This window comes from Panicum virgatum, chromosome 5N (genome assembly GCF_016808335.1).
Source record: "Panicum virgatum strain AP13 chromosome 5N, P.virgatum_v5, whole genome shotgun sequence".
Lineage (NCBI taxonomy): Eukaryota > Viridiplantae > Streptophyta > Magnoliopsida > Poales > Poaceae > Panicum > Panicum virgatum.
Window position 1 is genome coordinate 43,993,676 of NC_053149.1, and position 70,031 is coordinate 44,063,706.

The 70,031-nt window shown below is 47.1% G+C and overlaps 4 protein-coding genes, 2 long non-coding RNA genes and 1 other non-coding gene across 8 annotated transcripts; 6 read left to right on the forward strand and 1 right to left on the reverse strand.

Moving 5' to 3' along the window:
- The first annotated feature begins 1,586 nt into the window (after positions 1 to 1,586).
- Positions 1,587 to 8,779, forward strand: LOC120673098 (serine/threonine protein phosphatase 2A 55 kDa regulatory subunit B beta isoform-like). 2 transcript variants are annotated; one of them, XM_039953789.1, is made up of 14 exons: positions 1,587 to 1,921; positions 3,779 to 3,882; positions 3,978 to 4,073; positions 4,159 to 4,278; positions 4,633 to 4,791; positions 4,946 to 5,037; positions 5,796 to 5,914; positions 6,464 to 6,587; positions 6,726 to 6,849; positions 7,307 to 7,375; positions 7,483 to 7,574; positions 7,659 to 7,736; positions 7,917 to 7,984; positions 8,062 to 8,779. In XM_039953789.1, exons 1-14 carry the CDS (start codon positions 1,759 to 1,761, stop codon positions 8,196 to 8,198), a joined length of 1,545 nt encoding a protein of 514 aa, XP_039809723.1. In that variant the 5' UTR covers positions 1,587 to 1,758; the 3' UTR covers positions 8,199 to 8,779. The 2 variants fall into 2 exon arrangements, with proteins under 2 accessions (XP_039809723.1, XP_039809722.1); XM_039953788.1 differs by having other exon boundaries at positions 1,589 to 1,921; positions 4,633 to 4,794.
- Positions 8,780 to 10,434: 1,655 nt separating this feature from the next.
- On the forward strand, positions 10,435 to 13,668 carry LOC120672187. Its single transcript, XM_039952492.1, has 5 exons — positions 10,435 to 11,341; positions 11,436 to 11,488; positions 12,340 to 12,500; positions 12,572 to 12,720; positions 12,813 to 13,668. Exons 1-5 carry the CDS (start codon positions 10,576 to 10,578, stop codon positions 13,250 to 13,252), a joined length of 1,569 nt encoding a protein of 522 aa, XP_039808426.1. The 5' UTR covers positions 10,435 to 10,575; the 3' UTR covers positions 13,253 to 13,668.
- A 6,963-nt stretch (positions 13,669 to 20,631) lies between these two features.
- Positions 20,632 to 25,493, forward strand: LOC120672190. The gene is made up of 4 exons (XR_005674001.1): positions 20,632 to 21,418; positions 24,508 to 24,814; positions 25,068 to 25,247; positions 25,352 to 25,493. It is a non-coding gene; the product is annotated as an uncharacterized LOC120672190 (long non-coding RNA).
- On the reverse strand, positions 24,876 to 26,577 carry LOC120672189 (thiamine phosphate phosphatase-like protein). Its single transcript, XM_039952493.1, has 4 exons — positions 26,346 to 26,577; positions 26,117 to 26,238; positions 25,831 to 26,032; positions 24,876 to 25,506 (listed from the first exon to the last, which is right to left on the reverse strand). Exons 1-4 carry the CDS (start codon positions 26,496 to 26,498, stop codon positions 25,150 to 25,152), a joined length of 834 nt encoding a protein of 277 aa, XP_039808427.1. The 5' UTR covers positions 26,499 to 26,577; the 3' UTR covers positions 24,876 to 25,149.
- A 9,554-nt stretch (positions 26,578 to 36,131) lies between these two features.
- LOC120672043 lies at positions 36,132 to 38,331 on the forward strand. The gene is made up of 3 exons (XR_005673941.1): positions 36,132 to 36,436; positions 36,539 to 36,666; positions 38,275 to 38,331. It is a non-coding gene; the product is annotated as an uncharacterized LOC120672043 (long non-coding RNA).
- An 11,033-nt stretch (positions 38,332 to 49,364) lies between these two features.
- Positions 49,365 to 49,471, forward strand: LOC120677028. Its single transcript, XR_005676093.1, has one exon. It is a non-coding gene; the product is annotated as a small nucleolar RNA R71 (small nucleolar RNA).
- Positions 49,472 to 59,032: 9,561 nt separating this feature from the next.
- On the forward strand, positions 59,033 to 60,170 carry LOC120672986 (chlorophyll a-b binding protein of LHCII type 1-like). The gene has a single exon (XM_039953645.1). The coding sequence runs from the start codon at positions 59,113 to 59,115 to the stop codon at positions 59,905 to 59,907; it is 795 nt and encodes a 264-aa protein (XP_039809579.1). The 5' UTR covers positions 59,033 to 59,112; the 3' UTR covers positions 59,908 to 60,170.
- The last annotated feature ends 9,861 nt before the right edge of the window (positions 60,171 to 70,031 follow it).

A 70,031-nucleotide genomic window follows, 5' to 3' on the forward strand; every position in this document is an offset into this window, starting at 1 on the left:
TAAGTTTAATAGTTTTATCTTACGAATTAGCGTTAGACTTATGCAATAGATTCATCTCATAAATTAGCTCTCGGTTCATACAATTAATTTTATAATTAGCTCACATTTAGTTCTAATTGGAATTTAGAAATCTGATGTGACAGAGCTAAACTCTAGCCCTCGTGATCAAACACCCCAGCTGTAAGATTCCCACAGGTCGTTCATTGGCGTCGAACTCTTCGACCTTAAACCCATGGAATGATGTTTATCACAAGATTTTAGGAGCTCATTAGCACCAACGGTAGATAAGACGATAGTGGTACTTAGACAGTGATTGATTATAAAAGACATTGGAAGGCCAGGGTGATGGGATCACGCAGAGTCGTAAGTTTAGAGGTGGGTAGTGGTTTGTAAAAAAAGCTAAGAGAACCTAGTTAGTGATTCGTATTTGTGGTGCTCTAATACGGTGGCACCGCCCTAAAAGCAGTCCTTTTAAAGAGAACATTAACAAAACAATTCATTTTACACAGAAATTGGGAAATAAGGAGTTCCCACTGCTAAACATGACCCTAGAGTGTTCAAAGGGTGGGCAGGAAAACGAAACGGAAACAAAATTTTCGGAATCATGATATCTGAAATGCAACGTTCGGAAATGATCTTGTTGGCGACAAAATGAGATCACCTAGTAATCCATCGTTGAGGCTCATGAATTTTCCTTGCATTGGTGCGCATGGACGACACATCGAGCGTCAGCGCATACGCACACGAGTGTAGCCCAGAACTGGGGGAAAATAGGTCTTAATCAATAATCATGGAGGGGGTGCTCAAATGGCACGAGTTAATCTCGAGCGAGGATACGGATTGATATCTCCTCTCGCTTGTTGTAAACCATGCTTGGCTAATCAACGGCCTAACACTAGTTTATGCAAAAGGCCATGCCGGGATGCCTTTTCCTCGTAGCAAAACAACAACGAGCTCAAACGTCATGGGCTCATGGCATCGTTGTCGCGTCTGGTGTCTAGATCACCGCTCGGGTAAAAAGATTTTATTCATCAGGTATTAAATTAATCTGCACTATTTACCAACTTTACTAGAGTTTATCCGTATATATATATGTATTGACTGGAAATGAACGGCACATATATTTTTCACACATTATGCTGCTACGAATTATGCTCTAAGGAGGTTCTACACTAGTACTTGTAGGGATCATACCTCATCTGATGCTTTTCGTTGCATTTTTTTTTCTCACCGAGTGCCCATAAAAACAAGCTCGGCAAACAATGTCCATAAAAACAAACTCGCCAGACAATGTTCTTATTCTTGTTGCATAGAATATAAGTGCTTTTATCTACTCAAATAGAACCGTCGACTCCTAATTCGTTGCTCCGCGGAGATGACACCGTCACCGGAGCACGATTACAAAACGATCGCGGGGGCAGCAGGACGAGCTAGGAAAAGAAAAAAAAAAAGAAACGAAAAGAGAAAAGAAATCCTTTTGGTTTCTTCTATCCTCTTTGTCGTTTCCCGTCTTCGTTGTCGTATTAGCGCGGGCGCCCCCCACCACGCCACTCCATCTCGCTCCCTCCTCTTCGCCTCTACATAGGCCATTTCGCCCGCATGAAACCCCAAACCCTCGCCGGCATCGCCGACGCCGCAGCAGCGCACGCGTAGCCCCGACCCCCCTTCGCCTCGCCCCCCCCCCCGGCCCCCGCACCCGCAGGCGCCCCGATCCCGACCGCCCCGCTGCCGATCCCGCAGGGAGCTCGACCGACGACGATGAACGGCGCCGCGGCACCGGAGCGCTCGCCCTCGGCCTCGCCCCCGCCCCCTGCCCCGTCCCAGGCGCCGCCGCCGCCGCCGCCCTCGCCCACCCAGCCGCTCGAGTGGAGGTTCTCCCAGGTGTTCGGCGAGCGCAGCGCCGGGGAGGAGGTCCAGGATGGTACCGATCGATCCCTTCTCCTCCTCTCTTGCCCGTGCTCTTTGGGTCGCTCGTCGCTGCTAGCTGCTGGATCTTAGTGGCTCTGCGCTCCGCAGCTTGGTGGGAGGCCAGGGGCCGTGAATGGGTGCTGTTCGTGTGTGGGTTAGCGGTGCCCTGCTCAGATCGACCCGGGAATTAGGGGTGGCTGCGGATGGGGTGCGCTAAAGCTTGATGCTTTAGTGCTGGGATGTGGAATTTTCTGCTTTCCTCTTACAGATCAGTGCGATGATAGTCTTCACTGGTAGATGCATACCTCTGTGCCATTCGGTGGTGCAGCTGAGGTCCTTCGTAGCTGACACAAGGGTAGAATGCACACACTTAGGAGTCTTGCTTAATGCTGTATGATTTTTTTTTGTCATGCACTCATGCTATTGCAATTACACAGTAGGCTGGCTAGCCATACAATATGTGCTTTAATTGAATAAGGACATGCTAGGATCTGTGTTCTTCTAGTGCTGACTTGGTTATACGGGGCAACGCTAGACACACTAGTGCTTGCGTAACACGTAGGGTTGTCGAATGCTGCATGGGATGTGGCCACTAGCCGACAATTTCTTGTCAATGTGAACTGACTAGTTAATTATGCTGAAAAAGGAATTCTGCGATGCACACGCTTGTAATTGACACATCAACCAGCAATATGATTCTGGATGCATATTGCTACTTCATTAATGACGTCTTGAGAACACACCTGGTGTGCATTTTGTCTTAGCTTATGGAATGTTCAGATGACAGTGGACATATATTTGGGAAAAAAATATCCTTTTACTTTATTTCAGGAGCTGCATATTATTCTGCTACCCTATTTACTGGGCTACAGGGCTTACTGCGCTCAAATTACAAGCTGTGCGCCCAAGAAGCCAAACTGCCTATCTCTTTTCACTACTTCATTTATTCCTGTGCTTGTTACAGTGTTATTGTTAGGTTTATTGGCATGTGGCACACATCTAATGGTTGCTCTGTATTCTTGCATGTCGTTTTGCTTGAGTCGGTCCCTTGCTATACAAGCTATTAAAATTAGCCAAACTGTGGATAATAAATTAGCAGTATCTATAAGGGTCTAATCCGACCTATCTTATTGATTCCTGTGCTCGATAACATGTAATCAGTACTTCTGTTGGCATGAGTCACATCTAATGGATACTGCTTGCTTCAGTTGGTTGGTAGCTATACTAGCTATTAGTGCATCCTGCGCATGGTCACCTGCATGGATGATAACTCACCTTTAGCCATTATTATTAATGATGCCAAATATTACCTATAACATGGTTGGTGGCAAGCCTACCGAAGTCCTTATCTAAAATCTCCTTTTGATAGAACCTGAAGAATATCCCCCTCAATTCTATGTAGATCCAATTCTTATATTTGGTGCTTTGTTGTCCATTGTCTGCATTTACTACCCATATTTTTGAACTATGCGAATAATCTAATTCTTGCTCTGCATAGTTTTGAAACTCATGTTTTAAGTTATCGCGGTAATCAGAAACACATCTAAACCATTAGTTTAATACCTTCACTTAATATTGGTTATGTTGAACATTATCTTCATTAATTTTCCTGCTCTACTATGGGTAAAGCTGGTCATGAACTGTATCAGATTAAAACAGTACTTGTTGTGCTAGCATTTTTCTCCATTTATGTTCTGGGATTCTAGTGCTGGTTTGTTTTTGTGCATATCGTACAGCATTATATATGGATTATTACCTGGTATTATACACATTTTCCTCACTGTTTCTTGTATTTTCAATCATAGACTGTTGCCATTTATTATTATGGCTATGCACTAACTTGAACTTATGTTCCTCTCGTGCTCTGCAGTTGACATTATCTCAGCAATAGAGTTCAATAAATCAGGACATCATCTTGCCACTGGGGATAGAGGTGGACGAGTTGTTTTGTTTGAAAGGACAGATGTCAAAGATGTATGCATATTGAACTGTACACAGAAGAATACAAACTTAAGGACTTCTTATTTGTACTCTGATGGCTAAACTTATTTTGTTTTGTTTTTCTTTAGCATGCTTGTAGAAAAGATGCTGAGAAAGCTGATTATTCTATCAGCAGGCATCCTGAATTTCGCTACAAAACTGAGTTTCAAAGCCATGAACCAGAGGTATATTCTTGCAAGCATTGTTAAGTGGTGTTGTTTATCTTCTGAATTACTTATATTTGACCAAGTGATGTTGTTATGGAATTAGTTTGATTACCTTAAGAGCTTGGAAATTGAAGAGAAGATCAACCAAATAAAGTGGTGCCAAGCAGCAAATAGCGCATTGTTTCTGCTGTCGACAAATGACAAAACAATAAAGTTTTGGAAGGTAAGCGTCAGCACTAAATAGTTACGGAAGTTCCATATATCATGATATTATGAAATCACGCCTTAAATTCTTTGTTTGTACTCAATGTGCTAAACTTAAGGACCGTATTGAATGTTTTGGTATACTTCAGAAACTGCAGTGCATATGCACTTGCAACTCATTGATGTTTCTTGAAGTATCTTATGTTCAAGTTTTACCCATTCCTTCCCAAGGAATACTGTTCTGTGTGTGTGTGTGTGTGTATATATATCCATATGTGCACATAAGTAAGAATGTAAGATGCACGAGCAAATGCGAAATTGTTGTACTTAAATCAATCTTTTGTTGGCTTGAATATTATTGTTTGATCTGTAGGTCCAAGAAAAGAAGGTAAAAAAGGTATCTGAGATGAATTTGGACCGTACAACTGCTCCTGCAAATGGTAGTCCTAGTGGTGTGGGCTATCTGAGCCCATCTCTCGTTAATGGCAATGCTTTAAAGCCTGGTGGATTTCCATTGCTTCGCATGCCTGTGGTAGTTGTACCTAACTCAGTTTCATTTGTGCACCCCTTTTCTGAACTATTGAGCTAATTCCTGGAATTTCTGTGTACTCTTCCCTATCTTTGTATTAATCACCTTTTCCTTTTCATGGTTTGTTACATTTGCCGAATCTGTTACTGTAAAACAGGTTACAAGCCAGGAAACAAGTCTTGCCGCAAGTTGCCGAAGAGTATATGCTCATGCACATGACTACCATATAAACTCCATATCAAATAATAGGTCCTGCACATCAGTCACTTATATGCACTTGAATGTATCATATCTTATGTTTGAGCTTTTCAGCTATTGAATTTGCGATGTCAATCTTAGTTCTAAAATCATTGCTTCCTGGAGATGAAGCCTTTTTTCCTCGAAGGAAATGAAGCCTTTTTTCTCTCTTTAGACATGCCAATGGTGCATTCACTAGTTTTGTAAATCAAGTCACTTCAACTTTTAGCTACTTCGTATAATGACATAATGCTGAGTCTCCACCCCACAGCATCCGTAGTTTTTTTGTGTGTCAACAGTGCATTTTTTTTTATGAGCATCCCTTAGGGACTCTTTGGTTTAGGGTGATCATTTTAGCAAAGTGGCATGTTCCTTAATGTTCGTAAATCCCACAACTGCTATTCATAGATCATAGTCGAAATTGGGTAGTGAAAAACCTAAATTACTGCCTCATATGGTGTGATAACATATTGTATAGTTGCCTAAAATTCATTTTAGGCAAAGAAAGGCAAGTCGCTGCCCACATGATGTTTCAATAAGGTGTACCATATTGTTGTGACCTGAAATTGCTATATCTACATTTTTTTTGAACTGCATGTAAGCGGCTATATTTTGGTGCATTAGATTCTGATCATATTATCTCCCACATCATTATACTAAGCTAGTTAAATGTTGCTTATTTGCACCTCATATATGTGTAGCTTAACTGTACGCTGTCATTTTTATGCATTTGGTACTGATATATTGCTTTGTAATCTTTATTTCCACAGTGACGGTGAAACATTTATATCAGCTGATGATTTGCGGATAAATCTTTGGAATTTTGAAATCAGCAGTCAGAGTTTCAATATTATTGATGTTAAGCCTACAAACATGGAGGATCTAACTGGTATAACTTTCAAACCTACAAACTTTTCCTACTTGCTGATTATATGTGTGATGTAGTGGGGAAATGGTATCCTTGAGACCTTGACTATTAACTTTTCCTACAGACTTCTCTTAAATTAGTTTCTGTATTCAAGAGCAATGAGATTTGTGCTTCACCGATAGTCTAGCCCACATTTTACACGTACATGCATATACAGTCCTTTCATATGATGGCAACATTATTTTTTTTTATGAAAAGAGAGATTTAAGTTCAGGGGAAGAGGTGTTCACATGGTTCCATCCTAGGGAAGGCTAGGAAATGAACCCAAGCTGACATGGTGCAACCTACCTACCCTAGAGATTTCCCCATTTCCACGCAAATGATGTAATGTTGAACTTAATTAACTATTTGTTTGTTGAAATGTTTGTATTATGAGTCAACTTTGAATAGGGGGTTTGAACCTTTCAGGTCTATTCTTTATTCTTGTGTATCACATTCTTTGGGTTTCTACTGGTGGTATTCTTGTTTTTAGCTGCTGATAGTTATGCATTGGTTCTATGATATATGCAGAGGTGATAACATCTGCTGAGTTCCACCCTACTCATTGCAATACATTAGCTTATAGTAGCTCAAAGGGTTCCATTCGGCTTGTTGATCTGCGGCAGTCAGCACTTTGTGACACTCATTCACAAATGTGAGCTTTCATTTGATACTTTCTACTTCCTATATCCAATATACCATATTTGAAGAACATCAGATGGATACTGATGTGTATCATTTATCCTAGATATCTCTTTTCAATATTTTTATGACTGTTCCTGTATTCTTGTAGCTTTGAGCAGCATGAGGCCCCAGGTTCAAGATCATTTTTCACTGAGATTATAGCCTCAATTTCGGACATAAAGTTTTCCAAGGATGGGAGGCATATTCTCAGTCGTGACTACATGACTCTGAAGGTCTGTACCTGTAACTTCTCATGGTTTAAATATATGTGATTGGCAGCTGACCTGGTGAAACACTCAGATATGTACCACTAGACCATGGACAACATAACCAGATTAGCATATTTAGGGTGGAGACATTTTCACTCCTTTGAGCCACACTTTCTGCCTCGGAAGACTTAGCTTCTAATTCTGCTTGAGATGAACTATTATATATATTTGCACTGCATAGACTACTTAACCCGACATACTGAAATGCGTACCTCAATCATACCCATGATCACCAATGCATCACTATTTTTCTTCATGACTATCATTCTGCTTGCTGTTGAATTCTTGCTTGTGCTTGGTATGGTTTTCATAAGCTGCTTTATACTATTATTATCTTACTCCAGAAATATAAACAAAATATCACTGTAAAAATTGATTTGGTGTGCCTTTTCCAATATTATATCTTTGTCTGTCATTACAGCTTTGGGATGTTAAGATGAATTCTGGCCCAGTTGTAACATTCCAGGTTCATGAGTATCTAAGGCCTAAGGTAATTTCTTGCACGTTAAATAATTGATGGTTCATTGAGGACAATGAATGGCAAACATATTTTCGCTGGACCAAACCTGATCCATGTGGTGCTTCGTGAAACTGCAGTTATGTGATTTGTATGAAAATGACTCAATTTTCGACAAATTTGAATGTTGTCAAAGTGGTGACGGATTACGAGTAGCAACTGGTTCCTACAGGTAGTTTCACATGCTTTTCTCAGTTGTAATACAGCTTGGCCTCATTAATGCGAACTAATTATTAGCTAACTTGTCATCTGTCAGCAACATTTTCCGCATGTTTGGTGTTGGTACTGGTAGCAATGAGGCAACAACACTTGAAGCAACTCGAAACCCGACAAGGTAATGCTACTTCTTAAAGAAAGATGTTGGACGCAAAACGTTTTTTAGACTCTTAAGCATGTTTTGTTTCTGTATGTAAAATGATTTCCATACTCCAAAATCATTTGAGTAATAGAGACGGGCTTTTTCACTCAAATGTTAATCATATCTCTGTTATTATTTTCCTTTTCTTGTGAATAGGAGACAGCTCCAGAATCCCACAAGGGCTGCCAGATCCCTGAATACTCTGACAAGGGCTGTTAGACGAGGTTTGTTTCATGCTTTAGTATTTTAGGTTGTAGTAGGAGTTTTCATTGCAGCAGCTAATATTGTAAACCTTATGCAGGTGGAGAAAACACTGGAATAGATGCCAATGGAAATTCCTATGACCTCAGCACAAAGTTGCTCCATTTGGCTTGGCACCCATCTGAAAATCTAATTGCGTGTGCTGCAGCCAACAGCTTGTACATGTACTATGCATAAACAAGCAAATCGAACAGAGCGACAGTTTTTTTGGTGGTTGCTCCCGGTGACAAAGATGGGTTTAGTCCTTGGTGGATTAAAGCCGGGAGTTGCTGGAGATTGTGTATTTTGTGCCAGCCAGATGCAGTTCTTTTCAGTGCCATATAGAGCTGTCCAGAGTCCAAGAGGAAGTGACTCGATCATTCCCGGGAAGCAGCTTTGATTCTGATTAAAATTTTTTGTGGGGAAAGGCTTGTCTTTCCCCCATAGGTTCATTTAGATTTAAAGATAAATTCTAGTTCGACAACATTTGGGCATCTGTAGTAGACGCTGATAAGGGGATGGTCAACCGTTGTATTCATGTTGGAGCATGGGTCTGTAACTTCAGGATGGGGGTTGAGGCTTTCGATAATTTTATCTTATTACAGATTGACCGTTTCCCCCGTTATCTGGGGCTCCTTATTTTCCTCTAGAATGCCAGGGCCATTGTCGTGTTTTAGCGGAACTCTAGAATAGATCCCATACTTATTGTCATTTTGTTGTATGTACATTTTAAAATTGGCGGAAATGCCTCTGCTTTTATTAGCCTCTGCTTTCATTTAGTTATTATGTTCTTATTGCAAATGGAGGATGTTTCCTCCTGTTGTTGTCGGATAATACTGCAGTGCTTGTCACATTTGTTGTTTGTATGGTATTCCATCTCAGGTTCATCTTGGAATGCAGCCTATCTTGGTGAGTTTACCTTCGTAGCATGGAACCACCTATATTTCTCGAGTTTACCTTCGTTTTTATTCAAGATGCCACTGGTTAACCATTACCCTTATCCAAATTCATACCCATGTTATTTGGGGAGGGTATGGATAACCCGTATATGTATGGGTATGGGTAGGATATTAGAAGGTAATTATCCATTTATCCATGCGCCCGTTTAGAATAATAAACTACTATCACAAAATCGATGCCACAGAATCAAACTCCCCTGCGCCGGCTTCTTCCCCAAATGGAATCACCAGTTCGGCACTTGTCACATCATTAGAAGCCTGCCGAGGGATCGATCTCTCGCCGGCCACTACGCAGCCTCCCCTCAGCTCGCCCCGGCCACCATGTCCCTCCCCTCCGCTCACCTCGGCTTTGCTCACGCCGGCCACTGAGACCCCTCACCTCCGCTCGCGCTGGCCCCGTCCGCAGCGGCAGCGCGCCGAGGCCCCGTCCGCAGCGGCAGCGCGCCGAGGCCAAGCTCCATCCATCCGTGGCGGGGGCGAGCTCCGGGTTTCCACCCCCATGTCGCGCGGCCGCGCCTAGGCTCGCAACGGATAGCCCAGCGGAGAGCCAGGAGCTTGCCCATGCTGCCTGTCCGTCCCATGCCGGCGGCCTCGCACTGGCAGCTCTGCCTCAGCCACGAGCTTTGTTGTGCGTTCTGCCCTGTCTCGCCAGCGCCGGCTGCTCGCCGGCCGCGCGCTTGCTCTCCTCATGTGTTATGATTGATATGTTTAGTGGAGGCAAAGTCTGACATGTTTACCCTGATTGATATGTTTAGTGGAGGCAAAGTCTGACATGTTTATCCACGGGTTATCCATACCCATCGGGTATTACCCTTGTTATTTGGGGATGGATAATTTGGATACGGTTGATTAGTGGGTACGGGTACGGGTGACCTATTTCCTACCCAACGGCATCGCGAGTTTTTATTCAACACAGGTGTCAAGATGTCATCTGTTTAAGACGCTGTTCCTGTGTGACAAATAGAGCGGTGACACCAATACGAAGTTAGGAACAGATGGTTAAATCTCGTGCTCTGAACTGGTGGGCTCTGTTACTTGCTCATTTGCAGGTACCTCGCGCGTGACAGCGTAGCATACTATCATCCACGACTTGGTGCCAACATTTTTGCAGACGCGAGTGTTGCACTACACGTTCTTCCGATATGTAATAGGTGTTTTCCTTTTTTTTTAGCATCAACAATAAGTGTTTTCATGTTTCATTTCGTAACGGGCAGCTGTACTTTTCCTAAGGTTTACTTTGAACCCAACACAGGCCCAACCCAACCCAATCAGCCTTCGCCCAATTCAGTGTGATAGATTTAGCCCATTTTCGAACTGGGCCTCAAACCCATATCAAGCCCAACCCAACCGAGCTAGCCAGCTCCCGAGCTCCTCTTCCTTCACTGGCCACCGGGCTCCAGTAGTCAGTGTCTCCCCGCCCGCGTCTCCCGTCTTCAAAAACCACCCACGGCCGCAACTCCCAAGCCCCCACCCCCGACCATTTTGAAACCCAAACCCCTTCCCCTCCCCCCTCCCCCTCGACCTCCCCGAAACCCCCACTTCTCTCGAACCTAGGGTTAGGGTTTCGTCACCCCCGTCCCCGATTCGAGCCAATTCGCCTCGTCCCCTGCCGCGCCATGGCCGCCGGCCCCCTCGTGGTGGACTTCCCCTCCATGGGCACCGCCTTCTGCTTCAGCAGCCTCGAGTCCCTCCTCCGCGACTCCGCCTCGGGCTTCCTCGCCGCCGTCTCCGCCGCCCCGGCCCCCGGCGCCGCCGACCTCACCAACTTCCACCGCGTCTTCTCCCGGGTCCTCAGCGCGTACCCGGACCCGCCGCTTGAGGCCGTCTGGTTCTTCTCCGCGCTCTCCTTCCACGACCGCCCCGACGACCTCCGCTATCTGCTCCAGCTCCTCTCCGCCTTCACCGCCTCCTCGCCCGGCGCGGCCAAGCCGCTCGCGCTGCTGGCCCCCGTCGTCTCCGAGCTCTTCCACTCCGACAGGACCCGCAGGGAGACCGAGGCCCTCGTCGAGGCCATGCTCAGCTACATCAGCATCTGCAGCAGCCGCCCAGCCGCCTCCTCGGCTGACGGGGCCAGCGCCGACGCCGGGAGCCTGCTGCCTGCCTTTGGGGAGCTCGTCAAGGTGTGGAGCGTGCGGCACTCGAGGGACAGATGCCCATTCCAGGTGCTGTTCCCGCTCGCCGGGGAGGAGGCCAGGCGAGAGCTCATGAAGGAAGGCTGCAGCATCGAGTACCTCGCCGGGGTGGTGGTGGCTGAGGCGTTCCTGCTAAGGCTCTGCCTCAAGGTGCAGAATGCAACAGGGGTATCTCGAGCTGAGCTGCAGAAGGAGCTCAGGATCTGGGTGGTCAGCTCCATCCCGGTCTTCCAGAACCAGCACTTCTTTGGTGAGTGGATGATGACCATGTTCTTATTGCTCCTTTTAGAATCAGTTGTAGTGACTCAAGATTGTGTTGGTGTCCTTGCCCGTGGATTTAACAGGGGTCCTGCTGAACATGCTCTTGAAATCTCCTCTGCCTGTATACTCACTACTGGTACGTTTTTCTTGACTAATGAGCTATTGTGGATGTTGTATTTGTAGCTGATGTCTTAGCAAGCTAGGATTATCATGAATTGGCTACTTATTAACAAAGTTATAAATAGTAATTAAGGATTTACAATACATATGTGGTAGTTGTATCAACCATAAAAAATATGACAAATAGCCTAGTAAACTCATTTCATGAATAAAGAAACATGAGTCATGATCACAGTTTTTCATTACCTGTTCTGTAAAATAGTTATTTAGATTACCCTTGTAACATAAGAACTGTGCAACTTGTTGCCTTGTACATCGATTGTGCTTGGACTCAGGGGTCTTTCTTAATTTGTGGAAACTAAAGAGGAGAGCAGAACAGTATATGAGTATTGTGTTTTGCAAAGCTGGTGTTAGTATAACATTTTGCTCTCAACACCGCATGGAGCGCGACTTGGGATGGAGTTGTATCTCATCTTTGTGATATGCAAGCAGGTTGAAGTCTGATCTGTGGTTTGTCTTAGTATGCCCTTTTGTTTCAGATCATTATTATGATATTTTGTGTGGAACTGGCAAAAGTAGTGTTCATTATTGCAAGCCATGTTAGTCCTCTACTTATGAATTTCCTCACTGGGTCTTATCTTTTGCATAATTTGCATAAAGTTGTCAGGCTGGTTGAATTATTGTACTTTATTATTTGGTTTCCCTGAGTAGTTGATTACATCTTCAATTTTTATTCTTTATAATCTAGAAGTATCATTCAGAAAGCAGACTAGGAGTTCTACATATATTGACAGTGAGTTGTGTCAGTGGCATTATCAGGTTTCTTGAGCCATCTAATTTGTGTTGCTTTGCTTTCTGGTTACTCAGAGTGCTGATGATGAAATTTTGGTGAGAGATGTCCTTTATGATGCTCTGATCTTGGTGGATTATTCTTTCATTAATGATGTTTCTAGAGTTGATCAAGCTGACCTCTTGCCTATAAATTTGTCGAGATTGGTTATCACTCTTGATGCGGTCAATGATGCCAGGTGATAAGGATTACTGTAACCAAAACTTAGCAGGTGTTGGAAACATCTTCTCATTTCATTTCTTCTGATAGGAGGAAAGGCGATCAAGGGAGAGCGATGTCGTTTGTCAACGCCTTCTCGACCTCCAATGTTCCCAGTTACCTCATCAAGTGGGCTACTTGTCAAGCTGGCTTTGGTGCACTCAACAAACCAATTGCCAATACTCCCCAAGCTCTTCTCCGTATGTGCATATATGAGATGACCTCATTGATTTCAAGTATCTTGTCTTGTGCAGTGTACTCAAGTAGAACTGTACATGTTTTCTTTTTGCAGAGTGGCTTGTCGATCTTGAAGATAAGGGGCTCAACGTGTTTGGAGATAACAGTTCTTGGGTTAAGGGGAAGCTTATTTATGATGAGGTCAAGAATGGCTATGGGAACAGGATGGTTCATTCAGATGCAGACCTTTTCTTCATTGATAAACAGAGTGGTGGGGAGGTTATGGACACCAAAGGCAGTGAGGATGAAGAAGCTGTGGAGATGGAGACCACAGGAAATGCTTTTATGGCTGCTGCTCAGTCGATGAAGGTGGAGACTAATGGCATACGGAAGAGGAAGGGCTGTGGAAATGAAGATGCTGCTGCCTTGAAGTTTGTGAAGTACAAGGTAGAAGACAGCTCAGTCAAGGACTTCTCATCAGCTAAAAATGGCATGAGCAGCGGTAGTGAGGTAGAGAACCCGCAGTCGGATGATGAGATGGAAGAATCAGACTGAAGATAGAACAAGATCACCTGCTAATGCTTACTTCGGAGAGTTGCTTTAGAGAGTTTCTTGGACAAGTGCCCCTTCAGACTTCAGAGCCTGGACCATGTTGTTTCAGATGCCGCTTCTTAATGATGTCGTGCAGTTAACCCTGTTCAGTTATTGTTCTAGGATAATAATCAGCAACAGAGGGTCCTGTCTCCGGCTAGGCTTTCGGATATAGTAGTAACTTTTTAGCTGACCTGAGTACTTGGCATGGCGCATGATGTGTGCTTTATGCTATATCCTGTTCTTTGTCATGTGCTATAAACTTCAAAATGTAGATTTGCTTCAAGTCTGTATTAGATGTGTACTTTAATGTTACCCACGGAACCACTTGGAACCAGTGAAATCTTCAACCGCTATATCATGGCTTTTGTGTTGCCTTATGTGAAATTCTAACGAGCCCGTTTGAAATTTCATTTCCTTATACAATAGCTGCATCGATTGGCGTACTATCTCGTGTGCAATTAGAAGTAGCCAAGTCTCGTAGACTTCATAAAGGTGGAACCGTGGAAGCGGTTTCTCCATTTACGTCTCCTACGAGCAGGAGGCGTTCCATTCAGAGGACGCTTTCTCTGTGAGTGTGACGCGCTGGTGCGGGGCATCGTTGTCGTTTTGTGGTTTGCAGCGACCAAATCCATCCATGGCTTAGTTCCCCTCCCTCTGCAGTCTCGCTCGTTGTCCACGAGACCACGATCCACGCCACGAGAAATTTTGCACCGTCAGCTTATTCCTCTCCACTCCCGATCGCCTCATTCCTCCCCGCCGATGTGAGCCGGAGCGCCGATTCCCACGCCCACGCGGAGGGCCTCGGGCCTCCGGTCCCGGGCCGCGGCGCTGCAGGTCTGCGCCACTCGCCGCGCGCTCCACCACTTCCATGCGGGCTGTGTTAGATATCTATGCAATTTTCGGTATATTTTAATTTTAAATATTAATATCAATTTCATGATATAGATGAGTGATAATGTGTGTACAAGATATGTGCATGTGTTCATGTTATTCTCACTAATAAGCATGAACAAAGAATTAAACTAGAGTAAGTTTAGTAAGTACCCCAAGGCGGGACCAGTGCCGGAGGCACCGGTTGCGCCGTTACCAGCTGGAATAGACATGCTATTCGACTGGTCTTGCTCGAAGTAGCCGAACTATGTCGATGCAGGAAGATGTTCGCAGTGCAGTCCCACGAACGGTTACGCCGGGAAGTAGACGAAGTAGTCGTTCGCACGAGCGGTTACGCCGGGAAGTAGACGAAGGAGTCGTTCAGGGAGCGAGCAGTCGCGTCAAGACGCTTCCCAAAAACCTAATTGCCCGCGTCCCGTGCAGGACCTTCAGCGAGTAGAGGTTCTGGAGGCCCTGCTCTCGCTAGACCTGTGCGCGTAGTGCTAGCGGTGGGGAAGGCAGAAAGCAGCTGAGGGAGAAGGGAGAGGTCTCCTGAAGAGGAGTACCTGGATGAGTGCTTGAGATGAGTGAGGATGAGAGAAGAGGGTGCTGGTTTATATAGGCACGATATGCCTCAGGTTCAACGAACCTGGACATCATGAATGGCTTTGATGGGCGGCAGTTAATGTGCCTCAGGTTCAACGAACCTGGACGTCGTAAAGAGCCTTCAATGTCCGGTCATTAGTGACGACATTAACCCTCTGTTTTAATACTCTTTACTGCAAAACATCCTTCTCATCTCAGCACATCACGTCGCACCGCACCGCACCGGCACCTGCACCTGCACGTCACGTCCGGCCGCGCACGCGCATGCGCACGCGCACCGCACCGCCCGTCCGGCCGGCCGGCCGTGCCGCGCCTCGCCTCGTCTCGGCCACGGCCACGGCCACGGCCCGGCCCGGCCCGGCCCGGCTCGGCGAGGCGAGCGCGCGCGCGTGTGGTTCACCGTCCTCCTCTTACCGGCTTCACAAGTGGTGTACACGAAGTCCACCTTTTAAGTCGGTTGAGATCCTCCTCAATTCCCGGTGCGGAATTAAGCATTGATTCCCTAGCATTAATAGTGAGCTTTAAATTCTTTTAATGCTTTAGAAGTAATGGGCCAAGCCCATTACTCCAACAATCCCCACCAAGAAATTCAAGCCACACTAGAAATACCCTCATTCCCTCATTGATATACCAGTATTCGACAGAGACTGTTAAGTTGAACTTCCATCTAGGACAAAGGCTACACTTATTCACAACTGTGCAATAGACTATGCCTTGAATTGCCAGTTTTGTGCAAACAAGTTTGACCAGAGCCCTACACTGGTACTAGGCTGCAAAAGCATCCCCGCGGTTTGGAGCTTATAAGTCATACTCCAGGCCCTTCATGAGTTTCTAGAGAATACCCAATTCTCATAGACCATGACCAGTGGTCAAACTCATATAGGTGTGTTTCTTTCAGATGTTCTGTAGGACAACATCTTTGTTTCAAGAAAACAACTCATTTGTTTAAAAGAAACCACTTGGCACACATTAAGGTATAGACCAACCTGCCATACAGATTAGAAGAGAAATGCACCTTATACACGGAATGAGCCCTTTTCACAAAGATTCTCTTCTCACAGTCAGACTTTAGTTTGTTTCACCATCCTAATTCACGGGATCTCCGATCACATAGGACAGGTTTCCACTATAGAATGACTCACGTGGGTCTCAAGCCCAATTCCATAGATGCATTGTCTATCACATTTCGTGAAAGACCCTTTGTAAACTGATCTGCCAGATTTTTAGCCGTCTGAACATAGTCCAGGGCTATAACTCCGGAGTTTCTCAATTTTCTGACAGATTTCAACCGCCTTTTCACATGTCTAGATGACTTCATGTTATCCTTTGAACTATTCACCTTGACAATTACCGTTTGATTGTCACAGTTCATTAGGATTGCCGGTAACGGATTTTTCAACTATCGGCAAGTCCATAAGAAGCTCACGAAGTCACTCAGCCTCAACAGTGGTGGTATCTAATGCTGTGAGTTCTGCTTTCATAGTTGACCTCGTTAAGATGGTCTGCTTGCAAGACTTCCAGGAAACAGCTCCACCACCAAGTCTAAACACATATCCACTTGTGGCCTTTATCTCATCAGCATCAGAAATCCAATTTGAATCACTATACCCTTCTAGTACCCTTGGATACCCGGTGTAGTGAATTCCATAGTTCATTGTCCCCTTCAGATAGCGCATTACTCTTTCAAGAGCCTTCCAATGATCATCTCCCGGGTTTGAAACAAACCGGCTCAGTTTGCTTACAGCAAACGAGATGTCAGGTCTTGTAGCGCTCGCTAAATACATTAATGAACCAATGATCTGAGAATATCTCAGCTGATCTCGCATTATCCTTTTGTTCTTTCTAAGAATTAAACTGGCATCATATAGTGTTGAGACAGGTTTATAGTCGTTATAACCAAAGCGACTTAATACCTTCTCCACATAGTGAGACTGTGTAAGAATCACCCCACCATTGATCTCTTTTACCAGTTTTATATTAAGGATAACATCAGCTTCTCCCAGATCCTTCATCTCAAAATTTTGAGATAAAAACTCTTTGACTTCCTTAATCACATTAAGGCTAGTGCCAAAGATCAGTATGTCATCCACATACAAGCACAAAATCACTCCTTCAGCCCCACCATAGCGATAGTACACACATCTGTCAGCTTTGTTCACAACAAAGCCGGCAGAGGTCAAAGTTCTATCAAACTTTTCATGCCACTGGTTAGGCGCTTGCTTGAGACCATATAAAGATTTTAACAACTTACAAACCATTCCTTCTTGACCCTTTGATACAAACCCATCCGGCTGATCCATATAGATCTCCTCTTCTAACTCTACATTGAGGAAAGCCGTCTTAACGTCCATCTGATGAACGAGAAGACCATAAGAGGCTGCCAGGGAAAGTAACACTCGAATTGTGGTCAATCGGGCAACTGGTGAATAAGTGTCAAAGAAATCTTCTCCTTCTTTTTGGGTATAACCCTTGGCCACAAGCCTAGCCTTGTACTTTTCAATAGTACCATCTGGCCTAAGCTTTTTCTTGAACACCCACTTGCATCCAACCGGTTTACATCCATAAGGACGTTCAACGACCTCCCAGGTTCCATTAGACATAATAGAATCCATCTCACTCCTTACTGCTTCCTTCCAATAGTCAGCATCAGGAGATGAATATGCCTCTTCAATGGTTCTGGGTGTATCATCTATGAGGTATACAATGAAATCATCACCAAAAGACTTTACAGTCCTTTGTCTCTTGCTCTTTCTCGGAGCATCATTGTTATCCTCCTCAGGATTTTCTACAAGTGTATGTTCATTGTGTTCTATCGGCTCAGCAGAGCCATCATCCTCGATGAACTCTTGCCTAGATGAACTTGTTTCATCTCTCATGGAAAAATGTTTTCAAAAAATGTAGCATCTCTGGACTCCATTATAGTACCAACATGCATGTCAGGTACTTAAGATTTCACTATTAAAAATCTATATCCAACGCTGTGAATAGCATAACCTAGAAAGATACAATCCACAGTTTTAGGTCCAAAATTACGTTTCTTGGTTATTGGCACACTCACTTTTGCCAAACAACCCCATGTACGTAAGTATGACAGTGTTGGCCTTTTCTTCTCCCATTCCTCGAATGGAGTTATCTCTTTATTCTTTGTAGGAACACGGTTTAGGACATGACATGCAGTCAATATAGCCTCACCCCACCATTCCTTGGAAAGTCCCGCTGTATCTAACATGGCGTTAACCAAATCCGTTAGAGTGCGGTTCTTTCTTTCGGCAACCCCATTTGACTGAGGTGAATAGGGAGGCGTCCTTTCATGAATAATACCATGTTCCTCGCAGAATAAAGTAAATAACTTTGAGAAATACTCGCCACCACGATCTGACCTAACTCTTTTGATCTTTCTCAAGTTGGTTTTCTACTTCAGCTTTATAGATTTTAAAGTAGTGTAAAGCTTCATCTTTTGACTTCAACAAATAGATGTAACAAAATCTAGTACTATCATCAATCAAAGTCATAAAATATTTTTTACCACCTTTTGTCAACACTCCATTCATTTCGCACAAATCGGAATGAATTAATTCTAAGGGTGCCAAGCTCTTTGCCTCCGCGGTCTTATGAGGCTTACGAGTTTGTTTTGATTCAACACATACATGACACTTAGAATTTTTGACAAAAGTGAAATTTAGAATTAAGCTCAAATTAGCTAAGCGCATCATACAACCAAAATTAACGTGACAAAGCCTCGAATGCCAAACATTTGTTTCATCAACGTTAATAACATTGTATGCAATTTTATTACAAACATCTGACAAAGAAAGACAGAACAAGCCTCCGCTTTCATAACCTTTTCCAACAAAAGTACCAAACTTAGACAAGATACATTTATTGGACTCAAAGACTAATTTGAAACCATTTCTACACAGTAGAGAGCCGCTGACTAAATTCTTCTTGATGGTGGGGACATGCTGCACGTTCTTTAGCTGCACGGTCTTCCCCGAAGTAAACTTCAGATTTACCGTACCAACACCAATAACACGCGCATGTGATCCGTTCCCCATCCGCAAGGAGGAAGTCCCGCCGGTCTGGTAAGAAGAGAACAAAGAAGCATCAGCACAAACATAAATATTAGCACCAGTGTCAACCCACCACTCGGGTGAACCAAAGACTGAAAGAACAGTAGGTAATAAATTACCGTACCCCGAAGTTCCTCCAGGCTCGCTAATAACCATGTTGGCGGAGTCGTTGCCTTTGCGGTTCGGACACTTTGCAGCAAAGTGATCTGTACTAGCACACACATAGCAAACTCCTGTCTTCTTCTTCTTAAAAGTGGTTGTCTTCTTAGCCTTTGGTTGGTTCTGCGGTGGCTTTTTCTTGTTCTTGTGGGAGTTGTTCTTCTGAACAAGATTGGCACTTGAAGCACCAACAACTCCTTTCCCACGTATGTCCTTTGCTCTCGCCTTCTCCTCAACATCAAGAGTCCCTATGAGTCCATCTATTGTGAACTCCTGTCTCTTGTGTTTTAGAGAAGTAGCAAAGTCCCTCCAAGAAGGTGACAGCTTAGAGATTATACCTCCGGCCACAAACTTATTGGGTAACACACATGGGGACTCTTTGCTGCAATTTTTGAGATCTTTTGCCAGAGTATGTATTTCATGAGCCTGTTCCACTACAGAACGGTCTTCGACCATCCTGTACTCAAGGAACTGCTCCATGATATACAACTCACTCCCGGCGTCAGATACTCCATATTGAGCCTCAAGAGCATCCCACAATGCTTTGCCAGTTGGCAGCCGGATATAAGAATCCACCAGGTTATCACCGAGAACACTAATGATCAAGCCTCGAAAGAGAATATCAGCCTCATCGAACGCACTCCCTTCCTCTGGAGAGAATTGTTCAGGCTTACCCTCTTTCACATGGATCACTCTCGATAGTGTTAACCACAGTATAAGCCGCTCTTGCCAACGTTTGTAATTTGAACCATCAAAAGGTGGTGGTTTGATTGATGCAGCAAAGCTAGATACCGAAAGGCTATTAACACAATTAGGTTTTTGGATTGTTAGATATCTAGGCAATTTTCGGTATATTTTAATTCCAAATATTAATATCAATTTCATGATATAGATGAGTGATAATGTGTGTACAAGATATGTGCATGTGTTCATGTTATTCTCACTAATAAGCATGTACAAAGAATTAAACCAGAGTAGGTTTAGTAAGTACCCCAAGGCGGGACCAGTGCCGGAGGCACCGGTTGTGCCGTTACCAGCTGGAATAGACATGTTATTCGACTGGTCTTGCTCGAAGTAGCCGAACTATGTCGATGCAGGAAGATGTTCGCAGTGCAGTCCCACGAACGGTTACGCCGGGAAGTAGACGAAGTAGTCGTTCGCACGAGCGGTTACGCCGGGAAGTAGACGAAGGAGTCGTTCAGGGAGCGAGCAGTCGCGTCAAGACGCTTCCCAAAAACCTAATTGCCCGCGTCCCGTGCAGGACCTTCAGCGAGCAGAGGTTCCGGAGGCCCTGCTTGTCCGGTCATTAGTGACGACATTAACCCTCTGTTTTAATACTCTTTACTGCAAAATATCCTTCTCATCTCAGCACATCACGTCGCACCGGCACCTGCACGTCACGTCCGGCCGCGCACCGCACCGCCCGTCCGGCTCGGCGAGGCGAGCGAGCGCGCGTGTGGTTCACCGTCCTCCTCTTACCGGCTTCACAAGTGGTGTACACGAAGTCCACCTTTTAAGTCGGTTGAGATCCTCCTCAATTCCCGGTACGGAATTAAGCATTGATTCTCTAGCATTAATAGTGGGCTTTAAATTCTTTTAATACTTTTGAAGTAGCCCATTACTCCAACAGGCTGCAGCTCGACACGTCCTTCACGACTCGCCCCTCCTGCTCAACACCAACTGTTACTACGGCGGCCTGGCCGACGCCCGGAGGGCGTTCGATGGAATGCCGCACGGGGGCGCGGTCGGCGTCGCCCACACGGCTCTGAGCCTGTTTGCGCTGATGGTCACAGGAAGGAGCGTCAGGCCTGGAGTTTACGAGGCAGGTGCATGGTGATGTGCTAAATCTGCTGCAGGAGATTGCATGACCCATGTGTTTGTTCCTCCACGATCGAGGCTTACATGGTTACATGAGCCGTGGGGACTAGGGAGGCGGATGTTTCTTGCCTTGGCGGTGCCAACTGTGACGTCATGGAAAGTGATGCTGTTGGGAGTTCACTGCTTGATTGAAACACAGCATGGTCATGGTCACGATGGAAAGGGACGGCAGGCATGGTCATGCTCATTTTCAAGAAGCATTCATAGTCATGCGGGAAAGGGACGGTGAGTATGATTGTACTCATTTTTAAGAAGCATGTGGAGTCCCGTAATGCGATATGCAAGCATTGATTTGCCTACTGTTCTGAAGACCAAATGGTTGCATGAAACTCAGGTTGTTCATGAATCATGATTCAAGCCTTGGTGATAAAGAGAGGTGCTGGAGTGATGCTCTTGTGAATACTCGCTTTGATGTGAAAGTTGGTGCTGTTCTAGGTGCAGTTCTCTTGATCTTATGCAGACTGACATTTTTCTTGGGGCGCACTTATCTCTGGATTGTATATCTCTCTTTGATTGTATCTCTAGTTTGAAGAGTTTCAAGCAGGTAATTTCTGAAGTCTTTTTCAGCGCACAGATATAATTATTTAGGCATTTTGAGTTGTTGCCCTAGCTTGATGGATTTGAGATATGGAGGCAAGGTTCCTGTATGTGTTCTGAAAAGTGGGTTGCAAAGAGATACTTGAAGTTTCGAGAATGTTTGTTGACATTTATGCTAAATATGGTATACGATCGACTGAAAGAAACATATGTGTTCTCATGGACACTGATACTTTCAGGGTATGCTAGAGTTGTAAACATAACAGATGATAGAATGCTTCCGTTCAATGTTGCAAGCAAACAAAAGGCCTACTGGCATTGCACTAGTAATCTCCAAGTGTCTGCACTGATTTGGCATGCTTAGCCTGCAGGCTCAACTGCATTAATAGGCAGTCAAATTCGTTCGGAACAATTCAGATATTACAATGCTCTAGTTGACATTCATGTGAAGTTTGAGAGCATAACAGATGCTGAGATGCTATTTTCCCGAGTCAACATATGATGATTGACGAGTTGCATGGAATGCGGTCATCTTTCGTTGTTCTAAGTTCTAGTAGTGGCCATGGATGCAAGCCATTGGAGGCTTTCCACAGTTAAATAGATGAGGGTGTTATGGCAAGTGGAGCCGGTACAGGGCCGGGAATAAGGATTAGATAGGTTTGTTAGGAAAGAGATAAGTTAGATTGATTCGGTTAGGATATTGCTTAGGAGTCAAGTCAGTCGTCTCTATAAAAGAGACTATTATGTATCAATTAAAGGCAAGCAAGAAGAACCCTAAAAGTAAAAGTAGTCAGAGCCTCCAGAGGGAGGGCGATGAACATATTCTTTGTGCTATCCCTAGATCTACCATATCATTTGGTATTCAGAGCCTTCGATCTTGTGACACCATCCATTTCAGCCACCACCACCATAAATCCCACCCAACTCCCACCCCTAAACCCAATCCAGCACCACCTCCAGATTGCATCTACAGCAGTTCGTCCATGGCAGCCCCCACGATCGCCCACAAATTCCGCATCCCTGCCTTCGACGCATGGGAGACAGTAGATGTGCTTCGACGCATGGGAGACAGTAGAAGATGAGAAGGTATGGATTGCTTCTTTCAAATTGAAGGGCAGCACATATCAGTGGTACTGCTGGGTGGAGAGGAACATTGGCGTTCCTTCGTGGGCAGGATTTGTTGCCGCCATCAGCCGCAAGTTTGCACCGGCCGCCGAACCAACATCAGCGCGGCCTGCGACTGCATCTTCCATCGTCGCCGAGATCTTCGCCAAGCTCGACTCCATGTGCGCATCCTCACCGGCACCCACTACGGCCACAACGACAAGGGTGCCTGCCCCTGCATCACCCCCGACATCGACGCCTCCCATACCGGCGCCTCCCACACCAGTACCGCCTGTGGACCCGTCGGCGCCATCTACTCCGCCGCAGGCGACGCCAGTGACTCCGCCGGCGCCTTCCCCTCCGCCGTAGCCGCCGGTTTCTCCACCATCCACGCTGCACGCCATGCCCTGCGGGGTCATGGCGCCCACGCTTGCGCCACGCGCGGCCTCGCCTCCGGGTTACGCCGCGGGTTCATCTTCGTCGACCCCTGCACCACGGACGCCGTTACCGCCATCCCCCGCTGCTCCACCGGTGGCGCCAGGAGCTCCGCTGACGTCTCTGACGCCGCTGCCACCGGCGACACCAGCTGCATCGACCGGCGTCGTCGATCCGCTCGGGGAGTAGCAGCCCCTACCCATCATGGATCCGTCGCCGCCAATCCATCATCGCCTAGCGAAACCTCCCTCATCGGCGCGCATCCTCATCAGCAGGGTATCCGCCCGTCGCGGATATGGCTGCCGCGTCCGCCGCGGCGTCCATCCCCCATCACGGTGGATCCGTCCCCGCCCGTCGCGCCCCCGTCCGCGACTGTACGCGCCTACCTGTGCTCCTCGCGCTGTGCCCGTCCGCGCACCTCCATCCGTGGCCGCCCGCGCGTCGTTCGCTCACCTCCGTCCGCGGCCGCCAGCATGCCGTCCGCGCGCACCTCCGCCCGTCTGCAGCCGCCCGCGCGTCCGTGCGCGCCTGCACCCGTCCGCGGCTATTCGTCCACCTGCTACCGCCCATCGAAGGTTCTCCAGCGCCACGAGCGGCCTCGGCTTTGGCGTCTCAATCGCCTGCCATGGCCCCGGCGACCCAGTCCGCGCCAGCGCCTACGGCTGTGCCCACCGCGGCAAGCGCGATCCTGTCTTCAGTTTCGGCGGGCGCGCCTCCTGGTTGTTGGCTGTGCCGCCTCACCTGCTCCCTTCATCGCCCGCATCGGCATCGACGGCAACCTCCTACCGCATCTACGGCAAGGCCGATGACGACTTTGCCATCAGCGTTCGCGAAGGCGACCTCTGCTTCCTGGACACCTTGGTGATGTCTAGCGCCGATGAAGCGCTCGAGCACATGCTGGTGAACGCCCCGAAGGAGAACATGGGCCACAGTTGGCCTGAACAGCAACCTCGACATCATCTTCGCCGTGGCATCCCCTCTGCTTCTCTGCTGTAGCTGCCACCACCCACCACAGCTCGAGGACGAGCTGTCTTGGAAGGGTGGAGTAGTGTTATGGCAAGTGGAGCCGGTCCAGGGCCCACGCGGTACTGTACCTCGTGAACAGTACTGCGTGAACAGTGCCGGGAATAAGGATTAGATGGGTTTGTTAGGAAATAGATAAGTTAGATTGATTCAATTAGGATATTGCTTAGGGGTCAAGTCAGTCGTCTCTATAAAAGAGACTATCATGTATCAATTAGAGGCAAGCAAGAAGAAGCCTAAAAGTAGTCAGAGCCTCCAGAGGGAGGGCGACGAATAAGTTCTTTGTGCTATCCCTAGATCTACCATATCAGAGGGTAAGAGACCCCATATGATCAGAATTCATTTATAGGTTTTCTGTCAGCTTGTACTTGTGCAAGGCAATTTGACAAATCGAGGAACTACTTTATACAGTTGAGCATTAGTGTCTATAGAGTTACCTACAATGGAACTCTGCTTGTATGGTTGATATTCTGGTGAAGGTTGGAAAACTTTCTGAGGCTGAATCGCTTACTGATCAGATGACACTGATCGCAGATGCATCCATATGAAGGAAAATTACAGGAGCTTGCAGTACACATGGAAACTGCCAGGTCATGGGAGTAAAGAAGGAACCAGGGTTTAGCCGGATTGAAAAATGGTTGTACATGTGTTCTTGGTGCAAAGCGGGTGCTCAAAATATTAAATTTTCTTCATGTGTTTCCACCTGTTCAGCTGTTCATTTTATTCCTGCAATGCAAAATGCTTCTGGTAGGCTCTTATGGTGTCCGCACAGACAAGGTCAGATTAGAAGCAAATTCAGCATATGGGTGGTTATGTGTAATGATGAACAGAAACAGCAAAGGTAAACTCCTGAATTATTACCACTGAACATACCACCTATTTTGTAGGACATATACGCTGTGTGTTTCTCTCTTGACCGTTTTATCTGATTTATTTAAGAAGCTTAACATACTGAATTTCTGACCTGGAAACTTGGATACATAGTTACCTGCTTCACTAGCAATTAAGTTTCAATTAACATTTCAATGCCATGCTACAGTTTGAGGGATGTGTACAGATTATCCATCTGCTAAATCGCTGCATTTTGAATGTAGACTGAGGACTTCTATCATTGGAGGCATACGGAAATAATCAGGCACTCATGCCTGTAGTTGCAAACTAAGAATCGATCATTGATCAGTGTGGCACACGGAGGGCTTGATGGTGGCCTACTTCAGTTGATGCTGGTTTGCTCATCTCACATTTGCTGCAATCAAGTGAGGACACTTGTGCAGGTGGGGTTATCATCTTGTTGACCAACTTAAGTAGAGTCTTTTCCAGATCCTCGCCACTATTCCATGGGTGAACTTCAGCCTTGAGAAGCTGCTTGTTGTTGCAGATGAGTTTCCACAGTGGATAGTTCTCCTTTGGCATGACATAGTCGCCCTCACTCAGCTTAAGGGAGGGGCAGTAATCCCCCTTCCCGTCACCGATATAGATGAAATGCTGGTTCTTGGTGTCGGCCATCGACTGGATCTTCTCAATTATCTTCCCCTGCATATGGTAGCAACTTTTTAGTTTACACAAACTATCATTGATACTTGTTTACAAGTCTTGATATGAACAATGTACAGTGTTTAGGAGAAAGAAAGTTAATAAATTGCCGAATAATACTATACTATTACTATCCCTAAAATTCTGAGATTCATATTGCAGAGCACATCATTATCCTACAGTACTAATATTTGTAGTGATTCATTTTCGGATAGATCTTGCTATTTCTTTTGTCTGCTCTCTCCGCTGCCCACATGTGGTGAGTGAAGGATTGGAAAAGTGGCATTGAACATCTGAACTGATCTGCTGTCCTACTGTCCATACCTTGCACATATTCTCAGGGCAGAGGCTGCACCCGTGGGGTGCGGCCGCGGTGTCATGGAACGGCGAGATCCTGAGCCTGCCATCGGCGTCGACGCGAGCCGGGTTGGTGCTGATCTCGGAGAAGCAGCCGAGCACGCCGTGGTGCGCCAGGACGGTCTCGATGAAGAACGTGTTGGCGTCGCTGACCACCCTCAGGTCGCACCTGCAAACATCGCCAGAGATCAACCCCAAACGGCAAATGCTACAGCGCAAGTCAAGAACTCATGGAGGGCACGGGGCGGCGCACCCTAACGCCGCAGCCGTCTTGATTGAGGAAATGACGTGCGCGTCGAGGGGCGCGCTCATGAGGCAGTCACGGATGTCCTCCGCCGTCTTCCCCCGCGCATGCAGCTCCGCCATCATCCTGTCCTGGAGAAAGTGGAGGGGGAAAGCAGCGAGGGCGGCGGGCGTCATTCATTCGTCTGCTCGATCGAGGCGAGGATTACCCGGATGGGGAGACGCGTCGCGCGCATTACCATGAGCGGGTTCCAGCGCATGGTGGGGCGCAGGCGCAGGAAGGCGTCGGCGGCGCCGAGCTTGGTGATGACCCAGTCGTCGCTGTCCCAGTCGATGATGGTGCGGTCGAAGTCGAACACCACCACCACGCCGGGGGCGGGGGCGGACGCCATCGGCGGCGGATGGCGAGGGCAGCAGGGACAGCTCTTCCGGCTCTCCGGTGGGACGCGTCTTCTAATTGGGTACTTGGGTGGCGCTGCCTCCTCGGTCATCTCCTCTGGTTTATATAGCCAGCCAGGCACCCACCTGGCGGGTCGCCGACTTTGTTGGGTTTGCGCGTCGCGTCCTCGCCCACACGTGACACCTTCGTTTCAGTTTTGCTTTGAGCGTTTTGCTATGCCTATAAATTTTGCTACATATATCTCGATAAATATTATGCTAGATGTATAGTAAAATCTATGCATCTATATAAAAAAGTTAAAACGACCAATGATTTAAACTGAATCGAGTAGATTAGAATTAGAATTATAATTAACTTTATTAGACCAGCTGAATTCCATGTCAAATAAAACAACAGGTACGAAAGAAGACGTTCGATTGGAGGCACTGTGGATGAAGCCTCAACTGAGCTGGAAGCAATTTTCAGACCTTAGCTTGGATGTTTTCTTGATACAGTTGGTTCACCAAGAATTCCCTCCCTTCCTATGTCAAACTCCAGATCGAGATCTGTGAACTTTTGGCCATCCTGGTGCCGTTTCATGTGGATCCTTTCATCGGCTAGTGTACCCCCATTACGCAAGCGACCGTTGCTGCCATTCGTAACAGCTACTCAACGTTGCTGTGCCGCCATCGATTCTTTTAGTTCCTTTCCGTTTTTTTCTTTCACAGCACACAATCCTGTTCCAAGTACACACTGGCTACCTTACAGTCAGCTGAATTTCTCAGCTTTTCCTCCTGAAAATTTCTACTAGCTGAAGAAGAAGAAGAAAAAAACTGTGTTTTCCACACAGGCCTTGCCTCCCTCCTGTACACGCACGTCGTGCCGTGTAGTGTGATTGTGTCACAACGTCCAGGTACGCTGCATCAGGGCTTCACACCAAGCAAGAATCGTAACAAAGTATCAATTGATAACCATGATGGCCGACAGGAAAAAATCGCTGCGCCATTTCGTGGGAAACCTCTTCATCACAGAGGCCCGGTTTGCTGGGAGTAGTGGCGTCCTGTTCTTCATCACAGAGGCCCAAGCCTGCTAGTTGCATCACGCGTCACGAGCACCACATTGGTGCGCCTTGCTGGCAGACACCTTGATCTTGCTAGCCGTTTACTGCTTCCGTGCATCTTTCAACCACGCCTAAGGGCAGCTCCAATGTGCTTGCTAAGCCGGTGCTAGCAGGAGAGAGAAACCACAGGTGCAATACATTGGAGACATACATGGTGCTATGCTAGCACCAGCAAGCATCTGTTGCTTATTTGAGCACTCGGTGCTAGCAAAAAAAAATGAGCATGTCCCGACATCACCTTTCTATTCATTGGCATGTGATTTACTCCTTCCGTTCTAAATTATAAGTCATTTCAAGAATCTTGGAGAGTCAACAATTTTCAAGTTTGACCAAATTTATACAAAAAGATAATAACATTTACGATACCAATTAAGTATCATTAGATTCTTTGTTAGTTATATTTTCATAGTACACCTATTTGATGTCATAAATCTTTGTGTTTCTCTCTATAATTTTGGTCAAGCTTTAAAATGGTTTGACTCCCCAAGAATCTTAGCATGTTCTAAGAAATTTATACTTCTAAGAAATTTATACATTAGAGACATTTTTGCTAGCAAAGCATCTCTTGACGTGTCATCTGTTTGCACTTTGTCTATGATTATACATTGGAGCGGCCCTAACCAAGCCAAACCATCCACGAATTTTTCCGACCGCCGGAAAACAAAAGCATCCACAAGTTGATCTGTGATCTATCCATGTATCATGCCTCTCTCTCTCTCATGAAACATGTGTCATGATCATTGGATAAGTGCAGGCTAACAAAATAGCAATTGTGTATGGCCGCCATGCAGTGTCTTCCACTTTTGGGTCACAAGAATAATGGGGATTCATGGATGGATGGACAAGGTAGGCTGTGCTCGTGAAGGAACAGTATGCTCGTAAGAGTACGACCGGTAATTAAGATAGCAAATGGCACAGCACCAGAGACTAATCCTTTTTTCTAAAAAAAAATACAAATCTCGACTTCCTTTTGTTATATGTGTCTCGTTGACAAGATATAAAGTTGGATAAATAAAACAAGGTCATTTTGAGTAAGAAATAGAGTACTTTTGTTAAGCTGTCAAGAGTACAATGATTTGGGATATTAAAGACATTAAACAAAAGACGTGCATGGAGTGTACGTCCTCCTACATTTTGTAGACCCGAGACAAGGGGCATGCGGATTGTCGTTGCATTTGAATATGGCCCTGTTTAGTTTTTTACATGTAAACGCAAAAACGCTGTAAACGCATTATTTTACAATGAAATCTTACTAATTTGAAGTACTAAATGAAGTCTATTTACAAAAATTTTTGCATGGATGGGCTGTAAATCGCGAGACGAATCTAATGAGCCTACTTAATTCATGATTTGCAACAGTGATGCTACAGTAGCCATCCGCTAATTATTGATTAAACATGGATTAATTAGCATCATTAGATTCGTCTCGCGATTTACAACCCATCTATGCAAAAAGTTTTACAAATAGACTTCATTTAGTACTTCAAATGACCAAAATTACTTTGCAAATTTTTTTGCAAAATGAACTAAACAGACCCTATGTCTCCGTGCCTCCGTGGTTCATGTTTTGTGTTGAGCATCTCCAAAGGCATCTCCAAAGTTCTAGCTTGTGTGGTAGGTAGCCTCGTGCGCTGCTGCTAGAGAAAAAAAGGTGACGGCAACTTCGCCGGAAGCTGAAAAGAGCAAAGGTGAGGAAAGTTGTGCTGAAATGTGCGCATTAGTTTTTGATATTAGTAGGAGATAATGAATTAGAATAGCATGATTCGCAAACATATGTTTGTCCCGTTACCACGTAAGTAGAAATCTGTTTACAATTTTAGTTGGGACTTGGGACTTTGTTCTTTACTAGCAAATATGTCCGGACGTTGCTATGATTAGGATATAAAAATACATATATTATACACCATATGTATTTTGTAAGAATATAGTATGTGTCGGTCGATGATTTTAGTCTTTTTTCTATATTATTTGCCAAGCGTTAATTTTAAATAGTTTCAGACCTGAACTTAATATACAATCACCTGAATTTTGATTAGCACTCCGATTGATGGACCAAGAGATCATTACCTGCTTCGGTACGTAATAATAGAGATTTGTCCCATGTGCTCATGTATATAAACCTGCAACGATGAATTTGGCAAAGTGACGGAAGCAGTACAAAAATTAGGGGAATTAGCTAAGGAAATTAGTGTGTGAGATTGTTTTTAGTCCCATTTCTTTGTTTGGCATGAAGATTGAAGATAGGTGGCCGAAGGTAACTCGGTTAGGTTTTTATGGTGGAATCTATGCAATGGGTGTCAATTAGTGACCCTTAGGTGCACCTCCGACCCTTTTTAGTTGGAAAAAAGTCTACTTAACCCCCCAACTATTGATAGTGGACTACTTCACCCTCAAACTATAAAACCGGGTATTCTACCCCCTGATATCGGTCAAATAACCCCCTCAAGTGGTTTTGAACTGTGGTTTTGCTACAGTAGCACAATTTTATCTTTTTCTATTTATTTCTCCTGAATCTTTAAAAATTATAGTAAATCATAGAAAAATCATAAAATAGAAATATAATTTTGTTGGACTCCACATAAGTAGATCTACATAGTGAACATATAATATGATATTCTTTAGTACAAAGTTTTTGCCATAGGTTTAGATCTATACTTTTCTATAATTAATTGAAATAGTTCACAACTGCATCTTCTACGTTCCAATTATGGTGAAATTTTTATGATTGACAAAATTTTGTGTGTTTGAACTATAGTAAAAATTTCATACTCATTAGTTCACGTATAACTAATATAGATAAAACATTTTAACACATAGATTTACCAAGCATAAACTAAGTTATACATGATTAAAAGAGTATGAGATTTTTACTACAGTTCAAACATACAATATTTCGCCAACCATAAAAATTTCACCATGATTGGACCATAGAAGCTGCAGCTATGAACTATTACAATTAATTATAGAAAAGCATAGATCTAAATCTACGACAAAAACTTTGTAACAAAGAATACCGTATTATAGGTTCACTGTGTAGATCTACTTATGTGGAGTCCAACAAAATTAGATTTTATATTTATGATTTTTCTACGATTTACTATGATTTTTTAAAAATTTAGGGAAAATAAAAAAAGAAAAAGGCAAAATATGCTACTGTAGCAAACCACCGTCCAAAACCACTTGAGGGGATTATATGACCATTTTTGAAAGTTCAGGGGGTAGAATATCCGATGTGTGTGTGGGGGGGGGTGAAGTAGTCCACCATCAATAGTTCAAGTAGTATTTTTCATCTTTTAGTTCAAAGTTTTGTACTACTTCTCCAAAATTAGATCTCATTTGAAAAATTAGTATAAAATTTTGAACTAAATAGAGTGGAGGTGCACATAAGGATCATCAATTTGCATCCCTATATGCAACTAAGTTCAAGTCCTAGACTAAATATTGATGCTCTCGTATTTTTTCAAGTTTGTTCAAAAACTAATATCACTATTCTTTAATGATAGGTGACAGGTGCTCATATTTCTTCGAATTTATTCAAGGAATTGATGACACATTTCTTCAGTACTAGATGACACTACTACAATTCTGGATTAAGCGAGGCACTTTAAAAAGGCCTATGAGGCGGACACAAAAAATAACCGCCTCTGTTAATGCCCATTATTAACAGAGGCAGCCATTTTGTATTAATTGAGGCGGTTACAAAAACCGTCTCGCAAAATCTATTAACAGAGACAGTCATCTTTAATGTGACCGCCTTTGTTAATGGGCCTATTTTCAGAGGCGGACATGTTATTGAAACCACCTCAGTTAATGGGCCGAGCTCAATAAAACCCATATACCCCCATCCAAACCCTAACTCCCTCAAATCTCTATGTCTCCCTCAAATCTCTCTCTCCCTCCCTCCCTCGTCCGATCCAAGTTACCGGCGGCGCCCCCCTCCATCTCTACCAAGCGGCGCCAGCCCCCTCCCTCTCCACGGCGATGCCCCCCTCACTCTCCACCTCGCGGCGGAGGCCGCGCGCGGGCCGGTGGCGGAGGCGGATCCGGCGGCGCACTGCGGGCGGCGGCAGCGGCCGCGCGCGGGCCGGCATTGGAGGACGCGCGTTACGGACGGCGGTGGCGGCGGGCGACTGCGCGGCGGGCGGCCGCCTGTGGTGCTCAGATGGGCTCGGCGGGCCTAGATGTGGGCTCTACTATTTTTTTATTTGGTTAACAGAGGCGGGCATCAAAATCACCTCTGAAAATGTTGTATTTTCTTTGACCATTGCTCTAAGGCGTTTCCTATAACCGTCTCTAAAAATAAAAAAAATGCCCGCCTAAAAAAATGTAGAACTGTGATGTGCCAGCTGCATTAAGATATTTGTGGTGAATTCATCAATAATACAGAAATCTCCATGCTTAGTCTTTACGGAGGTGTGGAACAACCTAAGCAAGCAAGCGAAACAACAATAAAGGGCGCATTTGCGGGGGTGGCCCGGCTGGGCCTTGCGCTCGTGGGAGCGCAGTGGCCTTGTTTGCGGCCTTGGCCCAGTTTGGAGCCCGGCTACACGGAGCCAAAAACGACGCCTCCGCCTGGTCCTGGAGAAACGCGGCTAGGGTTCGTTTCTCCAGAGCTCGGCTGTGCGCGACACTCGCGGGGCGATTTCGGGTGGCGGCGGGGTGGCTCGCGCGGGACGGTGAAACTTCCGTCGCGCGCTTGCCGTGGCGCAGGAAGCCAAATCCGTCGTGCGCTTGCCCCCAATCGTCTCGCCTATAAATCAGCTCCCGGTCGCCATGGCTCTTCTTCTTCCTCTCCTCGCTCTGGCCACCTTCTTCCTCCTTCCTGAGGGTCGTGCGGTGAGGTTGTGTGCGTGGCGGCGGCGGGTAGCTCCGGTGTACTCCTCCGTTCTGCTTCCTGCGACGGCTGCTGGTGGTGCTCGGTGGCGGTAGTGTTCATCCTCTTTTCCGTCTCCGTCTTCTTCCTCTACTTCTAGATCTGCTTCCTCTACTTGCAGATCTTCTTCCTCTCCGGCTGTACTACTTCGACGGCAAGGTGAAATGGACAACCCTTCCCCTCTCCCTCTTCTATTTTCCCTGCATGTGCCATGTCTTAGGGTTTGGTACTTGTTGCTGTTTATTTGTTACAGTTCTTCTGTGGATGCATCTTGTTACTGTGGTAGATGATGTTGTTCTTTTGTTATGATATGTGGCCGATGATGTGGTCCTTTTGTAGCACTGGGAGGCATCAATACATGATGCAGCCGTGCTATTTTCTTTATTGATTCATCACATAAGCATGTTGATGCCTAGCAGGGTCTGATAAACTATATTATTTTTTGTATTTCACATTGTTGTAGATGGATCCGTCGATGAGCCATGACATTCTTTGTATGCAGACAGCTGTTTTGACTGCTGTTATGGTTTCCTTTGTATCAACTAGACTGAAAAGAAAAACCCCTGAACCTGATACACCCCTGCCTGACCCTGCTGCACTTGCACTGATTCGGGATGAGAATGAGTAGCATAGACTAAGGACACTTAAAATGATTTACCACTCCACTAACACAGAGTGCATATCCATGATTAGGATGAAAAGAGCTCCTTTTTTGAGTTGGTTAAAACATTTAGGGAGAGGAGTTTGGTCACTGATAGGGAGGGGGTGTCTGTAGAGGAGCAGGTGGCCATGTTCTTGCATGTTGTCGGGCACAACCAAAGATACAGAGTTGTCCACCATTCTTTTAGGAGGTCCATCCAAACTGTGCACAAACACTTCCACCTGGTTTTGTATGCTGTTGGTGAGCTTAGGAGTGAATTGATCAAACCTCCTAGCACATCCACTCACCCAAAGATCCTTGGAAGCCCAAGGTGGAATCCATACCTAAAGGTAAATCTGTACCTTGAATTCATAAGTTCAAAACCACATGGCCAAATAACTTACAGCTTGCATTTTAGGACTGCATTGGCTTCATAGATGGGACACATTTCCTGGCAAGGGTGCCAAGTCGCAGCCAACAAGTTTTCAGGGGTAGGAAAAAAGACCCCACTCAAAATGTCATGGTAGCTGTGAATTGTGACCTTCTATTCACTTATGTCCTTGCTGGTTGGGAGGGTTCTGCCCATGATGCAACTGTCTTGGCAGATTCCATTGCGAGGGATGATGGGTTCACATTGCCTGAAGGTAATTGCACAAACCACAAACTCAATGTTCGATTCACTAGCCAATGCCACACACACTCACAGTATATGTCCAATTGTAAGTAAATTCTACTTGGTAGATGCTGGGTATGCATGCAAGCCTGGGCTGCTACCACCCTACAGGGGAGTGAGGTACCATTTGTTTGAGTATGGTCCCAGGAACAGACCCTCCAATGCCAGGGAGCTCTTCAACCTAAGGCACTCTTCACTTAGAGTGACTGTGGAGAGGGCTATAGGTGCACTGAAGCTGAGGTTTAGGATCTTGGACAACAAGCCCTTCCACAAGTACAGGACACAAGTTAAGCTAGTTGTAGCTTGTGCAATTTTACACAACTGGATCCTAGTCTTTGACATTGATGAAGTAGTGCCAACTAAGGCTGGTTTCACTGGTGCACCACCAGAACCACTTGACTTGCCACCTGCACATCTTGACCAAGACTCCATTGACATGGCTGCAAAGAGGGATGCCATATGTGATGCAATGTGGGCTAGGAGGGGAAACAATAGGATTTGAGACCATGTAGGGCCATAGGAGCATTTGGCTGAGGACCTTCTTAGCCAAGAACTACTTCATGTAGTTGGTGACCCTTACTGGTATGCCTGGAAAGGAGGGGGTTGAGTGTTGAGATGTATAGTTCCTCCACCCCCCCTCACCAACCTTCTCTTCTTTTGACAACAGCTGGTATTAGTTGGCTGTAGAGCTTTTGTGCAGTTAGGATGATGTAGTGACACCTGACTTTTGGTTAGCTTTTGCTGGGAGGTTGGCTAACTATAGACAGCATTTGTGTGAGAGAAACACTATTTGAGCCCTTAGCTGTTGGGCTGGACAACTTGCTGTATAACCTCATTGTAGTCTCTGTTGGTTACTTCTATTTGCATCTAGACTTATTACTTGTTTGCATTTCTGTTACCTCCATATTTGATCTTATCTGGTTTGCTTGTCTTGGTGGTACTTGTGGGAATTTAATGGCCTATGATGCAAAAATATACATGAGGTGGATGCCATTTGCCTTTGTTTACATGTTGTTCTTGTGTTTGATCTTGAATGTTGAGATGCCCAGGCCAGATCCTATTGAGATGTTACTCCTTTTCTGCTAAGAAGTTCCTCTATTTCTTTTGGCTCTTTGTTTCATCTTTTATGATGCTTTATCCCTTGGTTTTGAGGGCATCCACCAATGAGTTGAATGAGCAAATCCACCACAATACAAAAGCTGAGGCCAATTTTTTTTTCATGAAACCTATTATGTAAGAAATTCTGTTACAAAGATGATTATATGATGTTAATGATGTTGTACCTGTATTGTTTACATCTCCCTCTATTGATTAAGATCAAATTTGTGTATGCTTATGTTGGGCCAGGCTCATCTCAGCCACCCTGCCAAACAGGATCTGGCCTGGGCAGTTGGTGGCGGTTGGGCTGTGAGCCCGATGGGGTGTAGCAGCGCAAATAGGCGCAGGTGGCTGGCCAGGGACAGGCCTAACCAGGCTTGGACCATTTGGACTGGCCAGACCGTGCGCGTCCAGGGTCGCAAACTGTAACACCCTAACTTAATCTTCCTAGTTAATAATAAATTTAATTGGTTTTATATAATTTTCTAGGATTTAATTTGCTTAGCCTTGCATTTATAATTTATTTTGCTTCATAAAGTAATTAAAATTTATTTTAGGATCAACGTGCTTGTGCATTCATGCTGGTGCATATGTTGTTTATTTTGGTTGAGTGCTAGGGAGTTTGAATTCAAATTTGTTTGAATTCAAACTAGTTTGTGTGAGTTTGCAAAAGAAAAGGAAATAAAAAAAAAGAAAACACAAAACCCCAACCGGACCCAAACCAGCCCAGGCAGCCCAGCAGCCCAGCGTTTCCCTCTCCCTTCGGCCCGAACCCCACGGCCCAGCACCTTTCGCGCCGGCCCGCGGTGCGCTGGCCCAGCAGCGCCGGCCCACCTCTCCAGCCCGGCCCAGCGCAGCGGCCCAGCCTCCCTCTTCCCCCGCGGCCCAGCAAACCGCGGAGGCCCAGCGGAGCGCGCACCATTCCCGCACCCCGCCTCGCCTGTGCCGCGGCGCGCTCGCCCGACCCCCCTTCTCTCTCTGACGCCACGGTCCCACCCGTCGGCGCCCTCCCCTTACCTTCCATCCTCTTCCCCGCGCCGTCCGCCCGAACTCGCCGCCGCGTTTCCCTCCTTCCCCGCGCGAACCCCGCGTGCCCGGGCCTTCCTCCTCCCCCCTTAATTAGCGCCCGAGCCATTCCTCTCTTCCTATCCCTCAACCCCCAGCACGCGATGCCCCTGCGAGGCGCTCGGCAACCCAATGCGTGACCCCGGCCAGTGCTCCCCGACGGCGACGCGACGGCTCCCCGCTGCAGCTTCCCTTAGTGTGGCGCCCCTTTCCTCGGCGTTGATGCACGGGTGCCATCCCTCCTGACTGCCACCGGTCTCCTTGTTTCCCTTGGTGAGCACGTCCTCTAGCAGAGCATCTTCGATTTCTATAGTCCGCCCTCAATTCCTCTGCTCGTTCCTGCAGGCCATCCCACCATCTCCTTGGAGCCCAGCAAGTGCTCGACGAAATGCCCCACCACGACAGCAGCACAAGACATATCCCTGCCCATGCCCAAGCTGCAACCTGGGCACCCACCAAGTGTTTAGGATTATGCTCCAAAGGTGACTCCGCGATCTCTTTGTCAATTTGACTCATGTCCCTGTAAAGTGCACAACCTTACTCATTTTGGGTGTTGTGGTGTCTATTGCCATGTCGATGACCAGCTTGGTGAGATGACAACCATGACCTTGGACTGAATCGCGAGCCCGAGCTCGATGCTGATCGTCATGGCGATGCCCCTTCACGGCGCCAACTCGTTTCGGCATCAACTCTCTTCCTGCCACAGCCCTCGGTGAGAACCCCGACCTTGCTATCCTGTGATGTCGGCCTTCGAGCCGATGAAACTAGTGCCTGTGATGTTCGGCCTTTGTGGCATGATCTTCCTGTGAACGCCGTTGCCATCGAGCCGATGAGCCTTCTCTTATGCACATGCCTGTCCAGCCTTCGTGCCACTTTTATTTGCAGGGCACGTTATCCTTGTGCTATCACAGTATGCCCCTGGCACACATGCCTTGGACATACTCGTGTAGCACACACACCTCTAATTTATTCTCCTATGGCATGCACGAGCCGTGAGTTATCGCTCGGTATAGATGTTATGCTGCCGAAATTTCTAACTTTACTACTACACTAGATCATATGCACGATCAGTCTCTCTGGCTACTACGGGCTGCACTCGTAGCATCGCCAATGCTCTTAATCTAGTCAACTCGTTCAGTTCATACATGGCCATGAGCTCTCGCTCGCCACGGCCATTGCTTGTCACACATTTAATCAGACATTCGCGTTTGCGCACGGCCTCGAGCTCTAGCTTGCCTCGGCTGTGACTGTCATTTCCATTTCATTTCTAGCTTACACCTGACAACCTGGCATCGAGCGACTACTTGCTTGTGCCATAGCTCGTACTCCTACCATCATCTTTCTGCTTTTCTAAACGCGACCAGCGGTTTCCTCGCATGGCTTCTCGTGTAGGAGAATTAACCTAAGGGGTTCTCAGCCACTGGTTCAGTATCACTAATTGGGCTCAGATCTGGATTCTATCCAGCCCTTTATGGTTGATCTCGACCCGGCTATCCCCCTCATGCCTTTCTTTCCCTCTATTTTTTTTTTCTCTCTCCAAGCTCGCTGTTGCCGCTGCTTTTGGTAGTCGAGCAGTCATGAGGGCCTTGCTTGCTGGGTAGCCCCTCTGCCCATGCTAGTCACGCACACCAGGTGCATCACCCTGCATGCTTTTGTCCATATAGGCAAGCAAGACTACATGCATGTGAACATGCCTAACTAGAACAGCCGGCTCGAATCATTCACATCGAGTTCATTTTCTTTCCACCAATATTTGGTTCGTTCATGCGTATTCATTTATTTAATCAATTTGTTTTCTTTTCATTCAACTTCAGCACTAGTCCATCAATCCTGATTCATACCCTTGAATTTCTCCCAAACATCTTGTGGTATTATTTTTAATATCATTTCATTGTTAAGTTTTATGTGGACACTACCGATTGATGTCATATTAATAATTAGCTTCATATCGCTTTCATAGTATAGTATTTAATTACCAAATTATTACTATGCCACTGCACTGCAATATTAAGTTAAATTATTAAAGTGATATACTACTCTCTTGTGTATACATATCTTTCTAATGATTTATCCTTGTATCATCATCTCAAGTGCGATATCTAAAACATTCTCCTTGTCCGATGAGATTTACCTAAGCCTATCTTCCTCATTTTAAGTTTGAATTTAATGTTTCTTGTGCTCTTGTGATCTTAACCTCGAGCCTCATTCTTTAGTGCGTTCCTTTATAGCTTTCTCGTGTTTGATGTTTGTTCTTAGTTTTTGCTCTTGTTTGTATGTATGTGTATATGTGGACTTGTTTTGGCGTTGCGATCGTGAGTAGACGTTGAACTACCGGAGAAGCCCCAGTACCAGTACCAGGAGCAGCCGTCTTCGGAGCAGTTTGAGCAGCAGCCAGAGCAGTACGAGGAAGGCAAGTATAACATGAACAACCCATCACTTTTAAATACATTTTCATACTGCATTTTAATACTGTATGCCTTTAAGGATTTCCTAGCCAGTTTATATCCTTTAAATATACCCTTGGGTTGCATTTTTGGTTAGTTGTGCTAGGTTGCTGCGCTATAACACACTTTGGTCCTTTTTAATTAAATTGATTAATGGTTTACTTGAACTTAATTCTGAGAGTGGCCCTCTGTGTGGATGAGTGGCTCACGTCTCGTTAAAAGATGTTTTTGTAGAAACATGGTTTAGGGGGCCAGCACGGTGCTTAGTGCTTGGTTGGCCACTCTCCATAAGGACCGGTTCATAGAGCGACAACCTGGGACAACAGCGCTACCACAAGGCTAGAATGGGATAGACTTGGCGTAATAATTAGATCTTTTTGGTTTGGAGTAACTTACCTGCGGGGCAAGAGTAGTAAGCTTCAATGGTCCCTGCTCCTCCGGCTTGGTCTGTGCTTGGATTGCGCTCCTGTGCTTGTACCCCTGGAGGTGGGCCCCATCGTCGCCGACCTAACTCTCGCGGTTACGCCTTACCAACGAGATTCTTTGTAAAGGCCTCGTAGTGAGTCGCTAGTCATCTCACCTAAGGAAGTGTGATGAACCTCTGGCGTAGCTCACGACTTGTGGGTAAAGATGTGCAACCTCTGCAGAGTGTAAAACTGGTATACTAGCCGTGCTCACGGTTATGAGCGGCCCAGATCCTCCTTTTGATTAGTGGAGTTATCTCCTTCCGACGAGGGAGGTGCTTCTCGGGGTTACCTTGGTGGCTTGGTTTCAGTTTGGTTCTCAGTAGTAACATGTTTAAACTTGATTAATTACTATGTAACTGGGTTAATGGTAATTCATCAACTCGTAGTAAATAGCTTTAATAAAATTTTGCCAACACTTAAAAGCTAATGCAGTTGAGTCAGCCAGCCTAGAGCCTCATAGTTTGTGTTATACTTGTTGAGTACAAGTTGTGTACTCACCCTTGCCTCTTCTCTACTTTTTCCTCTTGGCTATGCCACTGCTGCTCAGTTCCTGCCGACACGAGGGAGTTCGTCCAGCGCTACCAGGACTACGAGGACTTCTAGGTGCTTCGCCTCCCAGTCGACGTCCCTGTGGCGCCCTGCTTCAGCTTCGGAGAGCTTTTATCATATTTTTTGTACTTCGCTTCCGCTGTATCAGACATTTTGTCATTATTGTAATAAATAACATTCGTATTTCGATTTATTATATCTTATTCGTGATATGTGCTGTGATATACTGTTCATTCTGTTGTATATACGTGTGACTTGATCCTGGCACGTATATGATTGCTCGGTTTATGTTCTTTTATAAACCGGGTGTTACACAAACACGTAGAAAATTCCCGTACCACGAACAAGCATGTGATATGGTGTGTGTACGTGTACATATGAGTTCATGTGTATGTGCCGTGTTTTCTAAAAAAAGAAGGCAGATAGTTTAAGAGGAAATTTTTATCCACCGTTTGGTCTATAGGATTATTAGCCAGTCTATGAAAGTTAAATGCATCATTTTCTCGAGAGAAAAAAAGCGGCATCGTTAATATATTGCCATTTGCCCATGTTTTCGTACCTTTTCCAACCGGAACGTACAACATCGCAGTCGCAGCATTATATTATCTTCTTCTCTAGCGTGAGTTGACACTTGAAAGGGGCTAAATGAAGATTATTTTCTGTGAATACTGCGCTCACAAGGAAATGGCCAAACTGATGGGAAATGAACAGTGGTAAAAAAGCTTAAAAAGGGCAGAATTAGGCCCATACTTTCTCGGGCTTTTTGAATTGATGGGTTTAGTCGGGGCCGGATAGCTTGCACAGGGAAGGGGCGTTAGCCCATTAGCTCTCGTCACAATGCTATTGGGCCTAGCTTCATTCCGTATCTGTAGCAATGGACTGTTGTTAAGAAGTGTTGAACTTTTCCTTTTATTTCACAAAAATGACAATATTCTGCAGAAACAATACCACTCCATAGACTCCGTTTTTTCTTTTTCTTTGGAAATAATCCTTTAGAAATAACTTGGTTTAATCCTAGGTAGAGTGCTCCATGATGATGCATGCACACGCATACAAATTCAGCACATATTAGTCAGATCACTTCGCGCGTGCAGGGGCACAAGTAGTTGTCCCTGGAGCTTCTCGGAGACATCAGGACCAAGGAGGGACGGCGCGCTTAATGAAGTCGACGCCATTGCTAGGTTGATGAAGTAGATGTGTTTGGGAATAAGTTGGCTCTGACTACAATGTGAGAATAGCGTAACGTGGATAGCCGAACTCGGCATTGCCACGGCTCCATGTATACTCCCGAAATCAAGGAGTCTGTGTTTATTACATCATGTTGTACTCGGTTACAACAAAAACCTATCCGAGTACAACTCTAGTTTCTAGGGGTGCGTTTGGTTCATGGGCTCCAGCGAGCCAGCCTTAGTTTTTTACCTAGTCCAGCCCAAGCCTGTGTAGGCCAGGCCAACCCCCCCTCTGTTTGGTTCGCTTTGTTTCGTTGGCTGGGTAAGGCCGGATTGTGTTTGGTAGCCTGCTTAGCCGCCTGGCCTGCATCGGTGGAGAAAGAAGGCATGTGTTTGGTTTTGCTTGGCCACATTGTTGGGCTCACCTGCTGCCCCGAATCGGTGACTTCACCGTCGCTTGCAGCGATGGACTATTTCATCTCACCCTCTAACCCTAGAGGCGACTTTCGTCTCATTCACCGCAATCGCACTCCCCACTCGGCCTATCTTCTTCCTCAGCGCCCTGTGCGGAAGCCATGGCCGGCGGGCAGCGTGGAGAGTAGCGCCGGCACGGGTTTCCAGCAGAGCGCATTTCGTCTCCGTCATCTCGTTGCTCGTTATCCCTTTCATCTCGCAGGCAGGCATCTCCTTCCGCTCACCGAAGTCCAAGCCCATCGAGGTCCGAAGAGGTTAGTTCTCGAGCTCCTACTCAAGAGCAGACCGACCCCTTCGATTGTGGGCCGGGGCACCACTGTGTGAGGTGCGAGCGGTACATTCGCCGCTGGGGGGCGAATCGGCAGGAGGGCAGTAGCAGTGCCGCGAGGGCGCCATATCAGGGGTTTGGTGGATGCAGCGCTCCCTCATCCCCCCACACGCTCGATCCAATTCGCAGGTCGGTGAAGGTGATGCCGGCCACAACGCATCTGGCAACCGCTCTACTGGTCCTACAACGAACCATTCATCACCATTGACTACAACGAACCATTCATCACCATGGACTCCAGTTAGTGTTCATCTCTCATTAATGCTGCCATGGTTTATGCATTCGTTGTTGAGGGTGACATCAATTGGTGTTGCAATAGTTTTTCTTATGATAAATATGTTTTTTTTCTTTGCCTCTGGTAGACATCCTCTGTTAGTGTAGTTCCTGACGGAATGGAGGATGACACTTGGGGTGGTGTGAACCATGAGTCCTTAGTCAGGTGCCGCCATGGCAAACACCCAAGGCGCAAGTTTTGCTGGGAAGGCAAGCATACTGGCCGATTGTTGGTGTCTCTTATGCTCAATCTGAATAGGTATTCTGCAAGCGCACAGAATTCACCGATGTAGCACTTCACCTTGGAGTATTCTAGGGTATCGTGAAAATCCTCAGGGAAGCACCATGGTAAAGTGTATCGTAAATTGTAGTGACAACCTTTACTGATATTATCGACCGACTAATTCAGCAGGGGTAAGCCAGATAACTGATGAGATAAATGGCCAATCTATGACCGTGCGACACACAGGAGATTCTATACCTTGGAGAGGTGGCAGTTGGGAGGACAACGAGCGAGAAAGGACTCCTGAAACACTTCTAATCTACTGAGCTAGCCTCAATAGAACTAATCTAAGCTTCTAACTTGATGTCGAAACCAGGAGCTTACTTCGGCGGCCTAAGCAAAGGGCGCAGACAGGAGTGAGAAGGGGCCAAACATACTTTTGGCAATCCTACTGCTATGAAAACACCCGAATATGGTGGACTACGAGGGATAGACATGGCTGTCACCACTTGCCGCCTACCACTGCGGTACCATGGGGTGGAACACACTTTGTAGCTAGCACTGAGTCAGACACCACATCTGCTCTCGGTACTAGGATTTCTCTTGAGGCCTTCAAGAGAAATCTCCCTCAACCTAGTGAACTAACTTGAGTTACACTAGTACGGGCGAGAAAACCCGTAAAACTAACTCCGACAAACAAGGAAGGTAACTTAAACTGAACTAGCGGTAAAACTTACTCCCATAGACAAGTATGAGTACTTGAGAAGATAAAACTTGCAAAAAGTAAAGCTGACTCAAGTAAATAAAGAAGATAACTTATATTAAAAATAGTCAAATGAAAAGATACAAGAGCTTTACCGAGCTCCGATGACGACTCCGGATCACCGAGACAAGCTTGACTCGACTCTAACTCCCAACTACTAACCTACTCTAGACTTGAGAAGAGAGAATTGCTCCTTGAGTGTGTGTTTACAAGTGAAGGGGAGAGTGCTATTTATAGGCTTCCAAGGTCGGTAGAAGGCAGGTAATTCCGTTAGCGCCAGGTGCACGCAACTGTAGAGGCGGTGCTTAACTTCCACGCGAAGCCGGGAGCCGAGAGGCTGCAAGGTGGGGCTGGACGGCCCAACCTAGGCCGGCCGGCCTAGGATTGTGCCACCTGGCCACCGACCTTCTGTGGGTGGCCTCTGATCCCTCCTAGACGTCGGTGCTTCGGGTATTTTCCTCAGATACTAGAATCTTAGGCCGGGCGGCCCGGGGGAGACCGGGCGGCCTGGTCCCGGGGCCTCTCAGCCCTCCATTTCGCCGACGTTGCAAATCAACACTCCACATTGCCTCTGGGATGGGTGGTTTCCTCATTTGATGATCTTGGCACTGGTATGTGGGTCTTTGGGTTGGTCCTTGTGCCTTCCGGGTCCACCGACAGGATATGAAATGTTCGCCTTGTTCTGGAACCTTATGATATGTCATATTGCTCCAGTAAAATTATTGGACCCATGTATGTGGAGGTGTTAGGCCGGTCGGCACGGAATGTGCCGGGCGGCTGGGGTTTTCTCTGATTTCGACCATCTTTGGACAGTGGATTCCTAGAAACACAACTCATCTAAAACTTGTGGAACTTATTAGAATCAAAATAAAACATGCATGGAACATAGTGCAAAACTCAATTTATTCCCGAGAAGTTGACGGTCAGAACGTGAAATAATGGCCGTCAACATCCCCCCAAGCCTAAACTTTCGCTCGTCCTCGAGCAAAGCTTAATACTGAGGCTTGGTGGATCAGGAGTTGCGTCAATATTTGCCCTCTGCAGGTACCCTGTGCACAGTATATTATTCTATCCATATGTACTTCGAGTAAGTTGGCTCATATCTATATGTTTTGAATGATGGGGCTTATTTCACATTTCATCCCTTGTCTTGAGCGGTTGGAGGACTGAACAACCTTCACCGGAATGTTTTCCTACTTTCCCTGTTCAGGTTCGTTCTCGAAGTATTTCTTAGGTATGCATATGATTAAAGTTCCCTGAAGGTACTCTCAATCGCTCAAGGTGTGTGATCCTCACCAAGGTCGAAACTTGACCAACTTCTTCCTAATCTAAGGCTGATATCTGGAGTTATGGGTAGGAAGAGTGTGACATACCTTGATTACTTGTGTTGCCGAGCCGAAGAGTGGTTCGCAAGAGGTAGGTACTTGATCAAATTCCAATCTTATGGAATCACAAATGTTCAGGGGAGAGGGAGAAATGGACTCGCACTTTGGAAATGTTTTTGGGGTCATTTTATTGAACTCCTCTTTTGCATTATTTTTGCTAAGGATCATGGGCACTTCTTATTTCCTCTTTTTTTAAAAGAAGATAACCTCATGTCCTTCTTGAATTCAGCATTTTTCAGAGGGAACAATTGAAAGAATTTTTGACCCTTTTTGGAAGTGGATAGGCACACAGTGGAGATTTTGGGCTGAGTTGTGGTGGAATTGTCTGGTGGTAGTGGATGACAATACCCGGAGTAGGTAATTGTCGTACCAGATGTTTTGAGGCTAGCAATGAAATGGATACGTAAAGAAGAAAGACCGGCAGATGACAAGTACCTTTCCTCAAGCGAACTCACCATTCGACAAAGCTCAAAGTAAATCAAGATAGCCTATAGTAGCTCATGTATGAAAATATCATTATGGCTCTGGATGGGACATGTAAACCAACAGAGAAACCTTTTATCATATTTTAATATTACTCCAAGAATTTCTCTTACTGAGGTAGACAATTTTAATTCCAATGTAGGCCATCTCAAATACCACAACAACTTAGACTTAGAAATCATATTAAATGCTCCCACACAAATAGATTAATTGTGTCTATTATGTGCCAACTAGCTCTAGTACTAGATGAGTAAAAAGCTATAAACAGGGCACATGCAAAGCTCAAACAGAGCAACTATTCATCATTTCCAAGATAAGAGTTTGCACGGATTTCCACACATTTATTCTAAGCATGGCAATTCTCTCTCTTTTTCTCTCTCTTTTTTTTAAACTAAGTTGAACGGAACGAGCGGGTATGACGACTTACCTGGGCACGGATGATCTCCCCCCAAGCTTCAACGAAGCTCGGGGCTACTGGTCTGGCTGCGACGGGGGTAGTACGCACCATGGTGCCAATCATAGGACATGGAGGATATCATCCCCCAACTCTCCTATGTGAGACTGGTGTTGTGATCGAGGCTGTGTCCCAACTCCTCCTGTCGTAACTCTAAGGCGCCCAATCGGGCAGTGAGGCCTGATAACTCCCGTGTGAGCAGGTTGCCATACTCAAAGCATACTGACGCAGATGGGCCAACCTGCGGGCCATGGGAGGTGCCCATGCCTGAGGGGTAGTAAAACCCCTGGCCGTGCCCATACCCCGTGCTACCCTTAGGCTGGTACGAGGGCTGGCCACCCTGGTCGTAAAACCCGTAAGCCTCGTCGAAGCTCATGTGAGTGGTGTCTGGGTGAGGCTATGCTGAGGCATCTGGTGAGGGTGCAGCGTATGATGGTCCGGCTTCCTGAGAAGAATGGGCCTGCCGTGAAGCTCCTGGCTGGCGGGAAGGTCCTGCCTAGCGGGATGTGCCTGCCTAACAGGAGACTCCTGGCTGCCGTGATGTGCCACCCTCGGCCAACTGTGCATCACGCCGAGTTCTACCACATGTCATAGGACCAGCTGTGCGGTGGAGTGCTGGCTCTTTCTTTTCCATCTGGAGGGTAAGACGCTTCACGGAGTAGAGCGAGAGTTTCGGGCATGGCAGCTCGAACTCTCTCTCATACCCTGGATAGCACATGAAGACTGAGTTCCCGGGACCTTCACGCATCATGTGCGTGTGAACAAAGTGGTCCAGACCAATGAAGGTTCGGTACTCATCCGTCGCGGGCAGATATATGACTTGTGCATTTTCCAAAACACCGACATACCGCGTAATGCGGGTGACCAGTGAGGTTATGTCGATGGGAGATTTGCACGTGATCATTTTCTACCAATGTACGACCATGCCCATGACAGGTGAGTAGCGAATCTTCTTTGCCATAACATAAAGGCACATGAGCTCCGAGGAACTACATAGCCTGAGGTCTGCTCGAGAAAATACTACCATGGCTAGGTACTTGGCTAGGATTCTCAGAGTTGGATTATGGATGGATACTATGCTGTTCTTACTACTCACAGGTTCATCTGAGATTTCATTCCACCAAGCACTACTGTCATATTCAAGATCATCTATTAATGCATTAGCTTCTAATAGGCATTTCTTACTGAAGCCTAGTGCATTACTAAAGTCTCTGGGTAGCATTTCAAAGAACTCGTTGAAAAAGCGGAAGTGGATTTTAGTTTCTTTTCCAATGGTTTCGACATGAAGTGTAGACAGGAATTCCATGGTGAGAAGGTGCGAACCTGGTTCGGTGATGTCGGCGAAGCGTGACCATCCCACAGCGGTGAACGCGCGGTTCATGTCCTGGCGGAGTCCCGTCATCATGAGAAATTCTGTATCGAACCGCTTGGCATGGCCGTACGGCTGCTTCTTCAACAGCTCGAGGGCATCCCGCTCATAATCAGTCCGGACGATGATCTGATCGACCGACGTCAGAACTCTGATTTTGAGATGGGGCCTCGGGACTACTGGAGAGGTAGGGGCTTCCACCTCTTCTTCCTGGGATCGTGACGGTCGGCGGACAGAGTCCACCGACATGTCATCCCGGGAGCCTGATGACGCTCGCGAACTTCGGGATCGGGATGACGAGCCTAGCTTCTTCACCTTGCCTTTGATGTTCCCCCCATAGTGACATGAGTCCTGCAAAAGATTAGTACAGAGAATATGCAAGGAAAAATAATCGGAGGGGATCAGTGGTTAGTCGTTCTTGTGGGGATCAGTCCACCACAAACGTTCTTCATTCAGAGCTTGATTATTCTACTGGAAATATTTTTGTGGTTTTCATTTTTTAGGAGAGGGTAAACACTAATTTTATTGAATTACTACCGAGCTAATCTCAGCACTACTAATATTTTTGTGGGGCTTAGCACTTGAGTTACTTGGATGAATTAACTTCTAAAAGCTTCAAGCAAGAAAACTCAGACGGGAGAAGAGAGAACTTTAGTACGGAGGAGTTTTCTGCATACTCGAGCTGAGGGTGCAGGGAGCGACTCACCTTCATCGGCTTTTATAGCCGGGCGCAGGAGGCAGGCCGGCCGGCCTGTGCACGGCGGCGAGCGCACCACGGCCTCGGTCTACTGCCTCTAGAGCTACTGGTGATCGTGCTTGAGTGGGCGAAGACGGGACATGGGTGGTGGAGGCAGGCCGGCCGGCTGTGATGAGTGCCACTCGATCCCGCGCCATTCATTCTGCCTTTCCCTCTTTTCCTTTGCTTCGCATGAACTCCAAGTCATGTGGTTCCTTATGCCCCCTGACCAAAGGAGACAAGGTGGGGCCGGCCGGCCTACACTTTGGCTGAATCTTTTTTTATATGCAAAGTAACAAAATTTGATGCAAAACAAAAATTTAAATTTTAGTTTGGAAAAGTAAACATGCCATGACTTTAGGAAAGAAAGTTTATGCATGGAGTTTCAAACTATCCTATATGCAAATGCAAGGAATGGATAGATACCATGGTTCTCATGGCGATAGTTCAGGTTTTGAGTCCGGAGCGGGACTCTCCACACCTCGGGTTCTGTTGTCATCGCTGGATGGAGTTCCAGAGGAAGACACTTTTCTCCGCCATTCCTTCTTGGTGGCGGGCTTTGTTTTGATCGCTTTCGCCTCCGATTCCTCAAATTCTCTACAAAGGATTCGTCATCTTGCGTTCCTGTAGTTATGCACTCTGAGTTCCCTGTCGATTCTTAGTCGTTCCAAGAGCTCGGCAAGGATATCGATGGTGGGTGTTGATGGCTTCTCCTGCTCTTTCTCGGATTTCTTCCGGTTGAATGCTTTGACCTGGGAACATTGTTCGAGCTTCGGTCGGAAGGCGAACCTCTCTATCTGCCCATTGATGTTGAGCTGAATTTCTCTGGCTCCGACATCAATGTGTGCATTTGCGGTACTCAAGAACGGCCTTCCTAGAATGAGGGGCGTCTTGGCGTCGACTTCCATATCGAGGACGACGAAGTCAACAGGAATAAAGAAGTTCCGGATTTTAACTGAAATGTTCTCCGCAATTCCCGCAAGGTAACAGACCATCTGGTCCGCTAGCTGCAAGCACATAGCAGTAGGGGCAAGCTCATGATAGTTTAGTTTATCGTAAACTACATTGGGCATGACGCTGACGCTTGCTCCCAGATCACATAGAGCGTGTGAGAAATGCTGACTCCCGATTGAACATGTGATTGTGGGGCATCCTGGATCTTTCTTCTTCTCCAGGAGAGGATCGAGTATAGCTGCGCTACACTCCTCTGTGAGTTGCACGACCTCAGTGGTGGGCAGGCTTCTCTTGTTACCAAGTATATCTTTGATGTACTTGGCATAGGTTGGTACCTGCATAGCGTCGAGAAGTGGTATATTGACATACAACTTCTGTATTACCTTGACGAACTTGTCGAATTGCTCGTCGGCCACCGGCTTCCTCATCCGTTCCGGAAACGGTAATGCAGTAGTGTCATGAAACTCCCGTGAAGTTCTCGGGGGTTCCACGGTTTCCTCCTGGGCAGCAGTTGTGTTGGACTCTTCTGCCGCCTCCTGATCTTCATCTGCAACAGAGGTATTGCTGGCGGGTACGGCTTTCCGCCGATATCCTGCATCTTTAGGGTATGGTGGTTCTTGCGTGGACTTACTTGTCCGCGTAGTTACCGCACTAACATTTTCTTTCGGTGGAACTTCCGGTTGCCTAGGAAGTTTTCCCGAATTATTGTTAGGACAAGATGAGGCTAGTTGAGCAACCTGAGTTTCTATCATTTTGTTGAAGCTCAACTGGTTTTTAATAACAGAGTTTGTGCCCTCTAGTTGTTCGGCCAAAGACTCCAAAATTTTATCATTAGCAAGGAATTTCTTACTAATATTGTCATTAATTTGTTTCTGGCCATAAACTAGGTCCTTTAAGAAAGGCTAAAAATTATTATTAAAGTTCATACCTTATTGCTGACTGAAGGGGAGGTTGGGTTTGGAATTCCAACCTTGCTGAGGATGGAAGCCTGAGTTGTTGGAGTTGTTCGCTCCAACGAAGTGAGCTTCCTCCTGAGTGGTTGGGCAAGAGTTGCCCATGTGTCTAGTTTCTCCATAAATCTCGCATGTCATGCAAGAATCCATAACTTGGTTAGCCTCCTGGCGCGAAGACTCCAGTCTTTTCATGAGAAGGTCCATCTTGGTAGCGAGCATATCGATACTGTCGATATGATGAACTCCCTTGCGGGGCTGTTGCTGCCTTTCTCCTTTCCAACTCTGGTTGGAAGCAATCTTCTCTACCACCTGATGCTGTATCGATGTGGTTCTGAGCTGGTGTGTTCAAGCCATTGAAGAAACTCTGAATAATCAGCCATTCCTCCATGCCGTGGTGGGGGCATGCTGCAATGTACTCCTGTAATCTCTCCCAAGCCTCCAGAATGGCTTCATTCGGGAGCTGTTGAAATCCAGAGATTTTGCCACGGAGGGCGTTGGTTTTGCTCACCGGGAAGTACTTCGTCAGGAATGCATTGGAGCAAGCTTCCCATGTGATGAAGTCTGCTTTGTTGGTGTAAAACCACGTCTTCGCCTTGCCTAGCAAGGAGAATGGGAATAGTCGAAGACGGACGTTATCATCATGGTACCTCTGGGTTGATGGTTTGCTCACTTCCAAGAAATTTTGAAGGTGAGCGTTGGCATCCTCCGATGCCTTCCCACAGAATGGACTCGCTTGAACCATGTTCACCAGTCCCGACTTGAGCTCAAAGCCATCATTGTCTTGGTCATTGTTCAGTCCAGTAGGAATGTGGCTGCTGGATGGGGCTGAGTACTGCCTGAGAGTCTTGGCCATGGGTGGTGCTGAGACTGACAAACGAGGATTCCAAGTGGGTTTCTTCTGGGGTGGGACGACGCGGCGTCTCACAATTCACCTAATTCTCTGAGGATTAGGATCGAAGTTGGATGGTAGATCAAAACCGGTCATGCACTGCTCTGCATCGAATAAACGAGAGAGAGAGAAAGAGCAATGGTAAGCCCGCTAAAATTAGTGGTGATAGAATAATAAGGTTTTCCACTTAATTATACGATAACTTTAGCCAATTGCTTCCCCGGCAACGGCGCCAGAAATGCTTGTTGGTGTCTCTTATGCTCAATCTGAATAGGTATTCTACAAGCGCACAAAATTCACCGCTGTAGCACTTCACCTTGGAGTATTCCAGGGTATCGTGAAAATCCTCAGGGAAGCACTATGGTAAAGTGTATCGTAAATTGTAGTGACAACCTTTATTGATATTATCGACCGGCTAATTCAGCAGGGGTAAGCCAGATAACTGATGAGAAAAATGGCCAAGCTATGACCGTGCGACACACAGGAGATTCTATACCGTGGAGAGGTGGCAGCTGGGAGGACAACGAGCGAGAAAGGACTCCTGAAATACTTCTAAACTACTGAGCTAGCCTCAATAGAACTAATCGAAGCTTCTAACTTGATGTCGGAACCAGGAGCTTACTTCGGCGGCGTAACCGAAGGGCGCAGACAGGGGTGAGAAGGGGCCCGACATACTTTTGGCAATCCTACTGCTATGAAAACACCCGAACATGGTGGTCTATGAGGGACGGACAAGGCTGTCACCACTTGCCGCCTACCACTGCGGTACCGTGGGGTGGAACACACTTTATAGCTAGCACTGAGTCAGACACCACGTCTGCTCTTAGTACTAGGATTTCTCTTGAGGCCTTCAAGAGAAATCCCCCTCAACCTAGTGAACTAACTTGAGTTACACTAGTACGGGTGAGAAAACCCGTAAGACTAACTCCGACAAACAAGGAAGGTAACTTAAACTGAACTAGCGGTAAAACTTACTCCCGCAGACAAGTATGAGTACTTGAGAAGATAAAACTTGCGGAAAGTAAAGCTGACTCAAGTAAATAAAGAAGATAACTTATATTAAAAATAGTCAAATGAAAAGATACAAGAGCTTTACCGAGCTCCGATGACGACTCCGGATCCCCGAGTCAAGCTCGACTCGACTCTAACTCCCAACTACTAACCTACTCTAGACTTGAGAAGAGAGAATTGCTCCTTGAGTGTGTGTTTACAAGTGAAGGGGAGAGTGCATTTATAGGCTTCCAAGGTCGGTAGAAGGCCGGTAATTCCGTTAGCGCCATTTGCACGCAACTGTAGAGGCATTGCTTAACTTCCACGCGAAGCCGGGAGCCGAGAGGCTGCAAGGTGGGGCCGGGCGGCCCAACCTAGGCCGGCCGACCTAGGATTGTGCCACCTGGCCACTGACCTTCTGTGGGTGGCCTCTGATCCCTCCTGGACATCGGTGCTTCGGGTATTTTCCTTAGATACTGGAATCTTAGGCCGGGCGGCCTGGTCCCGGGGCCTCTCAGCCCTCCGTTTCGCCGACGTTGCAAATCAACACTCCACATTGCCTCTGGGATGGGTGGTTTCCTCATTTGATAATCTTGGCACTGGTATGTGGGTCTTTGGGTTGGTCCTTGGGCCTTCCGGGTCCACCGATAGGATATGAAATGTTCGCCTTGTTCTGGAACCTTATGAACATGTCATATTGCTCCAGTAAAATTATTGGACCCATGTATGTGGAGGTGTCTGGCCAGTCGGCACGGAATGTGCTGGGCGGCCGGGGTTTTCTCTGATTTCGACCATCTTTGGACAGTGGATTCCTGCAAACACAACTCATCCAAAACTTTTGGAACTTATTAGAATCAAAATAAAACATGCATGGAACATAGTGCAAAACTCAATTTATTCCTGAGAAGTTGACGGTCAGAACGTGAGATAATGGCCGTCAACACCGACGCTTCTTGTGCTGTCCGTTGGAGGTGAGGCTTTGGTTCAACATATTAATTAGGAACGTGCTCATGTGACTAGAAATGTACATTTAGGTTAATAATTTCCATGATGTACTTTCTCACAACTTGCAATATATGCAGGACAAGTCGAAGAGGTGTCGTTTTCTGCACTGGATGTTGGAAGAATGGACTCCAAGAGCCCAGCAGGTCATTCGGACCCTCTGGGATATGGTTGATCAATTTATGGAAAAGGCAGATCGCAACTAAGTAGACATGATGGCAGAAAGGGCTTTAAAGAATGAGACCTTGGAAGAAAAGGAGGCTCTCCAAGGACAGAAGGAAGATTTGGAATTGGAGAAGCTGGAGATTTTAAGGCAGAAGGAGGTGCTTCAAAATGAGAAGGAAGAGGTGGTCATGCTGTGCAGGTTTTCTCAGTCTTGCTACTGTGCATTGCAAGCCATAGTTAGGAATGAACTTGGGGAGAAGAAGAGGATATGGATGGTGGTAGTGTGCTTGGTTGGGGCTTTGGTTGCCATGTTGTTTGGTGTTGTGCTGAAGATGAAGTGATGGTCACTGCTCGGAGGGCATATTTTGGTAGGAACTTTTGCTTGCTTTTTTGCTGAAGATGAAGTGGTGTAATCAGCTAGTAAATGTGGTGTCACATGCTTCCTAGTATTGCTGTTGCAAAATGGAAGATGATGCTCTCAGTTGCCTGCAAGGCATGCTTTTGTAAAATGGATGGTTGTAGTGTGCTTGATGTAAGAATAATGAAAAGTTGCCTATGATCTGTGTAATGCGACTGATTTTCATGACATCTTTTACCAATGAATGTTCAATTACTGGGAATGTAGAGTCATGTTAACTGAAAGTAGTTGTAGACATCAAAGTACATGAAAATATCCTTAGATAAGCTGGTACATCATACAGGCAGATACATTTGTTGCCTGATTACCATTGAACTACTTGAACCACATGGAAATGAGACAAACGACAAGGGCCAAAGCCTGCACTAGGATTATCAAATCTTTATAATTTCTTGGCTCTTCTTGCTTCACACCCTCTGCTGTGATTGCTGTAATGTAATGCTGATGGTGCTTTGCCTCATTTCCACTTGCACCATGGAATGACTGAAATGAACGCAATGCTTCTTCTAGTGTCTGAAACTTTTGGTAACTGGAGTGGCTCAAGCCTGAGACTTGTGCTTTGCATGTTGGCCAGTCACTGAACACTCCAGTCTTCCTCCCAACAAAAACGACGTACCAAGCCATTGCAACCTAGCAATGTCACACATTTATGCATCACATTAGTTTAACATTCCACACCCACATATTGGGCAACATGGCTGACTGCACAACTATTAAGGAGGCATACACAGTGTTTATGTATGCAACATGCAACATGCATAATATGCATACAAAGTGTTCATGTATGCAGGTATGCATGCATCCCTAGCAGATTACTATTACAACATTATAGATGGTCTGAAATGAAATGCAACAGATTACAAGGCTATCACTCATGCTCTCTGTTGTTCACTCATCTTGTTAGATGGTCAAAAAATCATGTGGTCATCTTGTTAGATTCCACCCATGTCAAAAAAGGCAGTCAGACTAACTGGACCTCACTCAGCAACTCAGCCATAGAAGCTGGTACTCATCAGGTGGGCTGTCAGCCAGCACTCTTTGTCCACCTCATCCATCTCCAAGAAACCTTCAGCAACTCCCTTGTTCATCATGAGGAAGTTCAGGCAGTGCATTAGTGCCTCATTGCTGAAGTTTTTACAACCCATGACAGCCTTGTAGATACCTGGAGTGCCTTCTCTGATGGCTTCAGCGAAACCTTCCACAGCCTTTGTCAGCCCACCAAAAAGACTACATTCATCTTCAGTCAACCCCCTCTTCCTCTTTCCAAGAAGATGATTCTTCTTTGGGTCAGTTGACACAGGCACTTGGGTACCATTGGAAGGTGTTGGTGCTTCCTGGTCCAGATCAATTGTATCATGCTCCAGTGGCTCTCCAAGTGGTTCACTTGAGCCCATGGCAAACCGCCCAGTTTCCACACCACTGCCAAAGATGATTTGCATTGGCATGTAGTTGACCAGATGGGTGTTAAGGAACTATGCATCCTTGGGATGATCCTATAGAGGAACAGAGAGTTAGTGCTCATACATAACAAATAATAATAAGATAACAACATGTGTACAGTGCACCCAAAACTAACCTTCACATGTCCTGCATAGTGTTCATCAGACAGAGTAATCATGAAGTTCTGTTCATCCTAGTTTGAGCCACTGAGGTCCTTCAACTTGCAGATCTTAACCCATCTAGCCCTCCATTTCCTAAGATGGTTGTACACCTGGTTCCAGTCACTTTAACATTGGCAAACTCAGACAGGTTTCTAGCAACAACATTTAGGTGCACTTCCTTGAAGCCTTTGTCAGTTTTCAAACCTTCACCTACAAGATCAGCAAAACGGCGCAAGATAAAGCCAGACATGGCAGAGGTCCATGTCAGCCTAGCATGGCCAGCATTCCCTTGACCATCATTCCCATCAGCCCCACCCAGCACTTCCACGTCAGCACCCAGCCCGAGGTCAACGTTGTCACCCAAGTTAGCCATCCCTAAAAGGTTATCAAATGCAGCTTATACCAATCAAACATGGAGTACATGAACATGCCAAGTAAAATGGCACTAAGAACAATGAATCAGCTATGAAAATACACAACACATCATACTTCATCATTGCTTAATAAAATGCCTAAGTAGTGACCATCTGTTCAAGTCATCATACATAAGTACTACAGTACAAAGCACCACACAATTGTCCATTACTTAATTAATTATTACAAATACTTGTAGGAGGATCAGTTCCTTATTCCTGCCCTGTTTGCCCACATCTGGTCTGCCCATGCATCAATTTTTGCAGCCCAGGATCCATTGTCCACCTCAACATCATTAGGAACTAATTCATCATGAGGATTAGGTTCCCAGCTGGATTCGGTTGGTACATGTTCATCAAGACCATGTCTCAGTATCCAGTTGTGCAGGATACAACATGCCAACACTAGTTTTACCTGACTGCGATAGGGATGAAAAGGTTTGTTGTCAAGGATCTTAAGCCTATTTTTTAAGGAACCAAAGGCTCTCTCTACAGTTACTATGAGAGATGAATGTCTCAGATTGAACAGCTCCCTTGCATTTTGTGGGCTCCTAGTGCCATACTCTCTCAAATGGTATCTAGTGGCTCGGTATGGAGGTAGGAATCCAAGCCTGCAAGCATATCCAGCATCTACAAGGTAGAATTTTCCTAAAAATGGGAGGAGAAAGATATATCAGAAGCTTAGTATTTGTGTGGCCAGATAATATTGCATTGGATTGTGTTTTACCTTGAGGAACCTTAAGACCATCAGGCCTCTGTAAGGCATCAGTAAAAATGAGTGCATCATGAGCCAACCCCTCCCACCCAGCAAGGACGTAGGTGAACCTCAGGTCAAAATCTACAGCAGCTAGCACATTTTGGGTAGTGGTATGCTTCCTCCCTAGAAATGCAGCCCTATGTTTGGCTGGAACCCTTGCTAAAACATGTGTGCCGTCAATGGCACCAATACAGTCCTACATAAGTTATTTAAGAGTAGTTTAGATTAATGGCTGAGGTACATAATACATTTTAAAGTTTCCAATTTCCTAGTATCTACTCTCACCTTGAAGTAAGGATGCCATCAGTGGCTGTTCTGTATTTTGATTGGGACAGCAGACGAAGGAGGCAAAATCATCTCATTTCTAAGCTCTCCAACTGCATATAACACTTCCTAAAAGTGCCTGCTAGTGGTTTCAGTGGACCTTCTATACGTGAGCTTGATACAGGAAAACCTTTGGTTGTGGCCTACTATATGTAAGAACATGGAGACCTGTTCCTCAATGTTGCAATGGATGGTGTCCTTAAGCAAGCCCCTACTGCGGAATAGGTCATAAAACTGAAAGATAGGTGTCGGTGTCTAGACCCGGCGGCCCGGCACCAACTAGTGAAATGCTGCGTGATCCCTCACCCTGGATGGTTGATGCAAGAGGTAACACAGGAACGCACGGGTTTATCCTGGTTCCAGCCGTGGGGCCATACGTCCAGCAAAGAGGTGTGCGAGTGCACTGTACTATCTTGCACTGGGGGTGCCTGTAGTAGGGGTACAAGTGAGGCGAGAGAGGGAGGAAGACTCCCAAGTCTCTGCTAGATGATTGAGGCGAGTGCCAATATCGGAGTTCAGGAGAGCGTGCATGCTCTGCGAGTTGTGCTGAGTGTGTTGATGAGACCAGATTGGATCGAGAAGACAGAGCCCGCCTCCTTTTATAGACACAAAGAGGGGTGGTGTACATGTACGGGAGGGGGGACAAGTCGTCGTTCTTCCCCGAATCGGGGGTGTGCAGTGACTAACTACTGTAGAAAGTACAATGTGCCGTACTGGAGAGTGACGCGCCGGGCGTGGCGGTCGTCCTGGGAGTCGTCCTTGGTCTTGCGGAGATCGCACCGGCGTCCTGGCAGCTCCAGCGGGCGGCATGGTGGTCGCTGTAGAGGGTACCGTCCTCTGCGCTCGACATGGCGGTGTTCCGAGGGTCCTGTAGGTGGGGGTCATGACCTGGTCAAGGCTAGGGCCACGCCCGAGGGTCGTGTCCATGCCGTTCAAGGGCTCTATGGAGGGGAAAGTACGAGGGAAGGACGGGGAGTTGGCAGCACAGTGGCTGGTGCAGCGCCGAGCACGTCTCGCATAGTGTCGCAGGTTCCCATAGTGGCGCCACAGCACCGGGGGTGGCTGTGCAGTGACCGGAGTTGGTGGATAGGACTCCGGTCACAGCCACTGTGCGGAGTGGTGGCCTGACGCCGTCTGACCTGGGCGCTGTAGAGGAGTGGTTAGCATTCAATGCTTCCGTACGGAGGGCGGGTGAGCGGATGGCCGTTTGTCCTTTTCGCCGAGGGGTGGCCTCGAGCGAGGCGGAGTCGTCCCGTTCTCCCGAGGGTAGGCTCGCTACCCTCGAGCAAGGCGGAGATGCGGGATACTGTCGAGGGTCTCGGCGGGGAGCCCTCGAGCGTGGCGGAGATTGCCCCGCGGGTTCGAGGGGGTTCGAATGGGCCGTACTGTGTACATGGGCCGTGGATTGGGCTTCCTTGAGTCCTTTCCTTTCCTTTAGATCGGAAGGAAACTGTTGGCCTTTGTGGGCCGGATTACCTATCACGTGTTTTGCATTTTAGGGGCGATTTAGACCCACGATTAGGGTGCCCCTAATCATGGTACCCGATAAAAGGTGCCCTTCTCATTCTAAGTAGTTCAACACAATGGGTGTCAGTGGAGTTGTAAATGAAGCTAAGGTTCCTCTGTCGTTGCTCGTCTCTAGCAGAGAGAGGACCATATGTAATGGTAGGGCGAGAGTTGTAGAGGCGCCTAAACCTAACCATGGCCCAAACACATAAGACCACCACAAGGGCAGAACCCCTACGGATCATCTGTCGACGCCTATCAGCAAGATCCATCTCTAGAACAGGAAGTGTATGAACAACATTAGTGGTGCTAACAGTACTGAATAAGAAATATGTACAGAAAAGTGTAGCACAGCTGCGACATCAGTTCATGCGCATCCTTGCGAAGTAATTTCACATCACAAATACAAAAAATCTCAGACAAAGTGACGATAAGTAGAGAACCAACCAAGCAAACATTAATATGGAATAGCATTTTTACACACCACATTAAGGTAAATCCAATACATAGAACGACTGTAATACTTGCAAGCAAGCAGATCTATCATTACACACCACATCTAAGCAGTACGAGGGATGAAAAATTGCAGATCCAAAAGCAAACATGGAGTCACTAATGAATAGCAAGGAGAGGGGGACGGGGACGAGTCCAAACCCGGACTACACTCTAGTATTACCAGCACGACCGCCGGTGCCGGTGAGGGGACGCTCCGAGGTCAAGCACGAAAGAAGAGCGAGTCGCTGGCGGCTAGGGGAGTGAACAGTAGAGAGAGCCGGTGGTAACCCTAGGGCTGGTGGCTGCGTATATACGGGTGGCTCAGGCTTGGGCTGCTTGCATCCGCGAAGCCACCCATGACTTGTACGGCCCGGTGGAAGGAGCCTGGCTCCGCTAGTACGCGGCCTCCCCGCGTTCCTGCCTGGACAGGCTAACGGGCTGCCGCTGCATTACTCGGGCCAGGCCACAGCCCCTACACAGGTAAGGAAACATGCCGAAATTGGCTAACGGGAGCCTGGCTAGGAGATAAACAGGCAACCAAACGCACCCTAGAAGATCTAGATTATATCTTGAAGTACATGATTACAACTTTATCTTTAACATTGAGTTGGCTCAGTTAGCTTGTGAGCCAAAGCAATAAACATCAGAATGGGCATGGCCCGCGAGGGAGGATGCGAACCTGCGATGTGGCTGGGTGCAAAGAGGCACAAGGATAAGGAGAATGGAGTCATGGGCTTACGACCTCACCGACAACTTGGGGTGGGTGGGTGGGGGGGTGGGTACCGATGATATGTCCTTGCCTTAGTTCGTTCGTAGCTCGTTGGAGCAAAAATGCTAGCTCGACTCATTAAAAAATTGCAACAAGCTGAGCCGAGCCGAGCTAGACATGAAAAGCGAGGTAACAAACGAGTCATGAGCATTTTGTTCAGCTTTAAGCACAAGGCACAACCATGTACAATGCAAAATTTTCTACACACTAAAGTTTATTGAAATCAAATAATACTCATCGTAGTTTTCTAGTCTGTCCTTTTGTGCTATGTTAATTTATCTTTCAGGCTTGTTTAGATAATCCTTTCTGAAGGAGATTTCATCCTCTTCATTTCCACCAAACCGTATTTAAAAAAAAAATTACAAAAGCCAGGCCACTTGTTCGTACGGACCAGAAAGGCACGCCGCACGCACCGCAGAGCCACCCGTTGTGATCATTCCAAACACCAACACTTCATTGATTGCTTTTGACAATTAGCAAGAAGCACGTGACGACAAAACCAAGCCTATCTCATCCACTCTTTTTCTCCACTATGCCAAGTGGCAATTCCTGATTAGCTCTTCCCATTCCTACGTGGCACACCCCAGGATTCTTGTGTGATAGGCCACTGGGCCCCGCCGTGCGCCACGTCAGCCGCCTAGCCATCCCAGCAAGGGCCAGCCGGCCAATCCCAGCCCAGCGAAAGATGGCTTCCTATCCAATCTCATGCATAAAAGCAGCTCCCGTGTTCCGACAGAATCATCACACCCAACCAGCAACCAGGCAGAGCACAGAGCAGAGCAGCAAGAGGAGTGATCCGATCGAGATGGCCGCCGCCACCATGGCCCTCACCTCCCGCGCGCTCGCCGGCAAGCCGGCGGCCAGCAGCAGGTACATGTTCGGCGGGGGCCGCATCACGATGCGCAAGACCGCGGCGAAGCCGAAGCCGGCGGCGGCCGGCAGCCCCTGGTACGGGCCCGACCGCGTCCTGTACCTGGGCCCGCTCTCCGGCGAGCCCCCGAGCTACCTGACCGGCGAGTTCCCCGGCGACTACGGGTGGGACACCGCGGGGCTGTCGGCCGACCCGGAGACCTTCGCCAAGAACCGCGAGCTGGAGGTGATCCACTGCCGCTGGGCCATGCTGGGCGCGCTGGGGTGTGTGTTCCCGGAGCTCCTCGCCCGCAACGGCGTCAAGTTCGGCGAGGCGGTGTGGTTCAAGGCGGGGGCCCAGATCTTCAGCGAGGGCGGGCTGGACTACCTGGGCAACCCGAGCCTGGTGCACGCGCAGAGCATCCTGGCCATCTGGGCGTGCCAGGTGGTGCTCATGGGCGCCGTCGAGGGGTACCGCGTCGCCGGCGGCCCGCTCGGGGAGGTGGTGGACCCGCTGTACCCGGGGGGCAGCTTCGACCCGCTGGGGCTCGCCGACGACCCGGAGGCCTTCGCGGAGCTCAAGGTGAAGGAGATCAAGAACGGCCGCCTCGCCATGTTCTCCATGTTCGGCTTCTTCGTGCAGGCCATCGTCACCGGCAAAGGGCCGCTGGAGAACCTCGCCGACCACCTCGCCGACCCCGTCAACAACAACGCCTGGGCCTACGCCACCAACTTCGTCCCCGGCAAGTGAGCGAGCTCGATCGCTATGTGAAGCTAGCGACCCGGGGGATCGCGCGTGTACCGTAGACGTACGTATTCGTATGTACTGCTACATACTGCAGGGTGTACGAGTATCTGTGAAGGGGACCTGGGATCGCACAGTTTGGTGTACAAGTAGTAGTGTATTTGTACGCATGCATGCGCTGGACCGGATCAATGAAATACGCGCACCGCGTTGTAAATTTGTAGCAAAATAATTTATAATAAAGTGTAATCTCTAAATCTGTATCTAAATTACCTATTGTTCCGACGATTCAGTAGGCGTTCTAATGAAGTGTAGTGTTCAACATGAGCATGTCCTAGTCCTAGCTTAATGAAAACATAGGGAGACGTTTTCCCTTCCATGCTTTCGTTTGGCTGTCACGGCAGGTGGATAGTTGTAATTCACGTCTTCACCGTGGCGGATTGGCAGTACAGTAAGTAATGAAAATTTGGTACTCAACCCAGTATTTTCATCCTGATGATCGTAACTGCCTTTCCAAAGGAAGAAGAAAAAGCTTTCTACGATCATTAAGAGGTATTCCTACCTGAAAAAAAAACTTTCTGAAATGTTAGGAGACAGGTGCAGTCAGGGGAAAAAGTTGTGGTTGCAAGAATTGTGAGTGCTGAGTGGTGACGACGACAAATGGAGCCAAAATCATGTGATGACCTGTGAAAAATATCTACGTAAGACTCAAAACCCATGCATCCGAAAGACCAAAACTGAATTGTCTGACACTGAATGAGTCTTGAGTCTGAACCTGAAACTGTCTCTGCCTGAAGAGACTGCATCTGAATATTCAGAGACGAGGAGCATGTATATCCACTTCCACATATACGTCCACTATAGAAGCCTATCAGTCACACCGGTCTGACTTATTGCAACTTGTGGCACTAGTTCTACAATTACATGGATCTCACTTGCTGTCACTTGAACGACAAGAGAAACCTACAATTACATCGACCTCTCTGCCCATGTGAATGGCACCTGATCATGAGAATGATAGCTCAAAGGAAGTAGCAGAAACGCAATGCTCAAGACGTTAAGGCCATTCCAAGGTGAGGAAATATCTTATCACAGGCCCCTGAAGAAGGCTCTGATCTATGTGATGCTCCGGGATTTATTCGGAGTTGGGCATGGATTAAGGATGATCAGCAATGTCACTTGTGTGGTAGGAGACGATGAGTCTTGATGGATGTGACTTTACATTTTACTGCTACAGGGTGCAAAGGGAAACCCAGGTGGTAACCTTGGAGGGTGGGATCGTTTTAGCTTCAAATGAGAAGTACCGTTTTCAGGAACAAACCGGGAAATAGTAAATCACTCCATGGTTACCACTCACCTTGAACAGCCTCTTGCTCTGTCCATGGGATGCTCCATGGTTTCCTGCAACCAAGCACGGACAGTGCTCTGCATCACATCCTGAACAGTGAACAGCCTCTTGCTCTTGTATCATTTTTTTCGTGTCTTTCTTTGTTGAGGAATGTTGAGTACTCTATCCTGCTTGTGATGAGTGAATTGTCAACCGTGTGGTGTGATCGTGCGCTTGGTCTTTGGATTGCAGGTACACGGGCGTCGAGTGTCGACGGGGAGCTGCCGTGGAGGTGCTGTGGCCTATGGACCGTGCGGTGGACGGCGGTGAAGGGTAGCCGGGACCGGAGCTCGGACCGGGCGGCAGCTGTGGCGTCCACTCCTGGATCGAGGGCACAAGCGGCGACGGAAGGCGGGTTTCTTGGTTTGCGCCACAAAACTAAGGAGGCGGACGGCGGTTGAAGACGCCAAGTCATGGAGGCACGGGCGTCGGTCTCGGGACTGACGGAGGCGACGGGCGTCGGGCGGCGTCTAGGGCCGTCAGAAGGCCGAGGCGGGAACGACGTCTAGGGCCACGGCGTGGAGGCGGGAATCTTCCCGCGCGTGAGGTTTTGGCGGTTTTCTCAAAACCGGCCACCTACCCGGGTTTCGCGGACCCTCCAAAACCGCGGACTGGATCTTCATCAAGACGGCGGCATCGTGGAGAAGACTTCGTTCCGAAGAAAGAACCTTGGCCGTCAGATGAGATCGTGTACAGGGGGTGCTGCAAGCCAACCGGTCTAACCAACCGGTCTGACCGGTCCAGCGTACCGGTCTGACCGGTCCCGCGGGTATAAATACCCCTTCACTTGTGTTAGGTTAATTGCGGCTTTTGTATTCTGTTCGTGGACTCATTAATTCTCCAGGCCGCCGCCCCTGTGTCTCCCTCCCTCTGTTCTTCTCTTTAGAGTAGAATTAGTCCATGGATTTGTGAGAGTTTGTATTGGATTTGATTGGGAAAGGAGGTCCCATCCTCCTTGTGCCCTCTGGGCTTTTGAATCAATCCGATCCCCTAGTTTTTGTGCCCTTGTGTGATGGATTTCGATTTTGTTTTTGGTGCACATGATTGCTAGGTTTCTACGAGCTCTTTGTTGTGATTCTCGTGCTTCTGATCCTGTCCCAAACCCTCTGGAATCACGAGCTCTTTTGAATTGGATTTCTTGAGTTTTTGAGAAAACCCAAATCCTTCTTGATCTCCCCCCGAATTCTTGAGATTCTTTGATCTTTAGGACGAGATCTCTTGGGGATATGTTCATGGGGTAGGGGCGAAGCAATCCTCCAAGTTTCATCGATTTTCATGGTCGTTTGGTTGAGATTCATCGTTTGAATCCAAGTTTTCGGAGGTTTTCTGGGTGCCACCGGTCAGACCGGTAGGCAAGACCGGTCAGACTGGTCTGCTAGTTTTTGAACAGCCGCGACCGGTCAGACCGGTCCAGGCAGATTAGTTCTGTAGTTTTTCCGATTCGCTTCCGATTTACTTCGTGGTTTCGCTCACTCGTTCGAGACCCTTTGTGTTGGTTTAGCTTTTCAATAGCTACTCCAAACTTTGGTCAGAACGCTTGAGGGCTTGGGCGATTTTGGGACATAGGCCGACGATTCGAATTTCGAAGAAATTTTGATCGGCTCCCATTCACCCCCCTCTGGTCGCCGGCTTCGGTCCCTCAATTGGTATCAGAGCTCGGTTGAGGTTTTCAGTACCTTAACCGGTTCGAAAACCACTCGGCGACCATGGTGAGTCTTGATAAGATCCCGGTGTTTTCCGGCGAGGACTATGCCTACTGGAAGGTTCGCATGAGAGCCTTCTTGCAGAGCATGGGAGCCGAGGTCTGGGAAATTACCACGAACCAGCTTTACGAGGTGCTGGCTGTTCGGGCCACACCTCTTCAGGTGACCCAGCACGAGGCTAACGCCAAGGCCGTCAATGCCTTGTTCGCTGGCGTTTCTCGTGCGGAGTTCTCACGCGTCCAGGGTTTTCAGGAAGCCCACAAAATTTGGACGTGTCTTGAGAACTACCACGAGGGTACACCTCAGGTGAAGGCCAGACTGTTTGAGTCTCACCGGCGTGAGTACGAGAACTTCACACAGGAGCCGGGTGAGAGCATTGATCTGATGTTCAGTCGTTTTAAGTCGATTGTGAACAAGGTCAATGCGAACAGATCTGCTGGTTCCCTTGAGTACACAGAGTATGAGAAGGCCCTTAAGTTGCTTTACACACTTGATCGCTCTGTGTGAGATCTCAAGGTGAACACCATCATTGAGTCTGCTGGCTATGAGACTCTGACGGTGAACGAGCTTTTCAGCAAGCTCAAGGCCACGGAGGTGGATAACCAGACACGAGCCAAGCTCAATGGTGCCCCTCCTTCCAAGAGCGTCGCTCTTGTGACTGGCCCAGGTAGTGGATCAGGCTCTAACGCTAACTCTGCTCTTGGCTTTTCTCTTGCCTCTTTGCCTTCTGTTTCAGATGAACAGCTGGAGACGCTGGGCGACGATGACTTGTGCCTCCTGATCAGCAAGTTCCAGCGCGTCTACCACAACAGGCAGAGGAAGAAGAACCCCGGGTGCTACAACTGCGGCGATCTGAACCACTTCATCGCCGATTGCCCCAAGAAGTCCGGCGGTGGCCAGAACAACTCCTTTGACTACTACCGCCACCGTGACCGCGACGAGGGAGGCTCCAACAAGGAGCGTCGGCGCCACAAGCACCGCAGTCGTGACCGGGGAGGACGCTTCGACAAGGAGTCGCTCAAGAAGCGCTTCCAGTACAAGGCCAAGAAGCGGGAGAAGGCCTTCCTGGCGCAGCTCAGCGACCTCGACAAGAGCTCCGACACTGACCGCTCTTCTTCACCGACCTTCGACGACAACGACAAGAAGAAGAAGAAGCAGGACAAGGAAGCCACTGGATTCATCGGCCTTTGCTTGGCGGCCGGTCGGCGCAAGAGCTTCTGCACCATGGCGGGCGAAGCCGATGGTGCTCGTGCGTCTTCGGGTGGACATGCTACACCGACGCACTCCGGCTCTTCTCCTGGATCCGAGAGCGATTCAGAGGTAAACTCCACAATCGACCTGCTTGATACAGAGGATAGGGAGTTGTACGCCTCTCTCGACAACCAGAAGAGGCTGCTTAAGGAAGCAGCTAGAGAGCGTAGAAAGCTTGGGGCTGAGCTGGCTTGTGCTAGGGAGAAATTTAGTGAGGATGAGTGCGCTGGCTGCATATCTCACATGAATGATCTTGTTGCTCTCCGTGCCAAGCATGATGAGAACGTCGCGAACTTAGATGTTGCTAAGACTTCGCTTTCTGACGTGTCTCACGAGCTAGCCAAGGCCAAGCATGAGCTTGAACTTGTCAAGGACGCTCCCATTGTTAGTGATGTGCTTGAATGCGCTGAGTGTCCTATCTTCAAGTCTGATCTAGCTTCTTTGCAGTCCAAGTTTGCTACTATTGTTTGTGAACTAGAGGAGCTTAGATCTAGGCCTGCTTTGCTTGGCGCTTGTAAGCTTTGTCCCACGCTTAGGTCGGAGCTAGAGGAGAAGAACGCTTTGATCAAGTCTTTTGGAAAGACTAAGGTCGTAGAGTCTAGCCCACCTATTGACTGCTCTGTTTGCTCTGGTTTGATTGCTGATTTAGATAGTCTTGCGGTAGAGAAAGCCAACTTAGAGAATGAGAATACCTATCTTAGGGTGATTCTGAGTTGGGTTTCTAGCAATGAACCGCAGTTGGGCATGATGATTAAGCAGTTCAAGCGTGGTGATGGGTTTGGGATTGGTTACACATACACGAAGTTAGACTTTGACAGGTTGTATGGTAAGATTGGCAAGGCTGCTGGGAACACTGCTAGCACGAGCACGCAGCCTTCGCTTGTCGACCCGGTGGATGGTGTGCTGAAAGAACCACAAAAAGCACCTCCACAGAAGCAGGTTTGGGTTCCAAAGCCCAATGATCTGAGGAATCCCCTCGACACGCTCCCTGCTGCCACAGCCCAGGTTGCCCAGAAGAAGAGGGCTGCTCCTCCCCGTCCGCAGGCTAGGCGTCCACCTCCCAAGCGTGAGGTGAGGTACCACTGCGAGTTCTGTGACAGGGAAGGTCACCTGGAGGAGTTTTGCTTTAGGAGGAAGCGGGCTGTGAGGAGAGAGTAGGAGAGACAGAACGCGGACATGTACTCTGCTCGGGTGCATGGTCCTTCTCGGCGTGGTGGTAGGCGAGATGCTAGGGCGCGCCGTGTAGGTGGAGGTCAGGGAGACGGTGGTGGTTACCGTGCTCCAGCGGGAGGTAGCTTTGCCGGTCGTGCTCCTGGTCGTTTTCAGTACGGCTATGGACCACGGTACCGAGGCTTTGGAGGAGGTTTTGAGGCTCCACGCTTTCCTCGCGGTGGTGTTCGTCAGTCACGCGGTAGACAGGACGGGGGATACGCTTTGTCTGGTTTTGCTAACCCTTCTGTAGAGCAAATGGCTCGACACTGGTTTGCTTCTCACTTTGCTAACCCCAGTGTTGAGACATTTGCTCACCCTTTGTCTCACTACTGATGTGCAGGTCGGAGGCTTGGAGAACAGGTGGATCATGGACTCCGGTTGTTTGCGCCACATGACCGGAAATGACAAATGGTTCTCCAGCCTCACCCCGATGCGTTCAAAGGAATACATTGTGTTCGGGGATAATGGAAGAGGAAAGGTATGTGGACTTGGCGCTGTTCGAGTTTTTGATCGCTTTACCCTGAGAGAAGTTGCTTTGGTTTCGAATCTTAGCTTTAATTTGCTCTCTGTTTCGCAACTTCTTGATGAGGGGTTTGAGGTTCGCTTCAAGGAGGGTTGCTCGCGTGTTTCGGATTCCAGGGGAGATTTGGTTTGCCAGATTACACCTCGCGATCGGGTTTTCTTGGTTGACTTCTCTGGAACTCCTTTTGGCCCTTCTCATTGCTTGTTGGCTGGTCCTTCTTCTGATCTGTGGAAGTGGCATAGGAGACTGGGACATTTGAGCTTTGACTTGTTGTCTAGACTGAGCTCAATTGGCCTGATCCGAGGATTGCCCAAATTGAAGTTTGAAACGGACCTTGTTTGCCATCCGTGTCGCCACGGGAAGATGATTGTCACTTCACATCCGCCTGTTAATCAGGTGATGACGTCTCACCCTAGAGAGTTGCTACACATGGACACTGTCGGTCCTTCTCGGGTGATGTCTGTTGGTGGGAAGTGGTACGTTCTTGTGATTGTGGACGACTTTTCTCGCTATTCTTGGGTCTTTTTCACGAGAACCAAGGATGAGGCTTTCGAGTTTGTTCGAGACTTGATCTTGAGGTTGAAAAACGAGTTACCCCAGGCCATGAGAGCGATCCGCAGTGACAATGGCACAGACTTAAAAAATGCTCATTTTGACACCTTTTGCAGTGATCAAGGGCTCGAACACCAGTATTCTTCTCCCTACACTCCACAGCAGAATGGAGTTGTAGAGCGGAAGAATCGGACGCTGGTTGAGATGGCGAGGACGATGCTCGATGAGCATAGGACTCCTCGCAAATACTGGGCTGAGGTAATTAACACCGCTTGTTAGGTGTCCAACCGCATTTTCTTGCGTGCTTTCATGCACAGGACCTCTTATGAGTTGCGATTTGGACGCCAGCCCCGTGTTGACCATCTCAGAGTTTTCGGTTGTGGTGTTTTGTGCTGAAAGATGGAAATCTTGATAAGTTTGAGTCTCGCTCGTCTGACGGTATTTTTCTCGGTTATGCTTCTCACTCTAGAGCGTACCGTGTGCTGATTATTGATACTAACATCGTCAGAGAGACTTGTGAAGTCACTTTCGACGAGACTGCACCGTGCAATTCTTCTGTCTTTGAAGTTGCAGGAGATGATGAGCTCAGCACCTCCATCTTTGAAGATGAGGAGGAAGAAGCTGCAGATGGGGACGCTGAGGCTACCACGCGTGCTGTGGACCCAGCTATCTCTGCCACGAGCTCGGATGATGACGACGGCCCCGACCCGACTACGTCTACTTCCCGGGGGCTGTTCGAGGAGGTGACTCAGGCTTCACCAGCTGCACCTGAGGAGGCACCAGCTTTGGTTGAGGAGGAGGCGACTTCGACACGGGAAGCACCGCGACACATTCAGCGTCGCCATCCACCTCAACAGATGTTAGGTGATCTCAACGAGCGAGTCACCAGGTCCAAGGTAACAAGTATCGCTGGCTTTGCTCATTCAGCATTTGTTGCCTCTTTTGAGCCCAAGGATATTGGACACGCTCTTTCTGATTCTAATTGGGTCAATGCCATGCATGAGGAACTTGAAATTTTTGAAAGAAACCAAGTTTGGGTCTTAGTCGAGCCTCCACCTGCTTGTAATCCCATCAGAACGAAGTGGGTTTTCAAAAACAAGCAGGGTGAGGATGGTTTGGTTGTTCGGAACAAGGCTCGTCTTGTTGCCCAGGGGTTTTGCCAAAAAGAGGGTATTGATTTTGAGGAAACTTTTGCCCCTGTTGCTCGTTTGGAAGCTATTCGAATCTTTCTTGCATTTGCTTCTTCCAAGGGTTTTAAGGTTTTCCAAATGGATGTTAAATCTGCCTTCTTGAATGGCTTTATCGAAGAAGAGGTTTATGTGAAGCAACCCCCTGGTTTCAAAAATCCCAAGTTTCTAAACCGTGTTTATAAACTTCAGAAAGCTCTTTACGGTTTGAAACAAGCACCTAGAGCTTGGTATGATAGATTGAAAACCTTTTTGCTGGCACAGGGCTTTAAAATGGGATGTGTTGATAAAACTTTGTTCCTCATGCGATCTGGCACTGATTTTCTATTAGTTCAAATATACGTGGATGATATTATCTTTGTATATATTTTCTACGATGCTTGATGAGGACTTGGACGGCGAGGCGGTGGACCAGAAGGAGTACAGGAGCATGATCGGCTCTCTCCTGTACCTGACGGTGACGCGACCGGACATCCAGTTCGGCGTCTGCCTTTGCGCGCGGTATCAGGCTTCGCCGCGCACTTCCCACATGCAGGTGGTGAAACACATCTTCAGGTATCTGAAATTCACCCCTGAATTTGGTCTTTGGTATTCTGCGGATTCTTCTCTGGTTTTGGTGGGCTTTTCTGATGCCGATTTCGGTGGGTGTCGGTTGGATCGCAAGTCGACATCCGGCACTTGTCAATTTCTCGGTACATCTTTGGTGTCTTGGTCCTCTCGCAAGCAGGCTAGCGTAGCGCTTTTTTCCACAAAAGCTGAGTATGTTGCCGCTGCTAGCTGCTGCTCCCAGGTACTTTGGATGAAACAAACCTTGCAGGATTATGGCTTGAGTTTCGGCAGGGTTCCCATCTTTGTAGACAACATGTCAGCCATTAGCATTGCAAAGAACCCTGTCCTACACTCCAGAACCAAGCACATAGACATCCGATTCCATTTCCTTCGAGACAACCATGAGAGAGGACACATAGACCTAATCCATGTCCCTTCAGAGAGGCAAACCGCAGATATCCTCACCAAACCGCTAGAGCAGGACACATTTACTCGCTTGCGAGGGGAGCTTGGGGTTTGTTACCCCTTTTGATCGCTGACTTTTCTTTGGTTAGCTTTGTAGGTCTTGTTTGCTCTTCTTTTTGTTCTCTAGATTTGGTAGTTGCATTGTGCATATGCATTGTACATGTTTGCATTTTGCATTGTCTCACTTGCACTAGCATTCTTGTATACACTGCTATGATCTTCTAGTACCTGCTAGTGTGAGTTGATAAATTTGATCATGTTTAGCTTGCTCCATTGTGTATATGACATCATCTGAGTTAAGCTATTTTGATTTGAAAAACTGAAAACATGATCACCCTGTTTTGGCTACTAGCATGTTAGGGCGTGTTGATATGCTTTGCTATCTTATTCATGCTAGTGTGGCTTTTCGTTCAGCAATTCATACTTGAAATGATCTAAATCTGATAAATTTGCTTGAACTGTTCTTGAAATGGATTGAAAAGATCCAGGTGGGATTGCTTGTCGCACTGATCGAGCTTTCGGGACGGTTCACTTTGCACTTGTGAGAACCCGGGCAAGGCTGTGCATGACTGAACTGAGTGCTTTAAGCTTCTGATTGTCTTTTGGCATATGCTTGGGCTTGTTGCTAAGTAAAGCATGACAAGCTTTCAACGCCTGGCATTAAGAATTGCTTGATATAAATTTGATTGAAAAATGAATGTTGGCAACTTGTCTTGGCTGGTTTGGTTCACCTGTATGAGTTTGATTAGCACTTCTTTCCATTCCCTATTTGTTAGTGCTAGATCATGGGTGATGCTTTTATTTCTCCTAAAACTGAACTTGCCTAGCTCTAGACTGATTTGATATACTCTGTTGAGCTAGATGCAGGTCTTGTTTATGGATACACACGTGCTTGTGACTAGATGGTGTTCATATCCTTGTATCTCTGAATGCTTTCACTTACACCTCCTGCATTGCATTCATTGCATAGCATCTGTTCAGGGGGAGTTTCAGCTTCAGGGGGAGCTTTAGGTCTTTTTAGCCTTGATGTGTGCATGTGCCAACAAGGGGGGAGAATTTTGAGAGAAGTGATCGAACAAGGGGGAGACTTGTTTGATTTTTTTTTAAAAAAACATGTTGTGCACAGGGCTTCGAGAGTGCATCATTTTGGGAGAGTTGCACTTGTGAGAGGGAAAAGCTTTGCTTGGGGAGTTTCTGCTTTGTTCTTGGCTCCTGATTTTCCTCGTTTTCCCTCTGCTTCTTGCATGACTGCGTCGAGCGTTCCTCTGTCTTTGAGACGTCATGTTTTGGCTTTTGATCGA

Coding starts and splice junctions, on each gene's coding strand:
- LOC120672187 (XM_039952492.1), top strand. CDS start 10,576: ATGGCCGCCGGCCCCCTCGTGGTGGACTTCCCCTCCATGGGCACCGCC. Junction 11,342..11,435: donor CCAGAACCAGCACTTCTTTG/GTGAGTGGATGA, acceptor TGGATTTAACAG/GGGTCCTGCTGAACATGCTC. Junction 12,501..12,571: donor GATGCGGTCAATGATGCCAG/GTGATAAGGATT, acceptor TTCTTCTGATAG/GAGGAAAGGCGATCAAGGGA.
- LOC120673098 (XM_039953788.1), top strand. CDS start 1,759: ATGAACGGCGCCGCGGCACCGGAGCGCTCGCCCTCGGCCTCGCCCCCG. Junction 4,795..4,945: donor TGCTTCGCATGCCTGTGGTA/GTTGTACCTAAC, acceptor ACTGTAAAACAG/GTTACAAGCCAGGAAACAAG. Junction 7,575..7,658: donor GTAGCAACTGGTTCCTACAG/GTAGTTTCACAT, acceptor GTCATCTGTCAG/CAACATTTTCCGCATGTTTG.
- LOC120672986 (XM_039953645.1), top strand. CDS start 59,113: ATGGCCGCCGCCACCATGGCCCTCACCTCCCGCGCGCTCGCCGGCAAG.
- LOC120672189 (XM_039952493.1), bottom strand. CDS start 26,498: ATGGCGTCCGCCCCCGCCCCCGGCGTGGTGGTGGTGTTCGACTTCGAC. Junction 26,033..26,116: donor AAGACGGCTGCGGCGTTAGG/GTGCGCCGCCCC, acceptor CGATGTTTGCAG/GTGCGACCTGAGGGTGGTCA. Junction 25,507..25,830: donor GCCCTGAGAATATGTGCAAG/GTATGGACAGTA, acceptor TACCATATGCAG/GGGAAGATAATTGAGAAGAT.